Source organism: Periplaneta americana, chromosome 2 (genome assembly GCF_040183065.1).
Source record: "Periplaneta americana isolate PAMFEO1 chromosome 2, P.americana_PAMFEO1_priV1, whole genome shotgun sequence".
NCBI lineage: Eukaryota > Metazoa > Arthropoda > Insecta > Blattodea > Blattidae > Periplaneta > Periplaneta americana.
The window spans coordinates 186,418,435-186,490,523 of NC_091118.1; the positions used below are offsets into that span (position 1 = coordinate 186,418,435).

At 35.1% G+C, this 72,089-nt stretch overlaps 3 protein-coding genes across 3 annotated transcripts in view; all 3 read right to left on the reverse strand.

Annotated features, from left to right (window-relative positions):
• Positions 1-1,852: 1,852 nt before the first annotated feature.
• On the reverse strand, positions 1,853-25,630 carry LOC138695217 (protein lifeguard 1-like). The gene is made up of 7 exons (XM_069819677.1): positions 25,499-25,630; positions 21,378-21,562; positions 17,368-17,418; positions 14,024-14,114; positions 9,392-9,517; positions 4,207-4,359; positions 1,853-2,094 (listed from the first exon to the last, which is right to left on the reverse strand). The coding sequence occupies exons 1-7, from the start codon at positions 25,628-25,630 to the stop codon at positions 1,942-1,944; spliced, it is 891 nt and encodes a 296-aa protein (XP_069675778.1). The 3' UTR covers positions 1,853-1,941.
• Positions 25,631-33,667: 8,037 nt separating this feature from the next.
• Positions 33,668-50,715, reverse strand: LOC138694937 (zinc finger protein 107-like). The gene is made up of 2 exons (XM_069819143.1): positions 50,591-50,715; positions 33,668-40,527 (listed from the first exon to the last, which is right to left on the reverse strand). Exon 2 carries the CDS (start codon positions 40,386-40,388, stop codon positions 37,884-37,886), a length of 2,505 nt encoding a protein of 834 aa, XP_069675244.1. The 5' UTR covers positions 40,389-40,527; positions 50,591-50,715; the 3' UTR covers positions 33,668-37,883.
• A 14,846-nt stretch (positions 50,716-65,561) lies between these two features.
• LOC138694938 (uncharacterized) overlaps positions 65,562-72,089 on the reverse strand; it is an 8,856-nt gene continuing 2,328 nt past the window's right edge. The window contains exons 2-3 of the mRNA XM_069819144.1: positions 68,280-68,453; positions 65,562-66,535 (exon numbers count right to left, since the gene is read on the reverse strand). Coding sequence (XP_069675245.1) covers positions 66,273-66,535; positions 68,280-68,453 — 437 coding nt within the window. The 3' untranslated portion in view covers positions 65,562-66,272. The remainder of the gene's footprint in view (positions 66,536-68,279; positions 68,454-72,089) is intronic.

The following is a 72,089-nucleotide window of genomic DNA, read 5'->3' on the forward strand; positions in this document are numbered from 1 at the left end:
ATTTGAATTTTTCCACCTCTTCGAAGGCTAAATCTCCAATTTTTATATTTCCATTTCGTACAATATTCTGGTCAAGAGACATAATCACATACCTTGTGTTTTCAGGATTTACTTCCAAACCTATCGCTTTACTTGCTTGAAGTAAAATTTCCGTGTTTTCCCTAATCGTTTGTGGATTTTCTCCTAACATATTCACGTTATCCACATACACAAGCGGCTGATGTAACCCATTCAATTCTAAACCCTGCCTGTTATCCTGAACTTTCCTAATCGCATATTTTAGAGCGAAGTTAAAAAGTAAAGGTGGTAGTACATCTCCTTGCTTTAGCCTACAATGAATTGGAAAAGCATTGGAAAGAAGCTGGCATATACGGACTCTGCTGTAAGTTTCACTGAGACACAATTTAATTAATCGAACTAGTTTCTTGGGAATACCAAATTCAATAAGAATGTTATATAAAACTTTTCTCTTAACCGAGTCATATGCTTTTTTGAAATCTATGAGTAACTAATGTACTGTACACTTATACTCCCATTTTTTCTCTAATATCTGTTGAATACAAAAGATCTGATCAATAGTCGATCTATTACGTCTAAAACCGCACTGATAATCACCAATAATGTTATCTACATATGAAGTTAATCTTTTCAAAAGAATATTGGACAACATTTTGTAAGACATCAACAAAAGTGATATTCCTCGAAAGTTACTCAGTCTTGTCCCCTTCTTAAAGATAGGTACAATTATGGACTCCTTCCATTGTTCTGGTACAATTACCTTTTCTCAAATAGTAAGTACAAGCCTAGATCATATATATAACAGATCACTCATCGCTATGTTAAAATCGGCAGCACTTTGAAGAGAACAACTGCCAGGATCGCCAGCCGTCCGCCGTAAACGAACACGAGATTGCACTACAGTCGCTAAAGCAATTCAAATGGGAATTATGACGTGACTCCTTATGTAACACCTAGATGCCAGCATAGTAAACCTGATAAAAGTTGTTACCGTCAAAGTCTATAAGGCCGACCTATCTGTTACATATATGATCTAGGGTACAAGCTTATAAATTTCGTTAGATAATGCGCTTCCACCCTCTTGTATTAATTCTGTTAGAATTTGATCAATACCTGGAAACTTGTACATTTTCAAATTTGCTATCGCAATTTCGACTTCAGAAAGTGTGGGTTCGGGTACAAACGGCTGAACAGTTTGTATTTGAATTTCGTCCCGATCATTTATATTTGGCCTATGTACATTTAGTAGTTGCCCGAAATAGTTTTTCCATCTGTTCAGGATTGAATAAGAGTCTGCAAGCAAGTCACCATTCTCATCTTTGATCACGTTTACCTTTGCCTGATATCCATTCTTAAATTCCTTTATGCCCTTATATAGATCTTTAATGTTTTTATTCATACTGTTTGTTTCTACCTCATTCAGTTTTCCCTTCAAGTAATCTCTCTTCTTATTCTTGAGTGTACGACTTGCTTCCCATCTTTCATTCAAATAATTATCTCTATTCTCCTTTACTGGATCCTGTAAGAATTTCAATTTTGCCTGTTTCTTTCTTTCTACTACCATGGAACAGTCTTCATCAAACTGCGGTTTCTTTTTCTTAGTTTCATAATAACCTATGCTCTGCTCAGCTGCAATTTTGATACTATCTCTGGTATTTTTCCGCACACTATTAATATCTAACTTTCTCAACTTCGTCAGAGCTTCCTAAAGTGGCAAACCTATGATTTATTATTATTATTATTATTATTATTATTATTATTATTATTATTATTATTATTATTATTGCTATGTACTACTAAAAATAAAATAGACTTTAATAATACAAATGGAAGTTATATTTTATTATATTAAACACATACAAAACATTTTGAAACAAGATCTAATACAATCTTTCAGAAATAGTAATAACACGTTATTTATCTTCACAATCTACGAGTAATACCAAAAATAGTAAGTAAATTAAGGAAGATATTTATAATATCTAGGTAGATCTGTAGTGCTGCTAATATATGCTCTTCTGGAGAAATTTCAATTCTTCTTCCTCCCATTATCATCTGTGTGTCATACATTAGATACTGAAAAGAAACTTAAAGTTTCATACTTTTGTATGTCAACTCCTTTCATTTGGTGTCACCTCATAGTTCCTGATCATCCATCACAGTTACAAGAACTTGATTGAAGAATAAATGATTAATTTTATACTTAATATCAGTTATGGTGTATTTACTCACGCCAATATTTTGTAAATTATTATGGTCGGTTTAAGAGTCAAACATTCATATACCGGTACTGTAATTACATTTATTTACCTCGTGAAAGGCCTGATATCATTTAGAAAAGTACAGTATATATTAATTAATTGGAGTGTATGAGCATAAAACTTACACAACTGCTCTAATTTGTGCCATCCTGGAGGTGGATAACTATTTAAAGGTACGGTCACACATCGCTACTTTTGCAGCGCAACTTTTGTACTGCAGCTGCAAAAGTTGCGTGTCGTGTTCACATGTAAGTCAAAAGTAGTGAGCTGCACGCTACTTTTCGTGCTGCGCAACCAGAGTGCTGCAAAAGTTGCAACTGGAGGTTGCGAGTCTGTTCATACACTAGGCGCTATTTTTGCAGCCGCAGTCATGCTGCAGGTTTCCATCTCCGTGTTGACTTCTCAATATACATTTTGTGGTTATGTTCGCATTATTAAGAAACTCATGGGAAAGCTTACTTATCTATTATTTGCTTTTCTGTTGTATCTAGTATTCAGAAATTGACATTATTTTTACTATAAAGCTTTTAAAAACGCCTATATACTTAAATGATAACCAACAGTATATTCACGTAATCAATGTTGGCAACCCTCCTGTTTGGTACTACGCTACGGAAAATTTAAAAAAATGAATTATATCGTCAGCAATTATGCTCAGGCTGTGTTGTGTATTTAATAACTGTTACAAATAACTTATTTTCATCACATTTAACATTAAAATATATCCAAACAATAAAAGTATCATTGGCACATTTGGGTGATAACACTGATTGCAACCGCAACAAAAGTTTCAACAAAACCGATATCAAAAATGCTGCGGCTGCAACTCTGAGAACCCTGTTCACACGTCGCTACTTTTAAGCTGCGCTCAGCATGGAAAAGTAGCGGGCAGCAGGTTCGGTAGCCGCTACTTTTCGGGTTGCACCGTTGTTCACACGTCGCAGTACAAGAATTGCGCAGTTTTTTGTACTGCAGCGCTGCAAAAGTACCGATGTGTGACCGTACCTTAAGGAGGACGACGGGTGAAATTTTGGTCATTTTCAGTCAAAAATCGCATTTTCTTTTTCTTGTAAAAATGAGTCAGCAATCTCTTATTTTTATGTTGAGCAAGTTTCAATGCTCTACGGCAGTCGAAAGTATAAAAATTACGCTGCACCCTTGAACTTCAATTTCATGCAAATTTTACAAGCTGTTTTCTCACACTTTTTTTTTTTTTCAGCACATTTCGTCAGATTCGAAGTGTAAAGGCTCTTACAATTTTGATGCTAGGAACATGAAACTTTTATTGTATGTTCTATATGCTGTCGTTAGCAAAATAGTGCGTGAGTTTTATGGTTAAATGAATACTTTTTGAAATAGAAAAAATGAAATATTTATAGTGACAATGGAAAATTTATATTTTTAGGTACGCATTGGTTATAAAATTTTTTACCCCCTTTTGTAGTAAAGATATGGGAAAACTAACGCGTGATGTTTTTCTAAATATGCCAATGGTCTTGCAAACAAAATTTGAAATGTTTTACTAAAAAATTGGGTGACAGATTTCATTTTCAAATATGCAAATTTTTCAGAATATTTTTGTTAATAACTGAGAAACTAATTGACTTACAGAAATGAAACTTCACCACATCATAATCTATCACACCATGATTATGTGTACAAAAAGTCAAGGACGTAGCTTTAAAAATGCATAAAACAAATTTCACCCATCACCTCCCCTTAAACACTACCTCTGTAATACCTGCAGTTTACTTCTAACTGCAAATGCCCTAGTCATCTTATGATCAGAGATAACTGTTAATTGCACTTACTAGCATCCCACCTCCGAAATGTAACTCAACTCAAGTTCTAGGCTAGCAGAATTCCAGCCCAAACTGAAAACACTGGGCACTAACCAACAACACAAAGCTCTTATGTTTATACATACCAACGAAAATAATCCAGTTGAAAGACCAGCACCAACCAAGTGAAGAATCTTGTCATAGCGATAAAAAATGTTCAAAATCAAAACAATTAAACAGTAGGTCATAACTGCAATGCCCAGCACTAGCAGTAAAGGTCCACAGCCAGTGATGTCGTACTGTAACAAGTAATAGAACAAATCGGATGGAATTAGTTATAAGTCACAGTATATCTACGGAAATCTAGTATTGAAAATAGAATACTCACCAATACCAATTCATTCTCCAAAAAGACAATTTGGATATAACAATCAAACCAACACCTCAAATGCTAAACCTATTAGACTACCAACAGTACAATGCCACTCTCTCTACACCAGAAATAACTAAGAAATCCGATATAAATCCATGTACAGTAGAACCCCGATTGTCCGTCATCCTATTAACCAATTGGTGGATTAAGGGCTATATTACACGAACGTTAAAAATGTTGCGTTGACAGGTGTTGGTACTTACTTACTTACTTACTTACAAATGGCTTTTAAGGAACCCGAAGGTTCATTGCCGCCCTCACATAAGCCCGCCATCGGTCCCTATCCTGTGCAAGATTAAGCCAGTCTCTATCATCATACCCCACCTCCCTCAAATCCATTTTAATATTATCCTCCCATCTACGTCTCGGCCTCCCTAAAGGACAGGTGTTGGTAACGTGTGAAAAATGTGTAAACTACACGTTGCGTAGTTGCGTTGACAGGCGTTGGTAACGCATGAAAAAAGTATAAACTACACGTTGCATTAGGGACGCTGTGTTTGGTTTCAGTACTATAATGGATGTTATACAAGTTGCATATGTAGCTCTGCTATGTGTTCAATTTATAAGTCTGTCTCAGAAAAAGAGGAAAAGGAGATGGTGAATTCATCCCGCAAACATTAAGAGACTGTCGACAGGAAAGTTTTATACTGTACTGCATTTGAAAATCACTGACAGTATCCCGACAAGTTTTTTCTCTATTACAGAATGTCAATAAAAAGTTTTGATGATCTTTTGAATTTAATTTCTCATAAAATTAGGAAAACTGATACTGTAATGAGGAAATCAATTCATCCTGTCGAAAAGTTGGTTGTAACATTAAGGTAAGTAATAAAATTTTCCTTAATTTGTAATGATTATATTTTTATTTTATGCATAATATGTTGAAAATTAAGAACATTACAAGCTGCAGAAATCAGTACTGACTCAAATTAACAATGAATTCAGAATCATTTGAACCATCGACAATAACACTCATATCCGACATTTGGGACATTCTTGATGTTGCCCGTTGCTCGACAAGCAGGTTTCTGAACACTTCAGAAACTTTGAATCGGGTTTCAATTGCAAGCTCTGAAGGTAAATTGTCCATGATTTTGACAAATGATAAGAGGATAGCTATGTTTCCATCCTTGTCATTCTCTCTGTCTTGTCTTTGTATGACCACGCTTCCTGATAATATATTTGTAATATCCCTTGTTGCAGTTACTAGAATATTTTCAGATTTTTCTTTTCTTCCTGTCCCTGTCGAGCGAAGAGAGGGTCCCGATTTTGTTTGGGTATCGTTTACATTACTCTCATGACCCGAAGTAGCCTGAGAAATAATACCATCCGGTTATGTCTTCTTGTTTAGGTGGAGGTATATTCGAAATGGTTTCATTCTCACCAAGAGTAGGTAGTAAAAACTACATTTGCTTCGTTGTGTTGGTGACGCACATGTAGTATGAATACGTTTGCAAAAGATGGCGTTGCCAACACAGACCTCTGCGTTGAAACTTCCCAACGTCGAAGCAACGCAACCAAACGCAGCATTTTTAACGCTTGTGTAGTATAGTCATGCAATTATACATGCGATCATATTACCAAAAACCAAGTTCCTATACGTTCGTGTAGTATAGCCCTAACTGTCTGTCTTTCTCTCGCTTTTGTTTTTTTGCTGCAGAAATAAATGGATTACTGGGTGTATTAGATATTCCATAAGTGGAAATATAAGGTATAAACCATATAGAACCTATAAATCTGAAATATAAATAAAACTTAATAGATAACAACTTATTACCAATATTAATCCTAGAAATCTCATACCCAAATGAACATATTATATTAGCACGTTATTCTTTTTTCTATAGTGTGTTATTGCAAGCCTTTCCCATTACACAGTATTGTCTACTGTTCGAATTGTCGTACTGTATAACTTATATATGAATGGTTTTCTACGGGTGTCGAAATCTCATTGTGCTAAGAATCGAAAAAAAAGTTTTAAATAATCGAGTGGTTTGTGGAAAGAGAAACCGTGGCTGAAATCGCATCAAAATACGGGATTGGAGTGTATGAAGTACGTAAATCTACAGCACGAGAGCTCCACTACTCATATCTTTCCACAGACAGCCACTACAAGGAATTTCCTTGCCCCTTAACAACCTGTCGTTGATAACCAGACTTAAATTTGTGAACTTCTGATCCACTATCTAGCATGTTAAGTACAACAACGCTAAGGGAATTACGAAAGTGCAAATAGGCTATTATTTAATAAATTTACGAAAATCTTTTATGGTACGGATTATCCGATTTTTTTCGATCAATCATTTAGCCCACCCCCTTCATTACCACGGATAATAGAGGTTCTACTGTATAGCCAAACAACTAGCACTAGAAAAAATAAATACCGTAAACTGGGGTTACTTTGAACACAGAGGAAACTTTGAACATTTTTTCAGAAAATTATATTTAGGTTTCTACATGCTGCACTTGTCATGTTAAATGTTATGTTTTATTTAACGACGCTCGCAACTGCCGAGGTTATATCAGCGTCGCCGGTTTGCCGGAATTTTGTCCTGCAGGAGTTCTTTTACATGCCCATAAATCTACTGACATAAGCCTGTCGCATTTAAGCACACTTAAATGCCATCGACCTGGCCCGGGATCGAACCCGCAACCTTGGGCATAGAAGGCCAGTGCTATACCAACTCGCCAACCAGGTATACTGCACTTGTTATAGATGAAGGTAAATTATCATAAAAATCATTCTCATACCAAATTTACCTCCATCGAACAAGTGTAGCATCTAGAAACCTAAATGTGATTTTCTGAAAAAATGTTCAAAGTTTCCTCTGTGTTCAAAGTAACCCCAGTTTACGGTACCAAGTTCCCTGAACCAGAGTAGCTAAGAATCTACACAGATGGCTCCAAAATGACAACCAGTAAAAATGCAGGTGTAGGCATCTATTCAAAATTGTTCAGTCGATACATTGCAGTTAGCATTAAATACTCTACCTTCAGTGGAGAAGTACAAGCCGTAGAAGTTTCATTTAAGAACTTACGCTTTCACCTGGAAATGTTCTTCAAAGCAGTCATATTAGTAGACTCAAAAGGCCACAATACAAGCAATCGCATCCATTAAAATACCAGAAGATGAAACCATCATGGAATGTCGCAAATTGTTTAAACATCAGGAGGAACAAAATAAATCTGTAGCTTTTCAATGGATTCGCACATTGGCATCTTTCATAACAAAATGGCAGATGAACTTACAAAAAAGGTACTGGAGCTCAAATTACACTAAACTGCGGCTGCTGTTTATAGGAAGCCTAGATATCTCCACAGGGAGAAGAGAGACAGAATAGTCTCAACAGATGTAACAACGACGACCACCAACCTCACTTTCCAGCAATGCGATAGAGGCAATTACGCCCTTCATGAAAGACCACAACAGAACATCAACAGTCAAGGTCATATGGTCCTTATCAAGGGCCGGAGCAGAACACCAACAGTCAATGTAATTTCCCATTTCCTGCAACATTGCAGGATATGCTCAATTATTGGATGGCCATCGGATCAATCACAGGAGGAGAATCAACAACCAACCAGCTATCGACAGGAACATAGAGACAGCTATAAAAGTCACACTAGTGGTCAATAAGTCACTGCAGCTCTGAAGATGGTCACAGTATGTTGGTCGAAACATCAGCTTCTAGAAACAATGACAACACGGCAAGAACCCAGAAACCTACAACCTATAAACAGCGTCTGCGGAAGCCTAAGTCAACAGATAATTAGGCTATAATGTTTTTCGTGTTACGTAGTTCATACATTTCATATTCTTCATGGCTACAATATTTTGTCTGGGTGCATGTAATATTTAATTTATCATAACTAAAAGTGACTGAATCTTAACATTACAGCTAGGTAACAATGCTTGAGCACAAATGGCTCATGTTGTTTTGGGCAGCTAAAAAGCTACGTTGCATGAAAAGAGATATATCGAGGGTTGTGGCATGCTTGCTCACCGATTTGAATCCATGCGATTTTTATCTATGGGACACGCAGAAAGAGAAGGTGTACATTAACAACCCTCACACACTTGATGAACCGAAAGAGAACAGTCATGAAAATGTTGTTGTTATCTAATGCCGGGCTTTGGCAACGAAGCCATTAGCGTTCTTGCTCTCCAATATTTCTCTGTGGTGGATCCATCAGGTAGAACTTCACAGGTTATGAGATGACCTTCAGTCATTTCTTCTTCTTCAGCCATGAAAATTAATTGTTACAAACGAGGAACTTCAGCGAGTGTCCAACTTTTTCTCCAGTTGTGATGCTTGTATTCGTGTCGGGAGACAAGACTTCGAAAACTGAGGTAAATGATAATTAGCATGAAACATGCATGAATTTTATCAGTGAGGGAACATACCGTACTGTATATCACTCGCTTTCAAGCAGCTGTACAGATCGCTGCTGTTACCAGACCAACAGAAGAAACTATGAAGAGTTAGCATCTGCACTGCCCAATCTTAAACCAAGAAACAAGCTTATACTGGGAGACCAGAGAAAAGTGACTTGTCAGCCTCTGCTATTGGACAATAAATAAATAAATAAATACCAACCCTGCTGACAGAAAGAAATGCTATACTGTGAGTGGAAATAAGAGTAAGTTGTTCTCTCCACCTGCTCTCTAGTAAAAATTATTTTAATATTGAAAAGAATATTAAGATAAAATAAAAAAAAAAAACACAATGGTAATTTAGTCTAAATTACATAAGATGATTTTCTTCCTAAATTTGTCATAGTACTCAGTTTTCTGATTACATAGTGTAAACTCGCATTTTATATGATACAGTTCATATTAAACGAACAATAATTTGTCAAGAGAAATTAGTTATTATAGAAAGAATTGTATTTCTTACCTTAGTCTGGCAGGCAAACAAAATTATTATAGTGCAGACAATCACAGTGGAGCCAAGTGCCAACAAAACTGACAGGACGTCATGAAATGCCGTCATTATGCCTACTATGAGTGACATTACAATGGTCTGAAAACAAGATGTTAAAAATAAGTACATTATTTTCTTTGCACTCATTCATTTGTTTAGTTTTCTTTATAATTAAAATATGAGCTTCTTCATGTATGGTATAGTCCACATGTGGTGGCCAGCTGGCACTTGAAAACGATTAAGTAGTACTGCTTAGGGTTGCCAGGTGTGCCGTATTTGAAGCCTGAAAAACTTGTCCCATATGAAATCCATAAGGGACACCAAAAATCCAGTGTTTACGGACATTTGTCATAGACGGGTAACTGTTTTTTATTTTTCTAATATTCTTTTTCCTTATTGTTTGTATGGATATCGTATTGTAGAATTATAATAAGAAAGTCATTTTCTTTTATTAACATCAATGTGTACAGAGAAGTGACAACAAAGCAAATAAATTTAAACCTCTAGTTTCTTCTGATTCAGTTAAAAGTAATTTTATTTCCAAGCAATAGCTGTGCATAATCATTGGTACAGTAATATTGTTGTTGACAGGGGCAATTTCTCAGGGCATGCTATGCTTGCTGCGCAAGCCCAATATTTTCGTAGAATGTCTATTTCTCAAAATGGGATTACGTACATTAAAATTTATTTTGATTTTTAGAATATTGTATAGGCGTAATACCATCTGCAGGTTGCATACCACAAGTATCGCAATGCTTGCTCGTTTCTCGGAGCTACAGGAAAGACGTAGAAATAGCGAGAATATGTTGCATGCGTAAGTGCCTTCCTCCTTAGTCCGTCCTAGGCGCACATGCTTCTGTTATGTGTTGTTTGAAGCTCTGGTCCGAGAGCTACACCAACGACTATTTAACATTACACAGATCAGTAATGACAGTGGGAGTGTGCTGTGATTTGCGAGTGCAATGTAACTGTTTGAGCGGAATGCATGTGTTAGCTGCTGCATGTATTATTCATTCTTAAACATTAATTTGAAGTATTGCAATGAGTTCGGAATTGTGTGTCATTGAAACCTTATTATTAAATCCATTTTCCCGAAGGACTATTCAAGAGAAGACACATTATAGAGAAAATGTGCGCTCGTTCAGTGCAACTCAATACAACAATATGCATTGGTTGGCAGGGTCGAAAAAACTAAATAAACAGGAGAACCGGAGAACAGGAAGTCGCAGGTTCGATTCCTGCTCGAGGTTGTGAAATTTTTCTTTCATACCATGGCATGATTGTCACTACAATAGTATTTAAATTCATTAATATGTCACATCAACGGACGTGTATACGTCACCAAACATCGTAAGATGAAGATTACATTTGTAAAGTTTCTTTCAAGCCATAAGCAGTGCTGACTAGATCAGACGCTATGGACAGTACTCTATAACAGAGTCGCCAGTATGAAAGGATAATTCCAAGCCTTTGGCGTGAGACGAACTCGATAGCTCAGTGGTAGAGCGCCTGACCGGAGAACAGGAAGTCGCAGGTTCGATTCCCGCTCGAGGTTGTGAAATTTTTCTTTCATACCATGGCATGATTGTGACTATAATAGTATTTAAATTCATTAATATGTCACATCAACGGACGTGTATACGTCACCAAACATCGGAAGATGAAGATTACATAAACTGTTTTGTTGGCCATGTTTGTTATATCATATCGAACTTCTACATCCGATAAGCGAATATGATCTATGACTCTTAATGATTTCATAATTATAAAATAAATTATTTAGGCTATGTGGGTCTGATTATTTTTATTAATTAAGAATTATTATATCCTCCCATCTTCCCTTATGAAGAAAAGACCAAGTCTAACTTTTGTGACTAGCATTCGCCCCTGCTGTGCATAATCATTGGTACAGTAATATTGTTGTTAGAAGGTGTTTAGTATGTATGAAAATAAGTGTTTCTTGTCTGCATGAAACAGGTCGTGTTGCATTACAAAATAGAACATTATTTACTAGTTCTTGTAAACACAACCTTTGCAATTATCTTTTCCCAATCTGAATCATTAATGTAGCTTCTAAATTTTATTAGTATAAACAAACTAATGGTTAGTAATGTGTCAGTTTGAATGGTGTAAGACTAAGGTATTTTTTCCTTATACTGTGCTAAACATGCTAGTGTACACTCTGAGATGTCACTCACAGATTTCTCTCTTTCTTATAAGTTTCTCGTATGTCCCCAAATTAAATGTTGCAACTATCCCTTTTTTTACATTCTGAAAACCTATTAACAAATCTCTATGGACACTTTGAGGGCTTTGTTTCCAAACCACATCATTTCTAGGTATGGGGATATCCCATGGCTCGCTTGGTGCCTCGACCCAACCAGTTTTGATTTTTTTCCTCTAGGAGTTCCTGAAAACAAAAGTCTTCCAGAATAATCCTCCTAAGACAATCCCGGCTTTACAACAGCGAATTCGAGATGAAGAGGCTGCAATTCCATTGGAGATCCTTGGAAATGTAATGAACAGTTTGAGGTCACGACTTGAGGAATTTGTGCGTCTGAATGGACACTACCTCACAGACGTTATCTTCAAAAAATAAATGATTCAGTTGTTATTACCAAGAAATAATTTTTTTCAGTCGTTATTTTCAAGAAATAATTTTTCAGTTGTTATTTTCAAGAAATAACTTCTGAGGTGTTATTTTCAAGAAATAATTTTTGTTAAAAAAAAGGTAAAGGTATCCCCGTAACATGCCATGAAGGCACTTGGGGGGCATGGAGGTAGAGCCCCATGCTTTCAATGACCTCGGCACTAGAATGAGGTGGTGTGGTCGGCACCACGCTCTGACTGCCTTTTACCCCCAGGAAAGATCCGGTACTCAATTTTATAGGAGGCTGAGTGAACCTTGGGGCCGTTCTGAAAGTTTGGCAACGAGAAAAAATCCTGTCACCACCTGGGATCGAACCCCGGACCTTCCAGTCCGTAGCCAGCTGCTCTACCAACTGAGCTTTTTGTTATAAAACAACATTGTAAATCCTTTGTTTTCATTTCTTACCAATATATTTATTGTTAGGATTTAAGGGAGGTGGGATATGATGGTAGAGATTGGATTAATCTTGCTCAGGATAGGGACTGATGGCGGGCTTATGTGAGGGCGGCACTGAATCTCTGGGTTCCTTAAAAGCCATTTGTATATATTTTATTGTTACTGGTAACAAACGTTTTCAATGTTTTAAATTACTTTGTTATCTTTCCGTTTCATTGCCCTGCCTTGTATAAAATGTTGTGTTAGATTTTTTTTTTTTATAATATGGACTTGTGATATATATTGTGTGGAAGTTTTGTTGAAACAGTAAATTCTTCGGTGTTAAGAGTAACCTCCGAAAATGTTGCAAATTTGTATGTATTATATGCTGTGATTTTAATGAAATTTAAGATAATGGTGAATATATTACATTAATCCAATATGGCCACTATATAGCTTACAAAATCGTTTGCAACGTCATTCAATGACGTCAGGACCATCCATTGATTCCAGGAAATTACCTAGAATTCTATTGACCTTCACCTAATTTTTCTGGCACGAGTCACCACTGTCAGATAACTTACTTACAAATGGCTTTTAAGGAACCCGAAGGTTCATTGCCGCCCTCACATAAGCCCGCCATCGGTCCCTATCCTGTGCAAGATTAATCCAGTCTCTATCATCATATCCCACCTCCCTCAAATCCATTTTAATATTATCCTCCCATCTACGTCTCGGCCTCCCTAAACGTCTTTTTCCCTCCTGTCTCCCAACTAACACTCTATATGCATTTCTGGATTCACCACCCATACGTGCTACATGCCCTGCCCATCTCAAACATCTGGATTTTAAGTTCCTAATTATGTTAGGTGAAGAATACAATGCGTGCAGTTCTGTATTGTGTAACTTTCTCCATTCTCCTGTAACTTCATGCTTAGCCCCAAATATTTTCCTAAGCACCTTATTCTCAAACACCCTTAACCTATGTTCCTCTCTCAAAGTGAGAGTCCAAGTTTCACAACCATACAGAAGAACCGGTAATACAACTGTTTCATAAATTCTAACTTTCAGATTTTTGGACAGCAGACTGGATGATAAGAGCTTCACAACTGAATAATAACACGCATTTCCCATATTTATTCTGCGTTTAATTTCCTCCCGAGTGTCATTTATATTTGTTACTATTGCTCCAAGATATTTGAATTTTTCCACCTCTTCGAAGGATAAATCTCCAATTTTTATATTTCCATTTCGTACAATATTCTGGTCACGAGACATAATCGTATACTTTGTCTTTTCGCACCACTGTCACATATATCTGAAAATTATTGGAAGCCTGTAGGGGGATGGGTTCATAGCCAATTTCCAGAGCACTAGAAACCAACCAACCTATCATTCGTTTTATAGTGTGGAAAAACCTCAGGAGAAAAAATCCAAACGTATAATGAGCTCAAGTAGAATTTGAACCCACTGTCTAGTGCAAACTTTACCAGGAGACCAGCTCCCTACTTCTGCGTGACGTCCGTGTATTGATAATGGGAGTTCAGATAATATGAATGTGTAGAAAAGGAAATACTTACAAAAGCAGCTAGAAGAATTATATTTATGGGAGACTTTCTTCGAAGGGTTTGGAAGCAAGTAATGACCATAGCTAATGCGAAGAATACACCTCTGAAATATAAAAATTGCGTTTTACTTACATGTAATTTCAAAACAACAATTCAGTGAAACTATTGTTATATTTCCAGAAAGAGATAATTATTTATACTATGGTTACTCGTAAATTATTATTACAGAGAATTTGTGGCATGTTATAAAACAGTGGCAAAGCATGAACATAATAATTGTATTATATGGTATGTAAGTTACTGTACTTAACTGGCGAACACATTCATTTAACTGAAATTTTATTGCATCATTTGTCTCATAAAAGTAAGACCGAAATGTTTTGCCATGAATTAATGTAATCAATCTCCTTTATTTAGTTCATTGATTAAAGTTCACGTTAACACTTTGTTAAAAACATAAAATTACTTAGTCACACGTTAAAAAGTGTTGAAATTTTAAAAAAGTATCTATCTTCGACAGACAGCCCATTTCGACGTGATGTTACGTCTTCATTTTTTTTTTTATTTTATTGGGTTATTTTACGACGCTGTATCAACTTCTAGGTTATTTAGCGTCTGAATGATATGAAGGTGATAATGCCGGTGAAATGAGTCCGGGGTCCAGCACCGAAAATTACCCAGCATTTGCTCGTATTGGGTTGAGGGAAAACCCCGGAAAAAACCTCAACCAGGTAACTTGCCCCGACCGGGATTCGAACCCAGGCCACCTGGTTTCGCAGCCAGACGCGCTGACCGTTACTCCACAGGTGTGGACATTACGTCTTCATCAGTGTCTCTTGAACTACTGGTGATCTTGAATTCTGCGATGTGCATTTGTCGATTGTAGGGGTGGGGGTATGTTGCTCTTATGGTGGGGGCTGGTTGTTTGTGTGTTATGACGTATCATGACGTCGAATAATGTGTGGGTATTGAACTGTAATTGTGTATTAAATATATGTTGTGGGTATGCTATTGTATATTGTTTTGTATGTAGATTTTCTCTGCTGTAGCTTTTTGTTTTCTGTGCTGGATATGAGTTGTTTTTTATGTTTATGTATTTGGGTATTACGTCTCGTTTGAGGCATTCTTGATCGAATTTGATGTTGTGAGATGTCTTGATCACTTTCACTCGCATAGTTCGATATTGGTGAACTGAATAACTTATATCGTCGTAATTCATTGATTAAAGTTCACGTTAACACTTTGTTGTACAATAGCATACCCACAACATATACTTAACACACAATTACAGTTCAATACCCACACATTATTCGACGTCATGATACGTCATAACACACAAACAACCAGCCCCCACCATAAGAGCAACATACATACTCATACCTTCTACACAATTGATGAATTGTTTATGCTTGTGAATTGAATTATTCTACTTAAATGACATATACAATTTTATATAGCTCAACTAAAATATGTCTTTATATTGACTTAATCTGTTTACTATGCATTGTATATTTTTGTTTAGCATAACTGATGAATTGTATGTACTGTAAATTTAATAGTATACTGTATAGGTCAACTGATGAATTGCTTAAGCTTATAAATTGAATTAATCTACTTCATATGAATTGTACAATTTTGTATAGCTTAACGAAAATAAGTTTGTAAATTGAACTATAGTTTGGCTGATGAATTGTATATGCTTTTAAAATGATTACTAGTCTGTGTAGCATGAATTGTATATAGACCTACTGTAAATTGAATGGTAGTCTGTATAGCTCAATTGATGAATTGTATATGCTGTAAATTGTATAGTAGTGTGTATAGCTCAACTGATGAATTGTTTGTGATTATAAATTGAATTAATCTACTTGATATCAATTGCACAAATTTGTATAGCTTAATGAAATTATGCTACTTTGTATTGTATATATTTGTATAGTTTTGGCCGATGAATTGTATATGCTTTAAATTGAATAGTAATCTATATAGCTCTATTGATAAATTGTTTGTGTTTGTAATATGAAGTAGTTTGCATGATATGTATTATCAATTTCTGTATATCACAACTGGTTGAATTGTTTATGCCTTAAATTTAATTAACTTATTTGTTTTGTATTATACATATAGCTCAACTTATGAATGATCGTTTGCGTTTGTAAATTTAATAATCTGATTGGCTATGTATTGTATACTTTTAGTAGAGCCATCGATGTAGCTCAGTCGGCAGACTCGCTGGGCTGCTGATCCGGAGCTGCGTTTGGGCTTGGGTTGGATCCCCCTTTGATCTTTGGTTTCTTCCAAAGTTTTCCACAGCCATGGGACTGAAGCCGGATGGTCTATGGCGAGTCCTTGGCATCAACCCCTTTTATTTGATTACCCCCCTTTGATTTGATTACCTGGTTGGGTTTTTACGACGTTTTCCCCAACCAAAAGGCAAATGCCGAGTAATATTTTGGCGAATCCTCGGACCTCACCTCATCTCACTACATCTCGCCAAAATATTGTAAAAAATTGGACAAAATTGTAAAAATTGTAGAAAATTACTAAATTGTAAAATTATAAAATTATAAAATTTTGTAAAAATTGTAATTGTAATACTGTAAAATGTTGACTTGTTCCACATCTTAAAGCTTCATTGCTCATGTAAGATCTATGGAATAAAATAAATGAGTGAATGAATGAATACCCCCACCCCTACAATCGACAAATGCACATCGCAGAATTCAAGATCACCAGTAGTTCAAGAGACACTGATGAAGACGTAACATCACGTCGAAACGGGCTGTCTGTCGAAGGTATATACTTTTTAAAAATTTTAACACTTTTAAATTTATTTAGTTTATATACCGGTACATACAAAAATCTCTTTTTTAGCATAAGGAATGCCAAATTTGCGTATTTATTAAATCATTGTTCTCCATCATAATAGTAGTTTCCTTCAGCTTTGTGAAGTTATAGTGAAGTTACAGTAGCCTACAATAGAACATAGAGAATCCATGCATTCTCATGTATTGTGCGTCACTCTGATGAATGACTTCCACATAAGGTTGTAGTATGAGTACCGTATACGAAAATGGAATATTCTGCTTTAGTAATGTAAATTGGATACAGCAATGTGCAAATATTTCTTGACTTCTGGAAAGCTAGAAGGAATTAAGACAGCATACGAAATTTTATACTTATTTTTGAGTTGGCTTTTTAATCTCTGTTAACGGAGCATGCAATGTGCACAATTTAATATGCCAATGTCCTCAATTTGAAGAAAAAGAAAAAAAGAAGAGAGCTAATAACATCTCTAGTTGGTTTCGGTTAAGTATAGTTATAATGTGAAAGGTCTTTGGAAGACTGTAACTTACAGCAGTATGTAGACAATGAAGAAATTCTGAATCAAAAACATGGGTAGACCACTGAAAAGAAAATAATAAGAAATGTTAATGTATTTGTTCACGTTTAGTATCTAATTATTTGACAAAACTTAGATATTAGAATACTCTAAGGTATAAACGTAAACAGTCCAAGTTTTCGTTTAAACGTGAAACTTTTAATACTTGAATATAAATAGGCTCTGAGGATGGTGTGAAGAAGCACCGAAACAGCTGTAAGCCGCACATGCTTACACAATTAACACTAGCAAGATCGCCATTAGCCACCGGCGTGACTCAGTCGGTTAAGGCGCTTGCCTGCCGGTTTGAAGTTGCGTTCGGGCGCGGGTTCGATCCCCGCTTGGGCTGATTACCTGGTTGGGTTTTTTCCGAGGTTTTCCCCAACCGTAATGTGAATGCAAGGTAATCTATGGCGAATCCTCGGCCTCATCTCGCCAAATATCTCGCTATCACCAATCTCATCGACGCTAAATAACCTAGTAGTTGATACAGCGTCGTTAAATAACGAACTAAAATAAAAAAAAAAAAGATCGCCATTTAATCAATTAGTTATATTCATGTGTTAAAAGTGGTGTATGAAAGATTCAACATGGGTGAAACTTTTCATCATAAATTAGTTTTCTAAGAAATAAAAGTAATACTGTATTCAGTGATTCTAAAGCAGCTATTACTGATATATCAAAGAGTCTGTTACCTCAAAGCAAAAAAAAAAAATAAATAAATAAATAAAAGAAAATAACTGATTGTTGGAAAATTATATTTTGATGAAGCTTAACAAAAGAATAGTTTTTCAATGAGTAACGGCACACAATGTGGATTATCTGGTAAAGAAATTGCTTACAGTCTTGCTAAGAAGGGAAGGAATATGTTATACATAAAACCCCAATAATAATAATAATAATAATAGTAGTACATTCTCTACCTTATTAGGTTAGATATATTTCGTGCCATAACCATTAATATTTCTAGCATAGGAACGCAATTTGTTGTTCATCAGATAGGTAGATCATGCGGTTCAAAAACATACCATAAAAATAATTTCATACGCATTTTTAAGTTCATAAATCTAAGGCCGTTCAGTGACTGCATTACTGTCATATTATGCCCGAAAGAATAAGTGGAAAGCAGGAACATCAATCAAAACTGTGTTATTTTTCAGTAAAGGTAAAGTACATGGCCATTTTTTAAATAAACATCATCATCGTAATCCAGACAATTGTTATACCATGTGGCCCATTGTCTTAATCTATTGTTAACCAAAAGATGTCTTCTTGGGTGACTGTTATTTCCTTATAAAAATGTTTTTGGTTGGTTCCTTTTAGAAAATTGAGCTAGAATAAATGAAATAGAGTCATTCCATATCAAATTTGAAGTTCAGAAAAGTTAATTTCCGAATATTTTCAATATTCTAGTACTGATATACATCATCAGTGGTTTAACCATAGTGATGGGTGAAATATTCGGGTGGTTAACATATAGGTTATTGTAAAAAATATTCTGAAAATCATACCAGTATATCTTGTGGTTTCAACACAAAAGCTGTGCACATACATTATTTCAAGTTTTTCTTAAGTTATTAAGAATTTTACTATGAGTATGTATTAAAACTGACTATGAAATAGATATTGATATTTTCAAATGGAATATTTTTTTCTACTACGGTCTTTTTTATGATTAGATAAATACATTCTTATCCTAACACTTACAATTCTATGACAGAAACTTGGAAAACTTGGAAATTATTAAATAAGCAATTGTAAATGATGTGCTGAAGGTTGAAAATCGCGTGCCATGCATTACATCATATGTTGATAACTAGCGACACATGTCCTGAGTGTCACTGCGTTTCCTTTCATGCTGCGAGTTTGTTTTAATTTATAACTACCTTATTTTTTAAAATTCCATTACAAAATTTTTATAGTTAAAAAAAAAGATATATTATTATTATTATTTAATTTTAAATGTCAAAATAATATTAACTTTTTTTTAGAAAAAAGGGAAAGATTTATTGAAACAGATACAGCAATTGTTGCACTATTTGTCAACATATCCACTGGAATTGAGACATTTGTCATAAGATGGGATCAATTTTTATATGCTCTTACAACTACATTCCTTAATAAATAATATATATATATATATATTTTTTATTTTGAGTTATAAGGAAATACTGATACTTGACCATTTTCTAAAATGAATTTATTTCTTATCAGACAATCTATCGAAGGTAGAGAAGTGATCTTGCATCATATTGCAGATATGATATGCATAAATACACACAAAAAATGTCATCACAGAATGTTGGATAGTTTTTGAGTTATGTGGGAAACGCTTCATCACTGCAAAGTGAACTGAAAAAAAAAAAATAAATATTTTTTTTTAAATCGTAAAAATATTTTTTTCATATAGCAGAAGAATAGTGTTTTGCACATACTAATTTTCATTATTGTACAAGATACATTAATGGAGGAAAAAAATGTTGAATATTTACAAAATTTTACTGCTGTAAGCTGTACCTAACCCCTTAACAACTGGGCATGATTGTGTCTCCTCTCATCTACATCGAATTAATATCTACCAGCATCCAAGTGCATCCTCTGTAGAAATCTGAACTCCATCATGGATAAAGAACATTTGCTACAGTGCCCAGCAATAAAGAAAATAGATGCTGATTTACCATCACAGCTCACCAAATACTATTGGGACGTCCACAGGAGAATGGAAGAAATCCAAGATCCTTAGCATTGTTCAACAACAACACAACATATAATTAAATCGCAAGCTGACCCTCTGAATCACTGCTAAGCAGGCTGTTACCCACTCGTGTTACTCTGAATAGCACTATTCTAAGGCCCGGTTTCTTCAACCTTTGTTAAAATGCACCTAACATAGCATTAATTAACTGTAAGTTAAAAGTATGAATTGCTGTTAAAAATATTGCGTTTCTTCATCTTTACATTTCGCATTTCAACGTTCTGTTTGTTAACTCTCTGTTAGGACCAGAGATTCTAGAGTTTAACCATAACCTATAACCAAGTATAGGCTCACTTCTGTTTTCTGAACTTTGACAATTGCGGTTCTCGCTTGTTTCCGTTGTTTGATTCAGAGAGGATAGAAGTCTTTCCATTCTCTCAGGTTTAATTTCTGCTTCTTTCCTCTTCTATCACAATAGCGTGGAGCAGTGTATTGGTATTGCTGTTATGAAATGGAAAACACTAGAACAAAAAGAAATCGTGGGAGTAATTTCTCTTCGTTCGAAAGAAATCTTCTGCTGGAAATTATTTCGCAGTATAAACCAATTAATGATAATAAACAAACAAACGGATCTGAGTTGAAAGTGAAAAGTGAGGCTTGGCAGAAAATAACCTATACCTTTGTATGAACTTCTGGTCTGTCAAATCACAGAAATCAACCCCTCTGTTTATGTATTCATGGATATCATTTTCTAAATAATCCAGATATAGAAGTTCAGCATCTAACACACCGGCCATATTGGATACTTCTATGCTAACAGAGAGTTAAATGATTTAACTGCATGAAATTGGGCAGTTAAATTAACATAGGTTTTAACAGCCTGTTAGTACTAACAGTAGTTGAAGAAATGCTTCACCTGTTAAGTTTACAGTTAAAATGGAATAACACACTGTTATAATTTAACAAAGGTTGAAGAAACCGGGCCTGTGAAACCTGTATTACTTTGAGTATTTTATGGTAGTATAAGCCTTGAAATGTCAATTGTTTTATAGGCCATGCTCATAAATTTTCAACTGAACCATCATTATGTCTGCATAAACATTATGGGAATTATAATAGTAGAAAAATGTAAAATTTTACGAAAACTGAGCTGTTTCCAGCAATGAACATTAAATTTTACTAGATTATAAGATACACTCATTTTGGAAGAGCATATTGTACAATATAATGTCACTGTATTTAAGACTGATAGAATAAACGTGACGGATATAAATAAGAAATACACTTACATGAACATGAATACGGCACATACTGCAGTTGTCCACAACAACTGTAGTGTTATAATAGTATAAACTTTTCGAACAAAAGCAGCTCGTACATGTTTTTCGCTAAACGATATCCCAAAACGTTCTTCATCTTCAAAACTTTCTTGTTGCTGCCTTCCAGGGCGATATGCTGGACTGTCAGATGTAGGCTAAAATATTAACTAATAATGTAATTAAAAACTTGAAATATATTTAACACCAGTTTACAAGTCATAAGTAACAAAACATATTTTATAGACTCTTTTCAAGAGGGAAAAGCTTAAAAATAGTCTCTAAAACTTCTGAAAAACAATAAACAAATTGAACACTTAAGAAAAGAAATTTATGCTAGTGGATTTCTTCATGTCATATACGGAGTGAACCATAAGTAATTAATTAATTTTAAGGGCTTATTCTTTGAGTTATTTCAAACAAAAAAGTTTAATACAATTTTGCTCGTTTTTCATTCCTTTTCAAGATAAAAATAGTTTTATATGAAATATTTCATAGCATGTTTTGGGAAAGCCATTGATTTAATTCCCAATATGCTCGGTCAATTTAAGAGAGCAGTGTATTATGATGATAAATTATTGAAAGAATTTTAGTTTAGTCCTTTAAATGTGCAGAAATTTGATCTGAACAAAAGTAACATTGAAAAATTCTTTTGCAGAATGAAAAGCTGCATTTGTTCGAATCAAATTAGACCACAAGCTGTCAAAATCCGATGCTTCTTTTTCCTTCTGACAGGTATACAACGCCAGTCTAGAAAGATAGTTCCAAAGCGGCATAAGTGCATACAATTTCGATCAATAGTGGTAAAGAAATAATTTTATGAATATAGAGCATAGAGTGGGTGGTAGCAAGAAGTAATCTGTGTAATATGCTAGTGAAATTCACCGATGTTCCTTATTAAAGGCCTGAAACAAATTTACTTGACAACTATTTCTCACCTCCACACAAAGTTCCCTGCTTTGTAGACAGATGTCTCTGAGGTTCAACATTTTTATTTAGACTGAAGATGTGTTTGCAGGATGTTTTGTTAAACTGCAGACACAGCAATAAAAAAACCAGAAAATATGAGTGAGGACACAATAAGCCACACTGTATTAGGTTCGATAGCAAACAAGCTCTCGAATTAAATATCTGGAAAGAGGGAATAAAGTTTCTGATACTAATCTAAAAGGTGGCTAAATTATTAGACTAAGATTCTCAAAATTATTTCTTTAGCTTTCATTGCTAGGTACATGAATGTAAATTAAATGAATTTCTGTTGTTCTTCGTTTTATTTTTATTTTATTAAAAAAAAACTTTTATCTTCTTACTTTACTGCAAATTTTCATGATCTTAATTAGCCTACTTGTAAGTTATTTAATAGCTATAATGTAACTTTCAATTTATGTAAACCATTTTCTTGTGAGCCATTTAATTGTCACACCTTGAATGCTGCTGTTTATCATTGTTTGTCTTTGATAACCTCACCTAGTTGAGGAAGATTATTATTATTATTATTATTATTATTATTATTATTATTATTATTATTATTATTATTATTATTATTATTATTATTTATTAGTGGTAGTAGTTAGAAATTTCTGCTCTTCAGCAGTTGCTACTAACGTTCTTTCCAGTTCACTGCTGTGAAGTAACAGCATGTCTGACCATAAAACCAGCGGGCCCAGGTTCAAATCTTGGTTGGAACAAGTTACCTAGTTGGGATTTTTTTCGAGGTTTTACCTCAACCAACTGAAGCAGAATTGCTGGGTAACTATCAGCGTTGGTCATCAGACTGTTTTCGCCTTCATTTATTTACATATTATCATTACCTATTACAGGGGCTGCGGACTGCAGCACTCCCTGCTTTGACAGGAAAATAAAAATAATATTAATTTGTAGAAGAACTGTTACAGCTTTTATTGGTAAATTGCTTTATATTTCATCTGCTCGGGAATATGTACTGTTATCTTATGCATTATCTTTTTGCGCGTCGACTGTACTGGAATTGACACTGCATTCAAAGTCGTCCTGGGATCTGCAGGGTGGGATAGATCATAGGGAGTGTGTCTTACTAGGTAGGGGGTAGAGGGGTGAAGGGGAGCAGAGGAAACTGCTGCTGTTTAAAACCCATACTTTGCTGCAGTGGCTTGCAGAGCCAGGCGACAAGGGAAGATCTTTCCTCCACTCCCACACCGCTATTGTAATGCTGCGTCAAATGGATTCTCTATTCCCTTGAAACTTAATGACAAAATTTTTATTTTCTCTTCACATACTTATTATTGTATAATCTTATCGAGTTAATACAACGAAATTAATATTCTCTTCAAGCAGAACCTAATATTTGCTTTAACTCAAAATGATTTCACGAGTATAATCCTTTTGATATAGCACGTAAAATACGAAAGAGACTTCTTTTCCAGTTTTAAAAAATTGTTGACCATCAGTATATTATCTGAGTATTGCTTTGGTGTGACGTCTTAGTACCGTAACTTAACCAGTGCAAATGTGCAAGCATGAGTGTGTGTGAATTACAGAATATTAATTTTATTTTTCTCTACTTTCCCTTGCGGAGAAAATTGATGTAATGAAGTGAAATTAAAGGGTCATTCGTTACCCAACTTAAATCTTACTCGAGCTTCTTCCAGCCGAAATAGTGCATATATGTAAGGAAGTATAATAATGACATTTACGCTGAGCATTTGTGGTTGCCTCCTCTTCGGTGGTGATACTGCATAGACTAGGAGTGGTGTGACAGATTTAGGACATTTGCCCCTAGAAATTAAAAAGCACGAATCTTCGCAATCTCACCTGAAAAATGTTGTTTCATTGGCTATGTTAGGCAAAACTAATATTGCTGCGCAATTAAGTGAAACGAACAGAACAAACATTCTCAAACATAATCAAGAAGTGAGAAAAAATCGTGAAATTATTTAAAAAAATATTGAGTGTGTCAAATTTTGTGGCCAATATGAACTTCCCCTTAGGGGACATATTGAAAAAACGATTCGAAGGACTCTGGTGTATTTCGTGGGTTGCTGCAGTCCGTGAGTAATCTAAACGAGCCTCTCAAAATCATTTGGAACATGCCACTGTTTAAAGGTAATTCTAAGACAATTCAGAATGAACTGGTAGATTGCAAGTTGAGTGTCTGCCGATCAGAAATTCAGACTGAAATCGATGGTATTAGTTTTTTTTTAGCGATTAGAAAATGATGCCACAGACATCTCCCAACTAAGTGAGAAAGTATTGGTTTTTCGATATGTAATGCATTTATTTTTGTCCTATACTTATTAGTAATGGTATCAAGAAGTGAAATTTGTATGTACCAAAATCTACTGCAGCTCTCCCAATCCACAAGTTCACGAGCCGCCACTGACTTATCATCATTACCACAGCCTGGGTTAAGTTGACTTTGCAGCTTGCTGTATCTTACAAGAGTGCGACCGTTCGGTGACAAAATATTCACAGAACTGGAGTGATAAGCACAATAAGCCTCAGGCTGCAGTGTAAGCCTTTGGGCCCCTCTTCCGAAAAAAAAGTGCTCAGCCTCTTGTGATACTGCTTAGATAGATTTCCAGCCTATTGCGGAAGCCAGGAAGATTACACACGAAATGTTACGAAGGACTGTTGGATTGGGAAGAAAGTGGGTTGTGTGGCCCTTATAATTAATATTATGTCATTAAACCAATTATTGTTTGTTGTTTAATCAACTATCCAAATCAGGTTTGACCCTGATAAGTGACACCAATAAGGCATCACTCGTGAGGCAACTAAGCCAGGAGATAATGAGATAGGTTAGCTCGTTCCTTTCCCCCTCCATTGCATACATCGCTGACTAGTAACATATTACACTATTCAGACTTCAGAATTAGCATTATTTATTAGACATTCACGCGCACACGCTTATTGTGAGTTGCTGAAATGTTTTAGCATTGAAAATGAAAATCTATGTCAGTCTAATAATTTGGCCATCTCTGTGAACTTTGTCTTGAAGTTTTTACTGTTGCTGTATAAATTTAACTTTGTATTTTCACAATAATATTTCATTGTAAATATGCAAAGGTAACCCTTATTAATGAACGTCTTTAAATTTTCTCAAATTTTAAGCTTACCACCATAGAAGTATTGTAATAGGGATGTCCATAAGGAAGATAACCTGGTGGGGGATAACCAGGTGGTGGAGATTTTCCTTGCTGATGTTGACCACTTAAATTTTGTTCTTTAGTCCCATTTGTGGAAGACATTATTCACACTTTTTTGATAAATTTAATTATTTGTTTATTAAAATAAATTAATGTTGATAGGTACTGTATAACGACACATTAATTGTAAAAAGAAAAACGTTATTAAATGCACTAGTATAAAGTGAAATTTAGAAATAAATCCTTAAATCACGGAAAGTTGCAACTTGTAAACTGCAAGAAAGCTTTAACAGTGATGATCAATTTTCAGAACAGTTTTGCATATATAATATTATAGGCTACCATATTGACAATATGTGTAATAAAAAGACGAATGTAAACAGCTGAATAACAATAGATAGACTATGTTTGTTTTCTTCGTGTATGTGTTTACTAGTGATATTATAATGCAGTAGTAATGATTTTAATCATTTGAATATGCCGGTAATGAACGGAAAATGTATAGTAATATAAAATACTTAATGTAGTATGTGTAAATGAGTGTATGTGTGTGTTTGCGCGCTCTTTTTTTGTAGCTAATTACCTCATCCAGTCGATATATGGTAGAGAACCAATGGTCATTTCATATTAGTATTATTTCTGAAAAAAAAAAGTTAAAATAAAGTAATATGAAATTGTTCACCATTTTCGAATTGTATCTTTTATAATTATAACCATAAGAGTTCTTTTGGGTCTATAACCTGCCAGGATGATGATGATGATGATGTTTATGATGATGATTACTAAAATAACTATTCTGTAAAAATTTGAGTTGTAGTGTACGCACTTCACTATCATCTTGTAACTCCTTTTCTCTTGTATAATTTTTAAACATTACATAAACATGAATAATTGTATGTTCAGAATTTATATATAAAGCGACAGAGTATTCATAGGATCCCTATAATTGCGTGAAACGTTTATGCTGTTCGTGATTGTTATTGTGAGCATGGTTGGGATTGTTGCAAGGATATTTAGGATTTAAAATAACATTTCTTTTCATTTCTGTCATTATACTCCCCACACTTAAATTTAACAAGGCAGAGCCTTCTCGTTAATTACGTTACAAATGCTTTTTTGTTGCATGAGGTCTAGTCTCCAGACAACAATGCAATACTGATAGTCGAAACGATTCACACATCAGTATGACGCCAATGAGTTGTTTGAAATTGTAATGAATACTAATACGTTGGTCCTGCACCATGGCGTCGTGGTCTAAGACATCCTGCCAGGGACTCGCGTTACGGAATGCGCGCTGGTTCGAGTCCTTATGGGGAAAGACATTTTCTCATGAAATTTCGGCTAGTGTATGGGTCTGGTGCCACCTGCATCGTGATGCACTTGGGGAGCTATGATAGGTAGTGAAATCTGGTTACGAAAGCCAGTTATAACGGCTGGTGGGATCATCATGCTAACTACACAATACCTCTATTCCGGTTGGATGATCGTCCACCTCTGCTTCGGCATGTGAATGTGAGGCCGGTAGCTGGCTGGTCGGTCATGGTTCTTCATAGGCTATCGTCCCTCGGATTAATAATATGTCGCTCCCAGTGGTCTAGAGGTAAAGCTCTCTCTTCTAGACCGAAGCAAGAGTTAAGGTTCAAACCCAGTTGGGGTCGGGGGGGGGGGGATTTTTTAGGGCGCAAAAAATCTGGAGCGCAAGTTCTTCGGGAGGGACTTTAAGCTGTGTAGTCTATGTCAGAGTTTCCGGCACATTAAATACCTCAAAACCTATATTAGGGGCCTCTGGACCAAATTTCTCTTTTCTCGCGTCCTAGTAATCCTTCATTGCATACTAGATGACATTTGAAGCGATGAGCTCACCACTTGTTCTTCCGCCTCCTGCTGCCAAATAAGTGTGACTAAATTCCTCGTAGGTACTGAAACCTGCGTCAGGGAGTACCTATGTTCCGGCATCGGAACGATGATTTAAATACATCCATAGAGTTTTGTTTATTTTAAAGCAACTATTGAACTCACTGAAATAGTATTGCCATTCATTGCAGCATAAATAGGCTACCTTATTGTAGGCGGCCTTCTTTGAAAGGAAACCATAGGGAAACCTGTGCGACGACAATGTATACAGAGGACGATAGTCTGTAGAAACATAGAACAAATTTTAAAAGAAAAGGCACATGTCAAGAGTCAGACGTGACACAATCACGTGATCATGACATGGGCAAAGATTAGCCAATCAGCCAGTGTTCTAAGGCGTGAGAAGTTTGATCCATTGTTGTTCATTAGTGAGCTACTGATACAGACTTCAACATTGTTATTCGTACAATATAATTCAATTTGCTCAATGAAAATAATTTTTTATTAGGCATGATCACTGAACAAATTGAAATATATTGTATGAGTAGCAATTACTAATTGAATGAGTGGTTTGCATGTGTAATTATTTAATAAAGATACAGTGTTGTAAACATAATATACTATTATATGTATTATTATATGTATTAATATTGGTAAACAATTCCATAAAACATTTCATCATCACTATGTTAATTGTCAGACTACATTTTAGCCTTATAATGTTATAATAACGGATATTGTAATGTAAGTCTAATAGTATTTCAATATATTCATAGTACGTTGCTTATTTTTTCCGTAAAAACCTATAAATTCCTAAATGGAAGTTTTAAAATCCTAAAAAAATGAGTCCGCACCTGTGGAGTAACGGTCGGTGCGCCTGGCCGCGAAACCAGGTGGCCCGGGTTCGAATCACGGTCGGGGCAGGTACCTGGTTGGGGTTTTTTCCGGGGTTTTCCCTCAACCCAATACGAGCAAATGCTGGGTAACTTTCGGTGCTGGACCCCGGACTCATTTCACTGGCATAATCACCTTCATTTCATTCAGACGCTAAATAACCTAGATGTTAATACAGCGTCGTAAAAAAACCCCTAAAAATGCTAAGGCATGGGTTGAAAAACCTGATTTTAGTTATTTAAAATCTAAAAATTCGGGGCTTGGTCATGTGTATTACAATATTCATATTTATAACTCCGCACTTCTCTCGGAATATTCGTATTCTATGATAATATAATAAATAGCACACAGGAAATAAATTTGATATCTGTTTAAGACACAGGCCTAAGTACTATTGTGAACATATAGTTAAAATTTAGTTGGTTTTAATAAAGAGAATATATAATATCAATTGCTGAAAAAAGGATGATGGAGAATAAATGGAATAAGTGTGTCTGTGGAGTAAATAATATTTCTGTCGTAATAAAACTGGTCCACAATAAACCGGAACTTAAACGAGAACGAGAACGGAAATATTGGTAAAATAAATGTATTTAAATTCCAGCATTCACAGTTAACTTTCACATTCCCGTTCCCTGTGCTCTAGTGAGCTTTCCATTAATTGTGAATGCTCACATTTAAATACATTTATTTTAATAATGTTTTCGTTCTCGTTGTCGTTTCCGTTCTGATTTATTGTGGACCAGCCTTTACTGCTGTCTTGAGTTTAATTTATTTAAAATTGTTAGTCCTGCTGAACCCAGTCGTTGTGCACTCATTGAAGAAAAATACATTATTAGCAGCACATACTTTATATTTATTTAATTAAAATACACATTTGTTTAATACAGTTTTATAAACGAAAAGTGATTACGAAAGTAAGTCAGAAAGTAAGGTTCCAAATTGGAATACACCTTGTCATGTCGCTAGTTCAGTGATAAATTCGTTTTATTGGTTGTTATTTCCTAAAGGCACTCTAGAGTAATAGCAATTTTTCATGGCAAGGCAGAAACTTCTCTTATGTATACATTTAACCGATTGCAGCCCTATGAAGCATTGATAATTAATCTTGTCGTAAAAGCCTTGTTTATTTCACATGTATTGGTAATTTGTTTAATTTGTGTCAAATGTCTCATCATTTGTCAGGTTGTTCGATGCCATTTTAGTAATCATGGAGGCATGGAGTGCATAGCATCGTGCTTTCGTTGTCGAGACATTTTCCAAGAATGGTGATTCTGTTGTCAAAACTCTGCCTCTCTTTTGTCTCCATTTTGACGTTAGCTGCCACGGAACTGTTCCTAGCCGCAATGCCATATTGAAATGGGTAGAAAACTTGAGATTAACAGCTTCAGGTTCCAATAAGAAATCACCAAGACATGTTCAAAGTGTACGGACGCCAGAAAACATTGAGCGAGTAAGAGAGACTTTTATGAGGAGTCCAATCAATCTGTTGGACGGCAGGCTGCAGTGCTGGGACTTCCACATCGTTCTTTATGGCGAACCTTACATTTAGATCTCAAATTTCATCTTCATGATTGTTCAACAATTAAATGTCCAACATAAGATATTCACTGAGAGAATACTCGACATTTTGACAGACGAAATTGTTGTTTTCATGAGTGACGAGGCGAATTTCCATTGAATGGTTGCGTAAAAAAAAAAAAGAAAAAAAAAAACAAAATTTCAGGTACTGAGTACCTGATAAATCCTAAAGAAATCACTGCCATTGCCTAAGAAATTGCTAACATTGATGATGAAATCTTGGAAAGAGCGACACGTAACTTCAGGGAGAGACTTGAAGAGTGCATGGAAAAGCATTGACTACTACATTTGTGGGATGTAATTTTCAAGAAAGCTTAAGTGTATGTACCAATATAAAAATGGCATACATAGCCAGTTTTTGGGAAGTAATAAATTTGTTCCGATTTATATATCCACTATGTTATTTCCATTTGAAAAACTGTCAACTCCTCTTCCGCACCTTGTACGTAAGACTAATAATTTTTTATTTAAAAATAATTTTCATATTAGAAAGTGGTCCTATTTTTCTGACTTCCCTTCATAACTTCCTAAGGTGACCATTAATATAAAAATCACATCTTATTATTAATTGAATTTTTATTGTTATTACTAATATTATTATACAGTGCGATTGTCCACGTAGTTCCCACATGTTGACTCCCTGCATGCGGTAATATAGGACAGACATGCAGAACTGGGCGACAGATGTGACAGACGTCACCAGCCGGAATACGTCACTCATCCCTTCCTTTAACTCCACACGTCATTGACATAATAGGGTAGAGGGGATTTGTATTCAGTGTCTAGTGCTACATGGTTGCAGATGAGTCACGGAGACGTCATTCTATACCGATGGACTGTGGAAGGGAAACCAAAGCTTTCTCTCTCTCCCAGTTCTGCATCCCTGGTGTTGTAGCCGAGACTATACTATGCACTCACTTCCAACTCCACAATGTGCAGCTACAAATCCTAGTGAAACGTGGTTGTCGGGTGCAGTTATGTGGTCAGATGACTCATGTGATAACAGCAAGCGACTGACGATTTGTTATTGCAAGCGAATATTTATTATTTTGATATCTTAGCAGAATCTGTCTCTGCATACCAAGCAGTCCTTGGCTTTCATCAGTCTATGTTTGTTTTTCATAACTCATACATGTATTCTTGTTGTAATGAATGACTTTTCGTCTAACTACTGAACAGCCTATTTTCGTGTGTTGCAAGTTCTTTAAGTACGAATCTGCAGGAAGAGTTAGAAATGGTTTCGTGAACAATTTCTCAGAGTGCGAGTTCCAATGTGTTCCGAGATTAATTAACTAGTGAATAAATCCAAAATGACAGATTCTGTACTAAATAAAACGTAGAAAAATCCTACACTGTTAATGCATGAAAAGCTTCTGGACATCCATGAACGCATTGAGCAATCTCCTACAAAATTCTTAAGAAACTTGCACAGCAAGCCAACATTTCTTATTGTTCTACTCAGAGAGCAACCAAAAAGCAAAATTTTGGCTTTATAAAGTGACTGAAATGCAGAGTGATCAGACTTTCAGACTTTCTGTTTCTTTTTTTTTTGGAGACATTTTCTAGAAAAAGTATAAAATACCGAAAAATCCAAAACTGACTGGTATGTCACTAGTTATTACATAGGCCTATTGACAGACTGCTAAATCATACTTCAGTAAATAAAATATCTAATTACAATGTAAGGTGACTGTCAACTTCCTGGTAAAGATGTCAGCCTCCTGGTATAAAAAAAACCAGAAGGTTGACATTTTGCACTATTTTATTTTATTGCGAGGCCATGAATGCAGGGTTGGCAGATGTCCCGATTTTCATATAAAAGTCCCAGCTCTGTTTCGATTCGAGACAGAATGCAAAAAGTCCCTCCTTCAGAAAATCAACGTTACTTGTATAATTTTATTGTTACCTGGTAACTATTTTGTCCTAGGCCTAAATAATTACAACAAATTTAAATTAATTTTGTTAACAATGTAGGTTTTCATTTTGAAAAGAAAAACGGATATTTTGGCAAGTGTAAGGTTTGTAACAGCTAATTCAGTGGTGAATATATTTCTAAACATTTAAAAAGAGTTATTCATCACAAATGCATGGCAAAGAGAATAGAAAAGAGCTCATTGATTAAAGTTCACGTTAACACTTTGTTTGTTAAAAACATAAAATTACTTAGTCATAGGTTAAAAAGTGTTGAAATTTTAAAAAAGGTGTATACCTTCGACAGATGGTCTGTTTCGACGTTATGTCACGTCTTCTTCAGTATCTCCTGAACTATGGTGATATTGAATTCTGCGATGTGCATTTGTCGATAGTAGGAGTGGGGGTGTGTTGCTCTTATGGTGGGGGCTGGTTGTTTGTGTGTTATGACGTATCATGACGTCAACTGGAGGTATATACCTTTTTTAAAATTTTAACACTTTTTAACGTATGACTAAGTAATTTTATGTTTTTAGAAAAAAGCTTGATGAAAATGCTAAAGTTCAGTAATAAATATGTAGGAAGATGAATCTCACTTCCGTGTTTGATGTTTCTCCCCAATTGCACATCTGCTTCAGTATTAAGAACTTCAGAAGTAAAAAGTACCTACCTAGGAAGCAAAAACATCCCTATATATTTTTTTTCCAGGAGGCTGACATTTAAAACTCTGGACAAACTTCACAAATACACAAGAAAAGTGTAAATGTGTAAAATATTTGAAGAGTCCACTGCAAGAATGATGGATGTCACTTTCTTGTTGAAAATGAACCAAGACTGTCAATGCATAGCTTAAGACATATAGAATGTACATAGGGAGTTATATAGCATTAACACTAATCCAGTAATAATTGGAAAATCTCAGTTAAGCTCTGAGCGCTAAGCATTTCAAACTTTCATTTGCTTCTCCTGCAAAATGTATTCCAAATGATATCCATCATTCTTGCAGTGGACTCTTTATTTTATAGACATCCAATATTACACTTTTAAGTGTGGTATACATTTCGAGATAGCGGACAGATAATTAACAAGAAAAGTTATCGTGTGTCTTCAGTCAGTAAACAAGAACATCACCTCATGTTACAATGTTTTTGTCTACGCTAATAGAGAAGTGTTACGTCAGATTCATTTTTTGTAAATTCCATTCATTAATAATTGCTGTTCTTCTGTTCCGTGCATTGTATAGTTGGAGCTTCTTTTTTCTCTGTGCAAATCTCGGCTCATGCACAACTGCTTGCCAGAAATCAGCGTGGGAACTATGTGTACACTGTACAACCATAAGAATCGCACTGTATAAATATAACATTTCTTTGCATTTGAACAATTATTTTCTAAGTGCCTTGAAAACTTTGCAGACTCATTATTGATTTGACATTTTTGTTAATTTTGCATAATTTCCAAATGAAACTACCAACAAAACAATTTCATTATTATATACAAACGAAAATTTATGTTAACAATCACAATAGAATATTAAATAATGTTTACTTGTAATTTTTTTATTTTGTTTTGTATTGTGGTGTTGCAAAGTACATTTCCTAGGCAGTTTAAGTTTTTATATGCACTGAGCAAGCATAACTGAAATAGTTAATATTTGAAATACATTCAGCAAATTACAATGATTTCAGTTGTTCCACATATCACAATCATTATGTGGTGGGTGTTGGTGAAAAACAAGGAATGTCCATTTTTAGCATTGTATAGGTGACAACTGGGCCTAAAGAACTGTCGAATCACAAAAAATTTAAAATTGGGCATGTCCGTGTAAGGTAACGTTAAACATTTGGTAATACACTGGTTGAAAACCAGAAATGTTCAGGTATTAAAACTTTTCCCCCCCCTCCCCCAGTAATGATGTTATGTGACATTCCCTGTTCCCCCCCCCCCCCCCGACACCCATCATGTACAATACCAATGATTTCGTGGATTATACACATAATATAAAATACATGTAGGTTGTAAACTATAAACATATCGAAATTTTGACATGATACAGATCATATTTCTAAACACAAAAGTGCTACAGCAGTTTTTCGTAATTTTAGTAATTTGTCTGCAGTTATCGGTAATTTGTGAATCCAATATTTTCATTACCGTAAGGTAACAGTTTAAGGCAAAAGACATTTGAATGCATCATACTTAAAAAGACCAACAATATTTATGACAGGCTAAAATTTTTATTTATTTATTTATTTTTTTTTGTTTGTGTGTGTGTATGCGTGTGGTGTATGTGATTTAAAAGAAATAATTAATAGAAGTAAATAACAATATACCGGTATGTGTAAGAGATTATAAAATAATTGATTAAATGGCGATCTTACTCGTGTTAATTATGTAAGCATGTGCGGCTTACAGCTGTTTCGGTGCTATTCGACACCATCCTCAGAGCCTACTAGATATCTGCGCTATCTCAACTTCACTGCCTGTTGTGTGGGTGCGTTCGTGTGTGTGTTCTGAAATTGATCTGTGTGTTGAGAATTTGATTGGGGTGTGTTTTAGTGTGTCTGTATGTTTCATATTGTTCTAGTGTGTTTAGTTTTTGGTTTTTGGGTTGTATGTGTAGGATTTCCATGTCTGTATTTATGTTATTATATGTGTGGTTAGCATTAGTTATGTGTTCGGCATATGTAGATGTATTGTGTCCTCTAGTTATTGCTTTAATGTGTTCTTTGTATCGAGTTTGGAATGATCTGCCTGTCTGTCCAATGTAGAAACTGTCACAACTATTGCATTTGAGTTTGTATACGCCTGTGTGGTTGTATTTATAGTTGCGACACTTTCTACATTGGACAGACAGGCAGATCATTCCAAACTTGATACAAAGAACACATTAAAGCAATAACCAGAGCACACAATACATCTACACATGCCGAACACATAACTAATGCTAACCACACATACAATAACATAAATACAGACATGGAAATCCTACACATACAACCCAAAAACCAAAAACTCAACACACTAGAACAATATGAAATATACAGGCACACTAAAACACACCCCAATCAAATTATCAACACACAGATCAATTTCAGAACACACACACTATTTGACACAACTCTTCATCACACGAATGCACCCACACAACAGGCAGCGAAGTTGAGATAGCGCCGAGATCTAGTAGGCTGTGAGGATGATGTTGAATAGCACCGAAACAGCTGTAAGCCGCAAATGCTTACATAATTAACACGAGTAAGATCGCCATTTAATCAATTATTTATATTCAAATGTTAAAAGTAGTGTACAAAAGTTTCAACATGGATTATAAAATTTTATTACGCCTACCAGTACCAGTACCAGTATCATATTTTAAACTTCCTAATGAAAAAAAAAGGTTTATTATACTTTATTTTGTTTAAGAACATGCCATCATCTACAATATTTTTGTTACCGGTACCTACCGGTTTGCCATTTACACTCTATATATGATAATTACAATAGGAATATAGAAGTCGTTGGCAGTCTTAAATGTAAATTAATATACGTATAAAATACCTTACTCAATAAAAAGTGTATATATAGTATAACAAACTACATTGACAACTACAACTACATTACTTCAAGAAGTAAGTTATTAAAATAAGTCAAAGTATTTCACAGTTTTGCTTATATTTACTTATAAGTTTTAACTAACAATGTAATAAATAAGATTGATTACATTCTAAGTCAGTGGTCTTCAAATTTCAACCAGGGAGAGTGTGTGCAGACAAACACAGAAACAAATTTTTAGATCAGTGACATTTTAAATTCAGTATGCATGTTTGAAATATAAAATTCACCCATCTAATCTCATCAGTGAGAGAAATGACGTTTTGCTTTGTGAAATATTCCAGAGTGTACGATGTTCTAGCAATGGTTAAGCATTCCCACAAGTGTTCATAAGTTGTATTCTGGATCTGAAACTGTTCTTCACGAACTTCTTTGGACAACATACTTTCACACATATATGTCGACGAGATAAATATTGTCAGCATATATTTTGAAAACTTGCGCAAGTTATAAAATTTATATTACTGTAGCATGATGTTAAAATGTAAAATATTTTTCGAAGGCATGTTACGTCACATTAGTTTTACTAAATAGTTAATAAAAAATTACAAGTTGGAGGGATTTTCTGTGATTTATCCAAAGTATTTGACTGTATAAATCATAAAATACTGCTAGATAAATTAGATTATTATGGAATTAAAGGTGTTGCACACCAATGGTTTCACTCATATCTCATAGATAGGAAACAGAAAGTTGAAATCAATACAACTGTAAAATCTACATCGACATGGGGAACTATTAATAATGGAATTCCTCAAGGATCAATATTAGGTCCCCTACTTTTTCTAGTGTTTATAAATGATCTTGCCCCCCTAATAAAAGATGTAGGTCATTCCATATTATTTGCAGATTACACAAGTATAATAATTACAGCCAATAACTCCAACACATTCCAATCTTCAACAGAGGAAATTCTCTTCAAAATATGTGACTGGTTCTCAGTCAATAAATTAGTATTAAATTGTAACAAAACTAACATAATTCAATTTAAATCCTGTCCAAATTCAACCTCGCAAATTTCTAGCGCAATAATTAACGATAGATCCCTATTAGAAACAACAACAACCAAATTTCTTGGCTTAAAAATCGATAATGTGTTAAATTGGAAAAATCATATTAAAGAATTTACCCCCAAACTAAATTCAGCATGTTTTGCTATTAGATCTATGCAAAAGATAGTAAATATCAATACCTTAAAAACAATATACTTTGCATACTTTCACTCGGTAATGAGTTTTGGAATAATATTCTGGGGAAATTCCGCAGATAGTAACAGTATATTCCTATTACAAAAAAGAGTAATTAGAATAATAGTAGGTGGCAAATCTAGGACTATTTTAAAAAAACTACAAATAATGCCCATGGCTTGTCAGTATATCTTTTCATTAATAAATCTTCCTCTTATGTAATCGTGAAAACTTTGTAACTAATTCAACAGTTCATAGCAAAAATATAAGTCAAAAAAATGACTTTCATACTCCATCGGCAAGTCTATTGTGCTATCAAAAAGGAGTGTGTTATATGGCAGTAAAGATTTTTAATAGGCTCCCTATCGATATAAAAATGAAACTCAAAACATAAGATTATTTAGGGCCAAATTAAAGAAGTACCTAATTTCTTATGCCTTCTATTCTGTAGGTGAATTCATGACATTCAATAACACTTCATGAAGTTGAAACTAAAACTTTGTGTTGTACTAGTAGACTACATTGTAAATCTCTTCTGTATATATTTCATCTAGACTGTGACTATAAATTAAGACTTTATAATAGTATTAAGTTTTTTGATTTGTTCCATATTCTAGCTGTGAAGCAATGTATGAATACCATGGAATGTTAATAAATACAATATAATACAATTCCTTTTTCCGTATTTACATTTTCAAAATATGTACACGTTCACACACTAAATAATTATGTAATCACTGCAGAATACAACAAAACGTAAGAGAATAAATTGCACTTATTCTTAGCTGACTCACTGCGTGGCTTTACTGTCGGCTGTGAAGGATATACTGGCACAGCTAATATGTGTGTATTGGTCAGCCTCCCAACCTGCAGGGAATCCTCACAAATGCAAGAAGTGGTAGTAGTAGGAAGACCTGTTGTTGGTCGGCCATCAGAAACACTTGGAACACTTGCTAGCACTCACTATACTATATGTTCTTCAACCCACCGTCTTTCATTGCACTCTTCTTCAAGATCAACCACAGAAAAGTGGAAAGTCCTGTAGTTTTCCTTAGAGCCAACTTTCACACTGCATTCTTTCAGTTTGTTACGGAAACGAGCAGAAATGAACGTAAGAAAAATATTTGCTCTATGAAGGTGATTTAGAGAAAGTGGAAACAGTGTTCCAAATGCATGTAATGAATGTCAGATACATTCTTTGACTACACAGACTGTAGAATTTTTGGAATTGGACTAGTCTATTAAATAAAATCTTAATTTTCATCAAAACCTCTCCATGAAACATTGATACTGTTGAGGAAACCTTAGAAATCGCTTACCTACATCAGTGCTGGACAGATAACAGAATGTGATTGAAGTGAAGGTATGGTAGAAAAGGACTGGCCACATTCGTGGCAAAGAAAAGAATTCTTTCTGACTGTCTTATTAGATACATGGGATTCCATGTGTTTCTGAAGTAATTCAATACGAGAGAACCTCCATTTGCAAACTGTGCATGAGTAAGATTTCAGTATATGTGACTCTTCATGTTTAGTTAATAGTCTAGGCATTGTAAAACTCGTGTGACATATACGACATTGAAAAGGTTTGGAATTACTCTGAAATTCACTCTCAAAAAGATTTAGTTTCTTGGCATGGAAATGTAAGGTGTCTGCATATTCTTTTACATCCTGGTCAGTGTCGGTATTTTGAACAGTTTCTTCAGGGTTTTTAGATTTCTTTGCCTGTGAATGCGAAGTATTTGCATTTTCTCTTACACATTGGTCAGTGTTGATATTTTGAATAGTTTCTTTAGGTTCATATTTCTCTGCTTTTGAATGTGCTTTACCTGCATTCTCTCTTATGTACTGGTCAATGTAAATATTTTGGACAATTTTTTCAAGTTTTGCAGATTTCTTTACCTGTGAATGCGAAGTATTTGCATTTTCTCTTACACACCAGTCAGTGTTCATATTTTGAATAGTTTCATTACGTTCTTCATATTTATATTCTTGTAAATGTGATGTACCCGCATTTTCTTTTACATACTGGTCAATGTTGATATTTTGAATAGTTTCTTTAGGCTCATATTTCTCTGTTCGTGAATGTTGTATACCTGCATTTCCTCTTATGTACTGGTCAATGTTGAAATTTTGAACAGTTTCCTTCTCTGGCTGTGAATGCGAAATATTTGCAATTTCTCCTTCACAGCGGTCAATGTTGATATTTTGAGCAATTTCTTGTGATTCTGCAGATTTCTCTGGCTGTAAATGCAAAGCATTTGCATTTTCTGTTACATACTGGTCAATGTTGATATTTTGAACAATTTCATCAGGTTTTGCAGATTTCTCTGCCTGTAAATGCAAAATATTTTCATTTTCTCTTATATACTGGTCATTGTTGATATTTTGAACAATTTCATCAGGTTTTGCAGATTTCTCTGCCTGTAAATTCAAAGTATTTGCATTTTCTCTTATATACTGGTCAATGTTGAAATTTTGAACAATTTCCTTCTCTAGCTGTGAATGCGAAGTATTTGCAATTTCTCCTTCACAGTGGTCAATGTTGATATTTTGAGCAATTTCTTGTGATTCTGCAGATTTCTCTGGCTGTAAATGCAGAGTATTTGCATTTTCTGTTACATACTGGTCAATGTTGATATTTTGAACAATTTCATCAGGTTTTGCAGATTTCTCTTCCTGTAAATGCAAAATATTTTCATTTTCTCTTATATACTGGTCATTGTTGATATTTTGAACAATTTCATCAGGTTTTGCAGATTTCTCGGCCTGTAAATGCAAAGTATTTGCATTTTCTCTTACATACTGGTCAATGTTGATATTCTGAATAATATCATTAGATTCTACAGATTTCTCAACTTCTGAATGTGTTGTACCTGCATTTTCTCTTATATACAGGTCAATGTTGGCATTTGGAACAATTTCTTTACACTTTGCAGTTTTCTGTGCATGTGAATGTAAAGTACTTGCATTTCCTCTTAAACACCGGCCAATGTTGATATTTTGAACAGTTTCTGTAGATTTAGCAGATTTCCGAGATGTCGAAGGTCTAATTGTTTTGCAGATATGGTACATTTTTTTCTGTAAAGTTTTGAATTTTTTTCTACAAAACCAGCATGATTCTTCCTGTGAGTCAGAATGACGACGGATGGCAGAAAAATTTATGCATCTGTGGCCAAGTAAAGCACTCAAATCGTTTTGGAAATATTTATGACAAAGAAAACATTTCAATGGAAGAAAACTTGACTGAATTTTTATTCTTTTACTCCCCCTCTCTGCAACCTGTTCTGTATCACTGCAAGCAACATCAGAGGAATCTGAGTGTGACAGCATAGAGGCACTGTTTTCCTGACAATGATGGACTGCCAGTTCTGATATTGCATTAAATGTCATATGACAATACTGGCAAACCATAGGAGAAATTGCATTTGTCTTTACATTTTCTTCTAGCATGTTTCTAAAGATGTCATTTTCTTCCTCTAGAATATTTTGATTGAAATTCTCTGACTCTACAATATTTTCAATGATATTCCTCCCTTCTCCTGTAATAGAAACTGGGATGCTAGCTTCAAAATCACAAGATCGGTTACTCTCAATTGAATCAAACTGTGATACCGGTACCGATACAGAGGCCTGAGGACTTGTTAGGTCTAAATTCTTGCCTGTTTGCTGACCTACAGCAGATAAAGAATCGCAAAACTGATCACCACTGTTTGACAACAGAGAATCAACCATGTTTTGGGCTGGTAATTTTGAATGTCTACTAAAATCATTCATACCTTCATCTTTTGAAGAAAAAAAGCTTATATTATGATTAGAAGTCATATTGTATATAATAAAGAAAAGTCCGTCTTCATCTGATGTATTTAATTCTGTTGAAATATCACTGAGATATCGCCTTCTTCTTGTATCTTCTCACTGATGTTGGCAGATCTTTTGCTGTTTCCCGTTGTTTGCAGAAAACCTGTTGAAAACAGAGAGAGCCAACGTAATAATGTTTTCTATACTGTTCAGCCTATTTTTATTTACTAATATACTGTGTTTATTTTCGTATATTGCACACTTTTTTTAAATCGACTTACAAAAGTGGGGTGCACGTCGTAAGTGAAGTTTTTAAGTTAGGTCATGTTGAAATGGAAATTTCTTCCAGACGCGCACTGAATTCCATGTATATTTGCTTTTACTCATTAATACCGTAATTCTTAATTTCTCCATATTTATCAGTATACCGGGTGAGGCATTTAAAACAGGCTACTTGAATAGTACGGCCATTTGTAGTGACAGAAGACAAATCTCAGACAAAACTTGTGTGGCGTGAAGGGGGACATATTGTGGTATAGATATTTGTTTGATAGGTGCAGATGGAGGGGAGATACGGAAATCAACTTCATTATTTTAAATGGATTGATATGATTTATTATTTAGTATTTAATAGTGCGTTTGAAGACGTATACAAAAACTGTGTTTTAGATTAAGACCTAAAAATAAGATTGACGAGGACATGATTTGTAAAAATCTATATGGTGAATAAATTACTACTACTACTACTACTACTACTACTACTACTACTACTACTACTACTACTACTACTGCTGCTGCTGCTGCTGCTGCTGCTGCTACTCTTGACTTTTGGCATGGTTGAATCAAGATCGTCGCCAATACTCAGGCCATAATACAGAAACAAAGATGGCCGCCGCTGCAGTCCATGTATTTTCATATACGGTACATGGATAATTATATATTTATCCATGTACGGTAATTATACAGACGGTTCCGCCATATCCTTACGTCAAAAAGTTATATTTTTGGTATTTATTAAGTTGAATTACTAAATTGTGTCTTAAACAAACGTCCAGCGTTAATTTATGAAAAGGCAGCTATGGCGGATATCTAAATCATTTCCTTCTCCCACACTCGCTGCGTGTTCCCCTCTGTGCATTCCCCGACGTCGATCACCAATCAGAATCTATGTCTTAACCGAACTTGGCAGTACTAGGCCGCTATTATCGGGACTCTCATTGGATTGCGTTGTTTACTTCCGCTTCAACCGTACACGTCTGGTCAAAATATCTGTCCTCCATTTTCCGCACATGCTCACATAATTTCCTCTATTTTTCGGGGGAACATTCATCCTTGAGTTCATGATCAAACAATATTACTCACGTAAAGACATGTCAATACTCTGATTATAACTTAAACACACAGCACTATTACTAGTATTCATTCATTTATTTTATACTATCACTTCACTTCACTTTGACGCGGCTGTACTCGCCATGAACAAGAACTGTGGGAGGGGAGGTTAGCGCATGCGCGTTACAACTGCATTTACAAAGTGGTACCCCTTATAGATACAATTTCAAAGGCGAGACAACAAGATAAGTACGGTACGAGTAGAAACACATTGCTATAATGTTAGAACTTGACAATGCAAACGCAGCCTGAAAATAGTTTCCAATATCAACCCTGAACTTCATATAATTAGTAAATGCAAACGTTCACTAATATTTGTTGGGCATACAAAAGAATAACACAGACCCAAAAACAAAATTAAACAAGGTCAGCCAATATTACTACTAATAGGTATACAGCTACTGCTGCAGTTATTACTATTACAACGGTACCACTGCTACTGCTAATAATAATAATAATAATAATAATAATAATAATAATAATAATAATAATAATAATAATAATAATATATAATGCGCTTATACAGTATTTTATATTTTAAATAGATGAATGTTGACATAACACAGTGGTTCCCAACCTTTTTTGACCGACGACACACTTTACTGAATGCCCAAGATATCGCGACACACTTATTTGTTTTTATTAATAATAACATAAGAATAACAACCATGCTTTTATTCTGGAGAAAAATGTGGTGGAACTCTGTGTAGAATATTTTATAGCGGATGGAGAGATAAGTATTGTTCACTGCACGGAAATTTGGTCGTTTTTAACCTCTTTCCCCTTCCCCCAACTAAGCCTTTCAAAGTCTAAGTGGAATTTAAAGAAAAATTAGTATATTAAAAAATAAAAACAGTTATTCACATATATTTGGGTTTCATGATGAAAAATGCAACAAAAAGTGCCGGAACTTTGTGACGCATTTACCATAAGTGATCTGCTATTAACTCCTTCAGACATTCTTTTTCGTTTTCAGCAAGTCGATTTTCAAAACTCTCAACTAAGGAAAAGGGCAATAATTTGCCTCCTATAACCGGAGACTCCCAAAACTTTAGGGTTTTGCAAAATTCTTGAATTTTGTTTCTGGCTGAAATAATAGTTTCTGTTTTGTGTTGCATGCTTGTACCGTCATTGAAGTAGTTCAGTCTCTCGAAAATTTCGGCAAAATCTGCTAGTTTCGCTCAAAAATTATCTTCCAAAAGTTTAGCATACTTTGGCTTTTCGTCCTCAAAAAAAGAAAAGAAGAAGAAGAGCTCGTCTTGAAGCTCTACCACTCGCTTCATTGATTTACCCCTAGAAAGCTACATGAGAATGATTAGCTACTTTTCAAATGTTTTTTCTTAGTTTATTTGGCACTTGATAAAACATTTCCGCATATGAGACACTCGGGATTTTGTTTACTTTTCATCCCTACGCCACGTAAAACCATATTGGAAGTAGTCATCGCTTTATCTTACGAAACGCAGTACATTTTGGCACCAGAATGAGGTGATACGGCCGTCACCACGCTCCGACCATCTTTTACTCCCCAGTACTCAATAAATTCACAAGAAGATGAGTGGACCCTTGGGGTCGTTCTGGAAGATTTTGCAAAGAGAAAAATCCCGCCACCGGGATTAAGCCCGGGACCTTCCTGGGCGCCTGACTTCAAGCATAATTACGAGAAAAATGACGATTTCTCCAAGTGTCACGTAATCTGAGAATATTTCAATTTCATATAAAATGTCGACTTATATGTTCCTGTGAAAGGTATGAGAAGTCACAATCTTTCCTACAACACACATTGTAAATTTCTTCCCCCGATATTTAAAACTGCATTTCTGGATTCACTCATACGTGCTACATGCCCTGCTCATCTCAAACGTCTGGATTTAATGTTCCTAATTATGTCAGGTGAAGAATACAATGCTTGCAGTTCTGCGTTGTGTAACTTTCTCCATTCTCCTGTAACTTCATCCCTCTTAGCCCCAAATATTTTCCTAAGCACCTTATTGTCAAACACCCTTAACATTTTTTTCCTCTCTCAAAGTGTGAGTCCAAGTTTAACAACCATACAGAGTAACGGTACCGTAATATAACTGTTTTATAAATTCTAACTTTCAGCTTTTTTGAGAGCAGACTGGATGACAAAAGCTCGACTGAATAATAACAGGCATTTCTCATATTTATTCTGCGTTTAATTTCCTCCCGAGTGTCATTTATATTCGTTACTTTGCTCCATGATATTTGAATTTTTTCACTTCTTCAAAGGATACATTTCCAATTTTTATATTTCCATTTCGTACAATATTCTGGTCACGAGACATAATCATATACTTACTTACTTACTTACAAATGGCTTTTAAGGAACCCGAAGGTTCATTGCCGCCCTCACATAAGCCCGCCAGCGGTCCCTATCCTGTGCAAGATAAATCCAGTCTCTATCATCATACCCAACCTCCCTCAAATCCATTTTAATATTATCCTCCCATCTACGTCTCGGCCTCCCTGAAGGTCTTTTTCCCTCCGGTCTCCCAACTAACACTCTATATGCATTTCTGGATTCGCCCATACGTGCTACATGCCCTGCCCATCTCAAACGTCTGGATTTAATGTTCCTAATTATGTCAGGTGAAGAATACAATGCGTGCAGTTCTGTGTTGTGTAACTTTCTCCATTCTCCTGTAACTTCATCCCTTTTAGCCCCAAATATTTTCCTAAGCACCTTATTCTCAAACACCCTGAACCTATGTTCCTCTGTCAGAGTGAGAGTCCAAGTTTCACAACCATACAGAAGAACCGGTAATATAACTGTTTTATAAATTCTAACTTTCAGATTTTTGGACAGCAGACTGGATGATATGAGCTTCTCAACCGAATAATAACACGCATTTCCCATATTTATTCTGCGTTTAATTTCCTCCCGAGTGTCATTTATATTTGTTACTGTTGCTCCAAGATATTTGAATTTTTCCACCTCTTCGAAGGATAAATCTCCAATTTTTATATTTCCATTTCGTACAATATTCTGGTCACGAGACATAATCATATACTTTGTCTTTTCGGGATTTACTTCCAAACCGATCGCTCTACTTGCTTCAAGTAAAATTTCCGTGTTTTCCCTAATCGTTTGTGTATTTTCTCCTAACATATTCACGTCATCCGCATAGACAAGAAGCTGATGTAACCCGTTCAATTCCAAACCCTGCCTGTTATCCTGAACTTTCCTAATGGCATATTCAAGCGCGAAGTTAAAAAGTAAAGGTGATAGTGCATCTCCCTGCTTTAGCCCGCAGTGAATTGGAAAAGCATCAGATAGAAACTGACCTATACGGACTCTGCTGTATGTTTCACATAATCATGTACTTCGGTATATGTATGGTAAGACTTTCCTGTGTTAAATTTCAACGTATCTCGTTTACATGTTTCGACCTATTTATGGACCATCTTCAGAACTGGTCGTTGTTGGTCTTGGCGCCACTTGTTCTGTTTCCTGTGAGGGTGTGTTCCTGTGGTATAGTGTAGAGTCAAAGAGTGTGTGTGTTTTGAAGTTGAGATGTGTGTTGAGACTCTTTGACTCTACACTATGCCACAGGAACACACCCTCACAGGAAACAGAACAAGTGGCGCCAAGACCAACAACGACCAGTTCTGAAGATGACCCATAAATAGGTCGAAACATGTAAACGAGGTACGTTGAAATTTAACACAAGAAAGTCTTACCATACATATACCGAAGAGATACAGTGTTAAAAGTTGTGTAATCAAGATGTATAATCATATACTTTATATTTTCGGGATTTACTTCCAAACCTATCTAAACTTGCTTCAAGTAAAATTGCAGTGTTTTCCCTAATAGTTTTTGGATTTTTTCCTAACATATTCACGTCATCCGATGTGATCTATTTACTTTATGATTATAATCTGTATAATTACAAATTATTTAACTTAAAGGTTCCTGAAAAGACTCTTCAGACAATTGCATCAACCATTTTAAAATATTCATTGAACATCATCAATCACCATCTCTATTAATCTTTATAATATTCAATGTATAGCCTATTATTTATTTTCAATAAATTTTTATCGTTTTGATAGCTACCACATCTTGTTGCAGAATATTTTAATTTCATTATGTATTTTTTTAACATTAATTTACATTTTATTTTTTGTTCATTTGAATTGATTAGGATGCCGATATTTTAAATCCAAGATTTGGACGGCTGTCATTTCGATTGTTTCTCTTATTGTGCTAAATTATCATTATTGGGTACTCACTGTCATTGCGCTCTATATAGCAATGCAGAAACGTCGACACTCTGGGAAGAAAAATAAAACGTGTACCTCCGATTAAAAACAACACAAGCCACAAAATAAATTAAATTCAAATACAAAGGATGTAATGAACCACCTCAAAATGCGGATATCGTCACAGACAGTAACAAAATTCTTCACCGACCTCACTGGTAGAGATACTGAATGAATGTGGAAAAGGCGTTTTTATTACACCCCCACACGCTCACACACAAAGCTATTTGGCTTAGTATTTTCCGTCGCCAAGTAACGAATGACGTCACGCCTTCTAAGAAAAGAAAAAGATAGGACGTTTCAAAATTTGTTTATTTATTTTTCTATTTTATATGTATTTTTCCCTCAAACTGAGTGTAAATGCATGATACACTATAGAGGAGTACCGGTACTACAATGCGTCTACACTCTATGTCCCAACGAAGTGACAAAATATAAATTTTAAGAAGGTGAAGGAAAGATTACGGGAAGAGCGTCAAAACTGTTAATAGAAATACAAAGAGAGATAAGGGCTATTCCATATGAAATCGATCAGTAAAAAACTTCGCATTTTTTTATACTCTAATTTTTTCCCAACTTATACAAGGTGCTGAGGGGAGTGCATTTTAAGAAATATACTGTCGAACGTCAAACTGTTTTCGTATTATTGAGCGACAAATTTAGCGTATTTTATAAAAACAAGCTTCTTTCAGCGCTCAGAACTCTGGAACCATTTACTGCAGAACATTGAACGAGAGCTTATTTTGAAGCTGACATTTTGGTAGGTTATGTTAAGAAGTAATCCTTATTTTTATTGTACACAGAGAGACAGATAATCTGATTTTACTTACTTTGAGGCTTTTTGGCCATTTGTAAAAATGTAAAAAAAAATATTGAGAAAAAACCTTGCATTATTAAGAGGGATTCGGCATTGTTTGCTTAGTGGTACGGCAATAAGTTTCGAGGGTATTATATAAATTATTTTCACACGCCTAGACTTGAACGGCGCAGTACCGCACGCACTGGCCGAGAGATGATGATAAGCGAGCGTTGGGCGTCATTTTATTCCCGTGTTTATGAAAACTTGTGATAAAGCTAGCCCAGCTATGCGCTGCTAGACGACACATCACGTGTTTGTCTCCTGGCCTTGCTTGTCTCGGCTAGCTCCCGTCTCACAGTCAGCTGGTTAGTTCACGCGCGTACTATTTATTTTCTTTATTTGATATTTTCAATACTTTCTTATCAACATACCATCAGTAAAAATATGTTTATTTGTACTTTCAATGCGGAATCTAACTATATATTTTTAAAATATTTTTTTCCTAGCCAAAGGCGTCTTAATGAGGAAAAATCTAAATTTCTCCATTTCCATAAAAAGTAAGAAAATCTGTTTATATGTCAATATAAACTTTAATTTCTCAGCATCAAAATAGACCATGCTTTTGATCATTGGGTGAAAGGGTTTCGGAGCTACAACAGTTTAAAGTTGCTAATTTTATGAAAATACGATAAATTTAAATATATTCTATGAAGTTCTGATGCCTCAAACTTTGCACAAAGCATTGTATCACAGTTCTCTACGTACAAAAAAAGTTTCATTGTATTTAGAAATTGTAAGGCCAATTTTCTCTGTATTTCGCTCGATTTGAGATGTTCATTGTATTTAGAAATTGTAAGGTCAATTTTCTCTATATTTCGGTCGATTTGAGATGGAATAGCTCATATAAAGGAGAGGGTAAAACAATCATAAACGGCGATCTTAGTTTACAAATATCTTCTCTGTGTATTATATTCATATGTGAGGCCTCGCCGTCCTCATTGACTAATCAAGACTAGTGAGGTTCAAGTAAGAGCAGTTCCTAAAAGGCTAATTTGGCCGTCTCTTCAGTGTTGCCAACTAATACTAGATATCACCAAAGAGAGTAAAATCACAATGCCATGTATAATAATAATAATAATAATAATAATAATAATTAGTGCTGTCGATCGATCAAAATATTTAATCGATTAACTATTTGAATTTAATCGATTAATCAATAGATTAATCGAGTTTTGATCGAGTTGAAAAAATGTTTTAATATACTGTAATACACAATTATTGTTAAATTTAACTTGTGTTCGGTGGTAAACATAAGTATTAAATATTGTATATCTGTATATATATTCTATCGTTATATTACACAAAACAACTATTTTAATTACTTACCAACATATTTATTATGAGGCTTATAATTTATTGTGCCAGTTTCTCCGGGAATTTTTGAGACAAATATAAATAACAAAAAGTATGAAGACTCACCTAGTCAATACTGCTTCATCCATGATATTAAACATGCCAGTGCATTCACATGCTCCGAATTAAATGCCGTTCTACGTTTAGTAACAATTTTTCCTGCATCACTAAACACGAAAACTTTTTTTCTGTCAAGCACTTCTCCACGATCGTTCCATTTAAATCCAAACGTTTCACCGAGTTTACCTCTCAAATTCTCATATGACATAATGGAGTTTACACTTTTCACAGACCACAGAAAACTGATTTTTTTTCTTTATCAAACTAAACACATAACCGTCATATACAAACTCAGTACAGAAACTGCAAACAACTGCAAAAGTACAGCGGTCGAAACAAAAGACCGGCCTCTATTGTAATCCGAATTACCAGATTTTAGAAAAAGAAGAAGATAGTTACGATCTCAATTGCACACAGTGTAGAATGGCTATTTTTATAAGGAATGAGGGGGACGAATACCAGAAGAGTATGTATTTCATATGCTAGGAAGATGAATTGACAACAAGTTGGAAGTTTTCTTGGAAAACCATAAAACTTAATAAGGGTTTCGCATTATGTTTCAACTTTCAATAGAGATAGACTAGGTCACTGTGCTCATATCGCCATCTCTTTCTGAAGTGTTTGTGCAAAGATTTTCCCTACACTACCTGGTTTACAGTTAAAAATAACAGTACTATTGTGCTTTTAAGTAAGCAATTTCCGAGAGAGAAATATTGACGAAATTTTTAGTATGAGTTTGTATTAACAAAATAATAATTAATATCAACTACAACCGATTAATTTTAATCGACTCGATTATTCGATTAAATATTTTTGATCGATTAATCTTACAACAGAAATTGATCGATTAATCGATTAAATTCCCATAATAATAATAATAATAATAATAATAATACTAATAATAATAATAATAATAATAATAATAATAATAATTCCTTCCCAGGAACCCGTAAAGAGACTTGGCGTATATGGGGGCGGAGTCTATCTGTGCTGGAGTGTGTTGCGGGCAGCATCAGCTCGAGGCCGCTAAGGAGTAAGATGCTCGTGGTATAGTGTTTAGATAGAAATGATCCCCTTCCTGCAAGAGATTGGTAGCTTCGTTCAACCAATGCCTCCCCCAGAGCAGTCTCTTCCTAGCCCTCCCACATACCACTTGCGCAGAGATCTTGTTTCGTCTTTCTACTCCACAGACACCTGGGATGGACCATACTACTACTACTACTACTACTACTACTACTTACTACTAATATTATTAATAATAATACCACTACTACTAAGCCTATTACTACTACTACTACTAATATTAATAATAATACCACTACTACTAAGCCTATTGCTGCTACTACTACTACTACTACTACTACTACTACTACTAATATTAATAATAATAATACCACTACTACTAAGCCTATTACTACTACTAATAATAATAATAATAATACCACTACTACTAAGCCTATTACTACTACTACTACTACTACTACTACTACTACTACTACTACTACTACTAATAATAATAATAATATTAATAATAATAATAATAAATGCTAAGTTAAGAGAGAAAATGGATGTTACAAAAGATATTAAAGTGACAGTGACAGAAGAAATGCAGCTAAGATGGTATGGGTATGTTATGAGAAGAAAATAGATTAAACAGAGAAACTCTAATTTGGAATCCAGAAGTAAGGAAGAGAGGTAGAACGCAACCTACATGGGCATAGGAAATGAATATTATGCAGAAAAGAAACTTCACAGATGAAGACTAATCCCACGGGATGACAAATTTATGTGGGGAATGTGTTGAAAAATAGCTCAACAATTACTGTATTTATTCCAATAAATCTTTCCATGAAATTGTGCTTTTTTTCTGTAAACGGCCTCAGGGAAACTTATTTTTACGCTCGAGTGGCCAAAATTTGTATAAGCACTTGTTTTGACATTACTAACATGGTGGAAGAAAACAAAATAACTTTTTTATCTGCCCCCATGAGAATGCTTGCTTGTTAGCCGTCATCTAACTTAACCTAACATTTAACTCGCAATATTTACGGAAATACTATAAAATATGCCGGCGGAGGGTAAAACACAGTGCAACACGATCCCCACGATGAGATATTACCACTAATATAATAAATACAGTAAATTCACTGTATAAATAGTATCGGTCAGGCCGCCATCTTCCTACAATAGCGGCCCTAGATTGCGGGAAAATGGCGTGGATGATTACTACATAATAATTACATAAATAATTATATGGAAAATATGAATTATATACCTTCAAATCCGTTCTGTGTATGCTTGAAAGATTTGGAAAGTAACTTATAGGTAACTGTTTTTACACCACACTGCTGGATTTCGTGCTGTTGCCATTGCACCTGAAGGATACTGCTGGACCTGCAAGCTCCGTTGTCAACGCAGACATTGCAAGAAATGACCCGCCCGCTTGCGCAGTGGACGGTAGTCGAGAGAAACAATAAACATTTTATTGTGCTGCATAGAAAAAAAAAACCGTCGTTGCCAGCGCTGTAGCACAACGCTGTAGCACAAAACCAAATAACTGTGAGACAAATTTAGACACAGCTTAAATACGTAACTATATGCTAGACAATATAAGCAGAAGCTACATTTGGTATTACAATTTATGAGAACTTTAAGCGTGGTCTTACCCAATTAAAATGCATAGAATAGCGCGTAAGATTATATATATATATATATATATATATATATATATATATATATATATATATATATATATGAAAGAAAAATTGAACCGTGGTGCATCTACACGGTTCAACTTTTCTTTCAACTTTAAGTATTCAAGCAATTCATGCAGAGTGAACGAAACGCTTTCAATTGTGTATGCTTTTTTTTTTTCTTACTAAAAATGAGAGCGCATGCAGCAATCGAAAGCTAACCATCGCCGGTGTGTATCCTGTGCGTATTTTGTTCAACAGTAGCATGTAGCGAGCAGCTGATTGTTTTAGATGGCCGTGAATAAACTGAAAATTGAATAATTTCAAGGGAAAAATTGTTCCGGGGCCGGGTATCGATCCCGGGACCTCTGGTTGAACGTACCAGCGCTCTTACCAACTGAGCTACCCGGGAACTCCACCCGACACCGTCTCAACCTTTCCCTTTATATCCACACAACTCGCGTGGGCTGACGAAACGCCAGAGACCCACATCGAGTGCACACAATCTCTGTGTGACTTGGAATTGTGGTTTTCTGTTAACGTACACAGTAACGTATATATTATGCAAATCTAGTCTTTTAGGTAATGCTCCCTGTAAAGCAGATTTGAATAATTTCAAGGGAAAAATTGTTCCGGGGCCGGGTATCGATCCCGGGACCTCTGGTTGAACGTACCAGCGCTCTTACCAACTGAGCTACCCGGGAACTCCACCCGAAACAGTCTCAACTTTTCCCTTTATATCCACACAACTCGCGTGGGCTGACGACACGCCAGAGACCCACATCGAGTGCACACAATCTCTGTGTGACTTGGAATTGTGGTTTTCTGTTAACGTACACAGTAACGTATATATTATGCAAATCTAGTCTTTCAGGTAAAGCTCCCTGTGAAGCAAATTTGAATAAACGGTGTCGGGTGGAGTTCCCGGGTAGCTCAGTTGGTAAGAGCGCTGGTACGTTCAACCAGAGGTCCCGGGATCGATACCCGGCCCCGGAACAATTTTTCCCTTGAAATTATTCAAATCTGCTTTACCTGAAAGACTAGATTTGCAAACTGAAAATTCTTTTGTTTGATGATGGTGGGTCTTTTAAGGGGTTAGGCATAGCTTACAGCAGTAAAATTTTTGGAAATATTCAATTTTTTTTTTCCTCCATTACTGTATCTTGTACAGTAATGAAAATTGGTATGTGTGAAACACTATCCTTCTGCTATATGAAAAAAAATTACAATTAAAAAAATATTTATATATTTTTTTCAAAATTCAAATTTCACTGTGCAGTGATGAAGTATTTCCCTCATAACTCCTAAACTTGTTAACTTTTTCATGTTCTCTCTCGTTTATTTTATTGCTGAAACTCATGTTTACAATATCATGCTCTTTCAACGACATTCCTTAATAAACAATATTTTTTTTTTATTTTGTGTTGGATATTTGACCATTTTTTAAAATGAATTTATTTTTTATCAGACAATCTATCAAAGGTAGAGAAGTGATTTTGCATCATATTGTAGATATGACATGCATAAATTACACACAAAAAATTTCATCACAAAATTTTGGATACTTTTTGAGTTATGAGGGAAACGCTTCATCACTGCACAGTGAATTTTGAATTTTGAAAAAAAAAATATAAATAAATTTTTTTAAATCGTAAAAATAATTATGTTTATCATATAGCAGAAGGACAGTGTTTTACACATACTAATTTTCATTATCGTACAAGATACAGTAAAGGAGGAAAAAAAAGTTGAATATTTCCAAATTTTACTCCTTTAAGATGTACCTAACCCCTTAAGCTGAAAATGGCGGCAAGTATGATTAGCTTTATTGAAGATTATCGATAAATGCCAACAAGACGAAGACCATGGAAGAAAAGTAAAGAAGGTAAACTTGCGAATACTAAATGAGGCAGTAGAGCAAGTGGACAGCTTCAAATACTGTACTTGGGGTGTACTATAAGCAGTAACATGAGCTGTTGCCAAGAAGTCAAAAGGAGAATAACAATGGCAAAGGAAGCTTTTAATAGAAAAAGGAGCATCTTCTGCGGATCTCTGGAGAAAGAACTAAAGAAGAGACTAGCGAAGTGCTTTGTGTGGGGTAGAAACATGGACATTACGACGAAATGAAGACAGGCAAAATAAGAAATGAAGTTCTGTTGGAAAGAGTAGGTGAAGAAAGAATGATGCCGAAACTGATCAGAAAGAGGAAAAGGAATTGGCTGGGTCACTGATTGAGAAGAAACTGCCTACACTGAAGGATATCAGATGATAGACGACATTAAGATATGTGGATCATACGCGAAGACTAAGAGGAAGGCAGAAAATAGGAAAGACTGGAGAATGCTGGGTTTGCAGTGAAAGATCTGCCCTTGGGCAGAACACTATGAATGAATGAACACTCTGTAGTTTTTCAATTCTTGTCTGAAAAGTCTACTTTCTTCTTTTTGATTCCATGTAGCATATAGCTATGAAACCCTCTCGGCACACATCTGTATCTTGTATATTTACATTTTCTTCTATAGTACACACCCTATATTTATAAACAGGAAAATCGAATTTTATTTTTCTATATATTGCAGGGGTGAAGTGTTAGTTGGGAAGCCGGAGGGGGAAAGACCTTTGAGGAGGCGAAGACGTAGATGGGAGGATAATATTAAAATGGATTTGAGGGAGGTGGGATATGAATGTAGAGATTGGATTAATCTTCCTCAGGATGGGGACCGATGGCGGGCCATGTGAGGCGGCAATGAACCTCCGGGTTCCTTAAAAGCATAAGTAAGTATAAAATAAATATGATTTTTGGATTGAGCAGTCTTTATTCTTTGATAGATAACGTGTTTCTATAAATACACCATAGGTATTAAGTCATTAGCAATCATATACGGAGTTTTATTCTAGTGATCCTCGAATAATGCTTTCAAAATTAAAAGATACTCTGTAGCTTGTTAAGGGTTAGGTACAGCTTACAGTAGTAAAATTTTGGAAATATTCAACATTTTTTTCCTCCATTACTGTATCTTGTACAATAATGACAATTGGTACGCGTAAACACTGTCCCTCTGCTATATGGAAAAAGTATTTTTTCGATTAAAAAAAATATTTATATATTTTTTTCAAAATTCAAAATGGTGGCAGTTTACTGTGCAGTGATGAAGCGTTTCCCTCATAACTCATAAACTTGTTAACTTTTTCATGTTCTCTCTCTTTTATTTTATTGCTGAAACTCATGTTTACAATATCATGCTCTTTCAACTACATTACTTAATAAATAATAGGCCTATTTTTTATTTTGTGTTAGAAGAAAATACTGATATTTGACCATTTTTTAAAAGAATTAATTTTTTATCAGAATCTATCAAAGGTAGAGAAGTGATCTTGCATCATATTGTAAGTATGAGATGTATAAAAACACACAAAAAAATTTCATCACAGAATGTTGGATAGTTTTTTAGTTATGTGGGAAATCACTGCACAGTGAAATATATTTTGAAAAAAAAAATTAAGTAATTTTTTTTTTAAGTCGTGAAAATATTTTTTTCATATAGCAGAAGGACAGTGTTTTACACATATTAAAGTCCCGACGCTGTTATTTCCGGCGTGATTCTGCCGCTTTGCTTACGTCTTAGAAAGTGAAGGCTCTATAAAGTCTAGGTAGGTAGTATCGTTCGCCATTTTTGTTCTTACGTTGCCGAGCTACCATACGAGGAATCTATTTGCCACACCGTTAAACATTATCATGTCGTAGCTCCTATGATAATAAATCAAACGCACTGTAATTCAGCAAATAATTGAGCGGAAAATAACGTCTTAGTGTGCTTTCTGCGAACGCCAACGAAAGAGCTAAAATGGCGGGCGATTATATTAAGTATTTATCGAGCCTTAAGAAATGAATCAGCGAATCACAAGACGCACACGTTTAAATGTAACCAACCTGCAACGCGATTGGTTGCCGGAAATTAGAGCGACGGGACTATAATTTTCATTATTGTAGAAGACACAGTAATGGAGGAAAAAAATGTTGAATATTTCCAAAATTTTACTACTGTAAGTTGTACCTAACCCCTTAAGTCCACCCTGTCACCCAGGAGGAAACGGCATTGTCAGTAGCGGGAAATGATGGGTTATGTTATAAATGAATAGTTTTCTATAGTATAATTAATATTTTATTTCCAAAATATACAAAATATCACAGTCACAACTTATACATAATAGACATTTATTCTGGCAAAAAAAAAAAAAAAAAAAAACATTTACCTCATAGGAGTTATAATTGAAGCCTCCGAGGCTTTTCATTAGGACGATAACGTGTACATGAAAAGCCCCTGAATAGTTTTACTTGTTGATTAAGATCTATACATTCAGTTTCTAAATTTCACTACTCCATTAAAACATGAAATCGCCTCATTAATACATTAACAGGAGATATCACAACATTTTTAGTTTTACAATCACATGGCGACCAGATACTGACTTACTATCTTAGCTGACTTTTGGCAATCACAGCGATTAAATGACCGTTATACATTCGATATGCTATTGAATTGACAACAGTACATACCTAGTTAACTGCAAGAAGAAGTTGTACCTTAAGCAAATAATGATTCTGTCATTTTGCGTATTATTTATCTTCTTAATTATTATCTATTTTATCGAATATAAAGATTATTGGTTATTCGAAGACCAGTTACACAATATGACCATCTCCAAAAGGAAGAAAGTTTAAATTATTCTGTTATAAATATTACTAGAAAAGTGAGATCAATTACAGTAACACAATTTTCAAAACGATATCGAATTCCGTCTTTGTAGCTCGATCAAGGGGAACAAGGTGAAGATGTGAGTGGAAAAAGAAAAAAAGTTAGATAGTGCTTTTGCGATTACTTATACACAAAATAAAATTTTTATATAAAATAAATTTATATTTTGTTCTATTCCGCATTAGTTGATTTATGACGTTCCTTACGTATGAATCCCAAGTAAGATAATTGTACATCCTTTTGTAATGAGTTGCATGCCAGTTACACCTGGTTTATACACTGTTTTATTTATTTGTCGTTTGGAACCACAGGTGAAATTGACAATTACCATTAAATAGCAAAACAGTTGACAAAAAACAGGTGCAGCAACATTTTATATTTGAGATAAGAATTAATATAGCATTATAAAATTGATATATAACTATAGATTATAGTCAGCTGAATCAATGTGTATGATTATTTAAACATTGTTAGACAATAACAATGCTACGGAAGCTTTCCCACTTTCGGATTTATTTTCATATTTCTCCTTCCTGGCTCACTCGACCAGTGATGCCAACGCTAAATTGTTAAAATTAATGTATATGAAAGAAAATAGTTCGTGGAAATAATAGCTAATAGAAATAAGTTATAGAAAACATCAATTAGCTATAATTATAATAAAGTAATAGGGCATATATTTAACTTAATTTCTGCTGTTGTTAGGAATATAAATAATGAGAAATAATTGTATTATAATTCAATTTATTCAAATTTAATTTTGTATTGAATTTAACTTTCAGTTTGTTTTGTTTATAATAAATTAATATGTAATATGTATTCCTGTAGTTACACAACTATTTTCTATGAAATTTGTCACTTAGGCCCTTTTTCTATGTTGTAATTTATTGCTTAATCCATATTAAAACAATATACCATGACTTAAATGTGTTTTTCCAAATACACGTTTGTTTTCTAAGCAGTTAATGAGGATTATTTTAGTATCACGGAATTAGGATATCACTCACGGAATTAGGAAACAATTATCACGGAATTTGGATCCCTGTCACGGATTTAGGAGCCATTGTATAACAATAAAGAATCATATATTATATACCTAACTTGTGAAACTGTCGACATTGAATGTTGTAAAAACTGTAATTAAAGGTCCAAATAACGTCATTTAGGTGTTATTTGAATTTTTTTTATTACAATTTTGGCATAAATATAGACTTTATTAAACATGTAACGGATTTAGGCAACCTTACCCTACATGTAGTTTTTTGATTTAAAATTTTTGTTTGAAAGGCAATTATTGGAGTGTAATAATTACATTGTAGTTATTATTTAATAGCGAGACCTCATACAAAAATGAATATGTGATGTAATAGCGATTCATTCCTCTAAAACTCGATGTATTTCGAGACCTTCAGCAAATATCAGACCCAGACAGGATTCGTTGTATTGGCAAAGGCCAGCTCCGGTTCAACAGCGGTGGGTGCCATTAACTAAAGCGAGAGCGTTATCTGACACCCCAGATGTATGTGTTCTAGGCTGATACTCATGTTCAAGGTCAGACAGCAAGAACAGACCTGTGCGAGCCAAGCCCGCGTCCTCTGGTGTACATGTGATTTCATATTAGATATTGTAATATTATTTCACGTAATAAGAAAGTAATGAACAAACTTGAAAGCCGATTTTGAGTCGAGATGGACTAATTTGTTTTAGTAAAAATAATTATTAAATATGAAATCCATAATTCCTATACAAATATTAATAGACTGACAGATAAACGGATGACATACTCGAATCCATTTTCTCTGTATCAGGGATGATGAAAAACGTGTATTTCCGTCAAAATCTTAGAATATAAGCAACGTCACAGTAACTTTTCTTTACACTTCGTATAATGGATCATTATAATCAGTGAGGGAAGTGAGACGGTATGCGAGGGTATGGAATACCGCCATTGGTTTCTATGGCCAGAAAACATACCGTCATTGAAAAATGACATACCGTCACTGAAAAAATGTGATCGTAAAAATTTGTTTATACATTTCTTCACAGCAAAGAGTACTTTCTGTTTGCTTCGTAAATCTAAACCACAGCCTTCTGGAACTGTTTTCAACGTGTATTAATTAGACACGCTTATTTGATAAGCTCAACCCCTGGAATGCTTACAACGGTAGTATTTCAAGTAGAGAAGGCTGTGGTCTGTAGCTTGTGGTGGCCATTGTTGACAGTTTAGTGACTGTGTTATTTTTTGTTGCACTTTTTATTTATAATTAAGTAAGGCACTTTGAAGCTTTAACATTATTTTAAATGATAAGTCTCAAAGGACATTGTAAAATGATCTAGTAAATAGCTGAAGTAACTTGAAATTATTTTATTAAGAAATTTAATGTGTTGCGTAAGCTTCAAAGATTCGCGTTACTGACTGCACGAAACAATTTATTGTATACATAATTTTGTCTATGTTGTAAGGGACTTTTTTTAAATCGAGGTATACCAGAGGAAAATCTTGGGGTAGCATACCGCCTCTGGTTTTTTCCCCACTTCCCTCACTGATTATAATAATAATTTATGTTTTAATGCGTTTATAAACACACATAAACACTATCAAGCGATTGAATCTCAGGAGGAAGGGAATTCCGACCCGGCACTGCAATCTAGGAGCTCTATTGCATTAACCTTGAACTGGGTGCATTTTCAACTATACTATGATATAAGATATATGTGCAGAGACCCGAAGTATAGTATAATATACCTGCATTTGTTTCTTAACTGTAACCTACAGAATTTTTTCAGCATTTTTCCTCATGTCAATGACTTTTATTTAAAGTGTAGAATTATATTGAACTTTAAAAATAAAACAACGAATGTCTCAGGACTCAGGAGGTTATAGCAGGCAACTCGTCCCTTGGCCAGCCCCTTCCATGCTTCGCCAGCTGGTATTCGGAAATACTTGTAAATGATGTATGTAGCCGAACGATCGCGCTCTTGTACGAATACAGCACGCTGCATCCAGGCTATGATAATATTGACGATGACATGTGAATAAATGATAGTGAATAAAGTGTGAAGTCAAAGCCAAGTTTTCCAGCAATTTTGCTTCAATTGATTGAATCACATAAATTATCCCCACCAGGATTTGAACCCGGACTCGCTCATTTCACAGTCAGACATGCCAACCGTTACTCCATAACGGTACTCCTAGAAAACTATACTCTATATAGGAGTATTTGTAATATGTTGTAGTAACAAGTATTATTAGAAACAGTGTGTGTTCGATATAGTCTAAGTGAACTGAAAATCTGGAGCGGAGTGAAAAAAGTGTCAATTTTGCATGAATTAGAGGAGTGTAATAGGAAGCTAAGTAAAACGATAGAGATAATGAAAATAGGTGAGGAGTATGGCGGGGGAGGCTAGCTAGGATAGTGAAGTATAATATGTAGAAAATTAGTGAGATCTGAAAACGAAATGTGCACAAGAAACAGGCATAATAACGAACATATTGGACAATAGTGTAGTATGTTTTAGTAACAAGTATTATTAGAAACAGTGTGTGTTCGGTATAAGTGTACTGAAAATCAAGAACAGAGTCGTAAAAGTGTCAATTTTGAATGATCTAAATGGGGTCGAAAGTTAAATTATAAGAGCGTCTACGAAAGGTATAACTGTAATTAAGTAATTGTGGCACCGGGCATAAATTGCGACGTCCACATTACATGGATGTAAATGCTGATATCATATATATACATATATATATATATATATATATATATATATATATATATATATATATACGTAGTAGCGAACATATTGGACAATGGTGTAGTATGTTTTAGTAACAAGTATTATTAGAAACAGTGTGTGTTCGATATAAGTGTACTGAAAATCAAGAACAGAGTCGTAAAAGTGTCAATTTTGAATGATCTAAATGGGGTCGAAAGTTAAATTATAAGAGCGTCTACAAAAGGTATAATTGTAATGAAGTAATTGTGGCACCGGATATAAATTGCGAGGTCCACATTACATGGATGTAAATGCTGACATCATATATATCATATAGGAGTATTTATGCACCCAAATTTCTTGACTCAAATTCGCATGGAGAATAAAGCCCCACTTAACAATCTAACTATAAACCGTCTGTTAAGAAGTATTTAACAAAGCCTGATTTTGATTTACTTCTTGAAATTATAAGCCATAACATAAAAATATTGGCTACAGTGACATAAGCTTAAATGAGATTTGTAAGTTTGTGTGCGAGATACGTATTTGGCAAGAAAACCTGCACATTGAAAACGGACTAGTACAATGCTAAATAGACTCTTGATAACATGCAGAAACACGTTATAGTCAGATAAGAAGTCTTTGGTCAAACAATTGTTACAGAAAGAGATTAGTAAAACTAGTAAACTTTATACACATGCAACTTGAGTTTTTACGGCCTGCTATTAAATCGAAAATATCCCATTGTTCAGCTCACTGTAAGTTGTGCCTGTCGAATGCGTGTCTTATCGTGCTGATTCGAATGATGTCGCTTAATTCCAGTACCGTCACCGTCAAAAAATCTTCGATTGCATATTATAATGAAAGCAAGTCAATGTTTCATGACTGTGATATTTAATAAGCCTACCTGACGGTACATCGTTCTGCAGATAGTAAAGTGTAAATTGAAATTGCCCATGTTTCGAGAAAAAATTTCACTGTGAAATAAGTTAGATAAAATCAGTTTTAACAGGGGAATATAAAAATGTCAGTTTTACTATCAACATTAGATATAAAGTAATCAAACTATCTACTGCACAGAAAAATGTCACGCAATTAGGTTTGTCAAAATTTTAATTTTTCATTAATTGGTACATAGAAATTTCGCTAATTCCTACAGATGTGAACCACCCAGAGAGACTGGAGAGATATTTTGTATAAAACACGCCAAAATCCGACCGATACACGATATATTTTTTAAATAAGTTAATAAAATAAAAATAATAATAATCCGTGGCGCTACAGCCCGTGAAGGGCCTAGACCGACCAGTCGGCTGCTGGCCTCATGCCCACATGTCGAAGCAGAGGTGGACGATCATCCAACCAGAATGGAGGTATCGTGTGGTTAGCACGATGATCCCCCCAGCCGTTATAGCTGGCATTCGCAACCGGATTTCGCTACCTATCGTAGCTCCCCAAGTGCATCACGATCTGGGTGGGCACCGGTCCCATACACTGACCGAAATTTCATGAGAAAATTTCTTCCCTCATGAGGACTCGAACCAGCGCTCATTCCGTAGCGCGAGTCCTAGGCAGGATGCCTTAGGCCGCGACGCCACGGTGCAGGACTTTAATAAGTTGATATCCTGTGGAAATTCATTAAGGCAACCATAGACTTTCTTCGTTCCATAAAAGGTTCGTTCGCATTTTTGCATTTTTGCAAGGGATATCCAGGGAACTCTGCAGCTAAAACACGCCAAGTTTAAAATCAACTACTGTACAGTTGAAACTTGCCATGAAACTTTCATGCGTTTGATTTTTCAAGAAAGTCTTAAAAAGACGTACGTTTGCCACAGACGTAAAGATTATGGATCTTATGGATCTTTTGCAATTGACAAAGGATTAATATGCTGACGGTATTGAAAAATTGCCGAAACCCAGAACGAAAATCAGCCTGCATTTCTTCTGACCAACATTTTTTTACATTTTAATCTAAGACATCTAATTATTAACTCAATTACAAGTTTATTTATATTCTCAAAGATCAGTATTGATTTCATTTATCATATCTTGTAAACACAATGTTCAAAAATCTTATTCCTGTTTTAACAATTAATCACGTCATCCAACATCGCAAGATGAAGATTACATTTGTAATGTTTCTTCCCACCCATAAGCAGTGCTGACTAGATCAGACGCTATGGACAGTACTCTATAACAGAGTCGCCAGTATGAAAGGATGATTCCGAGCGTTTAGTTTGAGACGAACTCGATAGCTCAGTTGGTAGAGCGCCTGACCGGAGTACAGGAAGTCTCAGGTTCGAATTCCGCTCGAGGTTGTGCAATTTTTCTTTCATACCATGGCATGATTGTGACTATAAAGTATTTAAATTCATTAATTAATAACAATAGAACTAAAAGAAATAGAAAATGTGATTTCCTCATAATTATTAACTAAATAAAAAAGTTTGTATTATTCATTGCGTTTTAGCATTGCATCGTTTGCAGCTTTTAGCACATCAAAATTATATTCTACCACTTGCCAGCATATCAGTGGTAACTTTTTCGATCGCTGCAAATATCTTAGTGCAAAGAGTTGCAATGATGTCGCAAAAGGCTTAAATTAGGGATGTGATGTCCATTGAGCGTGAGTTTCAGGCTGTTAGTCTGTCGTTGCTCATCTACCAAGAAATCCGTCATTAAGAAATGTTTGTAATTTGAAAAATATTACACAGTAAATTTTGTTACAGTACCTCTATTACTTTTTATGCAGTTACTACATGAGAACTGGACTTCATGGGCTATGTGTCAAGAAGACATTTTCTACTGTCAACAACTAAAATAAATATTGATTACCTACGTATATTCCGTGATGACAGTAATTGAAACAATTCATAATTTTAACTATAACATCTGTTTTCTATTTGTACGTAATTTACAACAAATGCTTCTGGATCAGGCCTGGGCGCTATTAACTCGATTGAATCGCTGCAGACCTCTCCTTAACTTCCCACTCTACCTTCTCCTGCTGAGACAGTTACATTTTAGTGCGGTACGAGCGGACAAGAAGGTCAATGACAGATTATATCAGTCTTTTATGAACTTTCGGCTCTCGTTAGTTGCCTAAAATCCATCACTGATGCACAGAGCCTTCCTCTGCGTTTGTTTATAAGACAGTGTAAACGAAAAGGACATGAGTGTAGGTTTCTCCGTCCCTTTCACTTCCCCTTTTATGCCCAGAGCTGTTCTTAATGAATTCGAGATGCCTTTTTCTGTAGCCATGAAAATATTATCTGAATGTGTAATTTATTCTATAAAAAAAGAAGGTAGTAATTAACCAATACAGTTCAGTAAATGAGAGATTCAAATAGCATGTAATCTGTTCGTTTCCAAGCAACGAATGCAAAGAGAACAATTTTGACGAATGCAGTTGACAATGGAATGGTTTAGTTTAAACACTTGATTCGAAAAGACCGTAATAGAGACAAATGGAAAAATAAGGTATTTCGAAGTAAACAGCTACAAAGACGTTACATAAATAGAAATTACATTTAATGTTACGAAATGCGACACTTAAATCAAAAACCATCAACACTCTAGGAACATTGTTTATCATTGTCTATTCTACGCACTTTATAGGTTACTACTAACGCTGCCTCAATTTCTTAACAGTTGTTTTGGAGTGGAACATTTATTGAACGACCTGGCGATTGCTCTGCATTTCAGAGTATTTCCAGTTTCGTTTTCAGAATAAAAATCCTGCTACACGGCAGTAATTCATTGTGCGCGTGAATATTAACCTGGATAAGCGGACCTTAGACCTGCCTGGCAGCACTGTCGCGGAAGGCATAAAAATAAACAACAAACAATCGCTGTTGGTCGTTCGTTATCTCGTGAAAAAAAAAAAAATGCAACCGTGCGCCGTAGGTTACCAGGGGTTCTCAACCTTTTCAAGATTGTGAGCACCGCCCACATATAATGATAAGTGAGCGAGTACCATGATATCGAATAGATTTAATATATGAATGCATAAATAAATCAAATAACAAACGAAGTACACATTTTTAAAACACTCACCAGGGTAGCCTAATGAGATCCTTGACCTTGAATGTTATTCAGAATATCAGTGACGTCCAAGCAGAAGTCGCTTAGATGTGAATCAGTAAATTAAGCATGAACATGTTTTGTTAATGAGGTATTTCATAAGTGCGAAAGTTTTTTTTCGCATAGGTCGCTCCGAAAATTTCTGTGGGTTTAATAGAAACACTCTTTAGTATATGGGACGTTTTTGTATCTTCAGCTTCCTAAAGGCTATGTATTTATACTTTTAAAACATTTCAGAACTAAGGAGGACTGGAGATCTATCAATAGATGTTTCTCACGAACAGCCATATTGTTCTCTAGAATAATCTTGGCTTTTCTGAGTAAGTCCACACTGAATTGAAAAAGATTATAGACCATGGCCATGAGATATGGGAATGCCTATTCGGTCGCTAAAATAGTATAATGGATGGAGAGGAGCACCGTTTGTTCCAACACGTGCAACAAAGTTTGCATTGCTCGTAAGCACATTTTTACTCGCATGACGAGAGCACCAAATGTCATTAAAATAGCATCAGGTTGAGAACACCTGCTGTACAGTGGAAGTATGGGAGTTACCTAGCTGGAAATTGAATCGTAGCGAGGGAGGAAAATTTCTCAGTCACTTTCTGCTTCTCCTCACGCGCAGGTAGGTTTCACGAGCTAACGAATGGCCTATATACTCATCTATAACTGCCTTCTTTGCATATTTTGCATATTGTTGCGCTTTACTAATTCTGACGGTCCTTTCGATTAGTTTTTCTACCTATAACGTGACACCATTTTTCTTCTCTGCATCATAAAATTTGATCATATAAATGGGTCATTGATCAGCACATTCTGATTCGACCAGGCTGTGATGAATTGTGACTGTTTACTGTATACTCTTTTCCCGCTCGACAGAGCTTCCACATTTTTCCGCAACGTGGCAACTCTACGGTGCGTATAGCAAGGTTATAGTCTACTTAATTTATTGCGTAGCCACGCACTCACGCAGGTTGTAAGGAAATCTTCCAAAATGATCATGTTGAAACCCTCTTGAAAATTTGTACACGGGTAGCTGTCAATGTAAACTGTATAACACAATAAACACTTTAAAAAATAGCTTCAAACCTGCATATGAGTAACCTTGTTTTGTAAATTTTGAACACGCTTGCAAAGGCTCTCTGTGATTTTTCATTTTCCCTCATCAGGTAGGCAAATAGACAACATATAAATATTCTTTCTTCGGTTTTCTGTATCTTACTGGATTTAGATTGGCATATAAGATGGAGAATTCTTCACAAGTGACCAACTAAAGTACAACACACAGTTCATAGTGGATACTTACCAAGTTAAAGTCCAACTAAGTTAATTACATACATGTGTATGTACCTATTACTGTTGCGTGAGCTGTGACCCATCTGGCTTGACTTTGCTAGAAACAAGTAAGGAAGGCTACTTAGGGGAGAAGATAGTGAAATTTGAATTTTTTTTTCTAATTGATGTACAATTTCCATTTCTTGTAAGTTATTTAGAAATATTATTCCTGCAACAGCTTAAATTCGAGATTAACTCTGAAAAAGAAATTGGGGCCCAATTTTTGAAGAAAAAAAACCGAAGACAGTAATTTACTAAAATAGATATCTCAGCCATTTTTTAAGTTACATTGAAATTTTCTTTGACATTTTATTCCTAAAAGCACGTTATTTTAAATGTTCGGGGTATAATTTTGATATTGGCTTTCAAAATTTTTAGATAAATAGTTATATTTTAAGAATGAATTTTAGAGGTAGTTTTGCTTTTTCTGACAGTCTAAAGAATGTGTGTACTAAATATTACTAAATATTAGACTATGGAAGTAGCATATTTCCGAAGATCTAATAGTTTTTGTATGGAATAAAACAAAAAATTAAGTTACGGGAAATTGCAGTCAAAGATTAGTGTCATTTAAAATCCCTGTGATCCAAAGCTTTAAAAATGGCGTCACAGCACAATTCGGATTAAATTTTATGTAATGTGATTTTTACACATTTTTTGAAAACTTACTGGTTTTTTTTTTACCATTTTTAAGTACTCTCTCCACTTAGAAGTAGGCCTACTATAATAGTACAACGAACTATTTTGCGCTATTTCAAATATGTATTTTGCGTCTGGCAGTTTGTATTGACAGTTACAATTTAGACTATTTTTCCTTTACTTTTTTTTCCAATGTGTAAACTTGGAAGACGAATTTCACATGAAGGTGTGGAAGATTTCCTTCTAAGAGAGAACATTGGTTGCTACAATTAATGCAGTCGACTTAATTTTTCTCAACGTGTTTCAGATACAACTCCTTCACTATTTCAGAATCCGTGTGTGCCTTCATAATTTAAAAAAAAAATACAAGGCAGTGAACAAATCAAATTGTAGCTCAGAGGTGGCTTAAGAAACTGCAAGCTGTGCCTCGTAAAAGGTGGCCGTTCCTCTGTTTTATTAGTCCCGACACGAAGTCTCCCCTCAGCTGATAAACTTCAAGGTCGCATCGAGCTCGAGACGAACGACTTTATTAACAGGGAAGGCAGACACTGCTCGGAAATAATAATTTATTTAGACGCGGCTCCCTTTTATTAGTATTACCCAATGCCTCTTCTCATGAGACACCCATCGGTTAAAACTATATCACGAAAATGAATAGGTATTCAAGAAATATTGTCATGTCCAGAGTTTTAGCCATTCTCAAATGTATCTTAATAATGTTGCTTCATCTTTGTGATTAACCTGCTTGGTTGCCGGGATAAAATCCAGGATATCCGCCCGGATAACCTCCGCCGTTTGATCCTGGCACATTGATCACTTCCACTTCTTCATCTACAGGCACGCCTCCAGGAATTCTTCCTCCATCTTCACCTACAGGGATTTCATTGCCTCCATCTCCGCCACTTGGATATGGGTTATTTGGGTTGGGGTTAGGGTTGGGGTTAGGGTTGGGGTTGGGGTACACAGGAGGGTACTGCCCGCCGAATACTGGATACACGCCTAGAAGAGGGAAAAGTTGAGAACAATCATGAAATAAACCCAAGCAAAAACATAGCAGAGTATTTCAAGCATTTGCTGTCTATGCCAGAGCCAAAGGTTTAAGCCCAAGCGAATCTGTTTGTATTTACAGTAACATCTGTCCACTCGTCTCTTATTTTTGGTCTTGCTATTCCGCAAAACAAATCTCTCTCACTCTCCCTTCGGAGGAGGGCCCAAAGGCTAGCGTCTCAGTCTGAGGCTTATTGTGTAAATAATTTATTTTTATTTTTTTTGTCTTTTTAATTAATTTAACGTCTATTTGTCCGATTTTAATATAGCCAATGTTCTTCTCCTGGTTATGAAGATTTAAAGCTATAACAATTATGTATGCTGATGACACTACATTCTTATGTTCTAGCTCTACTCTGAATGAATTACATGCTCTAACCAATGATATTCTATCACAGATGGCTTTATGGTTTGAATCTAATGGTTTTTTGCTTAATCAAGAAAAGACTATCAACATAACTTTTACCCTAAATCATGTAATAAAAAAGGACAACATACAAAACTATACCAAATTTCTAGGACTTTTCATAGACTCCAGTTTAACATGGGAAAAACATATCGAATATACATGCACAAAATTATCAAGAGTTGTATATTTATTAAAGAAATTAGTGACTTGTGTTTCTCAAAATTATTTAAGATGTGCCTACTTTTCGTTCTTTCAGTCGATAATTAGGTATGCCTTAATTTTCTGGGGAAATGGTAGCAAAATTGGGAGTGTCTTGATTTTGCAAAAGAAAGTCATTAGAATTCTATGTCAACCAAACTATCTTGAACATTGTCGACCTCTTTTCAAACAATCACAGATATTAACTGTCGTCGATCTGGTTGGCAAGTTGGTATAGCGCTGGCCTTCTATGTCCAAGGTTGTGGTTTCGATCCCGGGCCGATGGCATTTAAGTGTGCTTAAATGCGACAGGCTCATGTCAGTAGATTTACTGGCATGTAAAAGAACTCCTGCGGGACAAAATTCCGGCACATCCGGCGACGCTGATATAACCTCTGCAGTTGCGAGCGTCGTTAAATAAAACACAACATATTAACTGTCATGAATTTATATATATACGACTTAGTCCTTTACACTCGACAAAATATAGACAATTACTCATTAATAGCCAATACACATGATCATGAAATTAGAAATAGTGAACAAATTAATATTCCATACTGTAGATTACGTAAACTAGTACAAATTTTTCTGTCATGGGGATGAAATTATATAATAAGCTTCCCAGTCAATATTATAAGTTACCAACCAATAGTTTCAAAGCTAGATTTTATAATTGGCTTTTAATTAATCCTTTCTACTCTGTAGATGAGTTTCTTAACATAAATTCATACGAAATTATTTTTTAATAAATAAAGTTATTTAGATTAGTTACAATTATTACATAAGAGTGAAGTGTTTTCAGTTATTACATAAGAGTTTCAAAATGTTTTGTGTTTTCATTCTAATTACTGTTTTCAATTATATGTGCATTTTTAAGTGTATGTTTTTTTGTGACGAAGCCTGTCACTGTATGTTTAATGGCTTAATAAATTGAATTGAATTGAATTAAATGTATAATGAGCCTACCGGAAGGCGTCTACCGGAAAATAAATTATTATGTTATATCCTAAACTTATCTTGTAACTTTTTAGAGTGAGACAGTCTATAGGAAGGTAAATAGTAATACAGCAATGAAAGGTCACTTACCAGGGAATCCTCCTTGGGGATACACGCCACCGTTAGGATAATAGCCACCGCCTACAGTGAATATAACTCCACCTGGATAAGCTCCGTTTCCGCCAAAACCGGTAAAATATCTGGCACTTTTCTGAGCTTCTGTCCCTACGTTTTGCAGCTCTTGAACTTTCTCGTCCGTGGAGCCTGTAACAATCACCAGATCGTTTAATGAAACTGTGCTCACAGAAGAGAAAGACTTAACAAAAATTATTCTGTTATTTATTGAGGGATATTTATGCTGATCAACTTTCAGTTAAGCTCAATCATAAGAAAAATAACACAACTTTTGTTATTCTCAACTCTCAATATATTTATATTTACTGTTGGAAAATTAAGGTATGTACAAATTCCACAGCACAATGCTTATGTTGCGAACATTGAAAAAAGAAAGCTTAACAATGATATATGTGTGTGTGTATCCAATGCCCACCCACTTCACTTGCGTGATTCGGGTTCTGCATACTGCGGATAGATGGCAGAACCGTGACCCATTTTCTAGTTGTACACCACTTCGGCGAGTCACACTGTACATGATGTGTATCTGTGGAGAGTTATGCCGTGTACTAGGGTGAGTGTATGTGTAAGTGTAGTGTCTCGAATGAGTGGCGATGATGAAGATGAGGAAGGGAGAAGGGGAAACCCGTGCCGGCACGTAGCCTACTCCTGTCGAATAGCACCAAGGGGGCCGCCAGACTTAACGTCCCCATCCGACGGACGAATCACTATCAACAGTGACATACGCCTTCTCTTAATATGCACTGCGGAGAGATTTGGGATTTAACCCAGGCATATTGGTGCACAATTTAATGATTAGAAGTTGTGCACCGCCATCTCTCCTAGTCCCGAGGTAGAAATTTTACATGAAAATTCCTGACCCCGCCGAAAATCGAACTCGGGCCGGCTAGTCTGGAAGCAGACACGCTACCACAGAGCTAACTAGGCGGATTTAACAATGATATGGGCCTAGCTATATTGAATAGTGAACATAAATTGTCTTCATTTTGGATCCTTTTAAACTTAAATCTATATTTCTGATTACTTTGACAACATTTTAGTAGATCTCTTTGCTACATATTCTGCAAATTGCTGACATGTCATCTTAAAATTTAAAGTAATGCATAAGTTTGCCTTAACTAAGTTTACACTTAATTTATTACGCTCATCAGCCCTCAATGCTGCTAGTTTATTTTATTAATATTTTTCTTAATGCTGCTAGTTTATTTTATTAATATTTTTCTTATTTCTCACAAAATAAATGCATAGAAACATGCAGCTACCTCGTAAATACTTGCAGTAAAATTTCATCCAGATTGATTAATATTTGGCATAAGAAAGTTGGTGATGAATCAACAAATATGAACACAGAAAAATAGATTTGAAAATAAAATGAGTATTTATGTAAATTAATATTCCACTCCGCTACATTCATCTAGTAACTTCAGGGAGCCAACAAAAAGTTACTAGATTTGTAATCAAAAATTTTAAAAAAGAATTCTTCGATGAAAAACAATTTTGACAGCTCTTTAAATTCCACGCCCCCTTCCAGCCTTAATTTAATAAGTGTAAACATACGAGTATTTGTAATCAGAATTGAGCTGAATCCATTTGGGGTATGAAAATATAAATTCTGAATAAGTGAAATAGCTAAAAAGATTTTGGAAAAATTTTCATGATTTTCAGTGGAGTCTTCCCTTAAATCGTATTACATTTCACTACTGATTACTGAATTCTTAGAGAAAGAATGAAAATATTTTATTCCGAAATAATATGTACGACCAGAGCCTTCTGTCTATTGATAACTATTCTAAGACAAGTGAACACGAATTTCAGAAACAAAAGAATAATGGAAATATTCATTTTTATTATAAAGGCAAAGGAATTTAAAAGGCTCAAAATTTAATTAAGGTACTAAAATTATGAAAGTCACATTCAGTAAAAGTAAATTTATTGGGTGTTCTTGAAGCTGAGTAAATTTAGGTTGACTGTTTATTTCTGAGTTGATTGATGATAAGGTTATGTTGTTCCTCACTGATTTGTATGGACACACATTGTTTTCTAAATGCTTACGCAGACTAGGAAGCAGGAAAAAAATTACGAATTATCAGTGACAAGATATGTGATAGAGGGCTCTCATTGATTGAAACTCTGCGTCCACACCTGTGGAGTAACGGTCAGCGCGTCTGGCCGCGAAACTAGGTGGCCCGGGTTCGAATCCCGGTCGGGGCAAGTTATCTGGTTGAGGTTTTTTCCGGGGTTTTCCCTCAACCCAATACGAGCAAATGCTGGGTAACTTTCGGTGATGGACCCCGGACTCATTTCACCGGCATTATCACCTTCATTTCATTCAGACGCTAAATAACCTAGATGTTGATACAGCGTCGTAAAATAAAGAAACTCTGCGGATTCTTACATTGGTACATGAGCGAAATAACCAGAATTACTGTTGTCAACATAGTTCAACCACAGTCTAGTATATACAGTCACGAAGCTTGAGTTGTGAGGGTGCTAGAAACAATAGACTGTGACGGTACTATTTTGCATTGCCTGTAATGAGGCGATATTAGCGATCCTAGTGGTGAGCAACTACCTAATGTTTGCATATTTACTACGTATTGAGCTTCGCGACTGTATATACTAGACTGTGGTTCAACCTTGTAATTTATAATAACTACTGAAGCTTTCCTGGCGACGTGATAATTCGAAATTTTCTCGGGCTTCCAGCCAGGTCATAAGTTGGTGATCCACCGACGTTTCGAGGATGTTCATCTTCCTCATCTTCAGGGTTAAATGATCCCTGGAGGATGTTCATCTTCCTCATCTTCAGGGTTAAATGATCAGGGACCAGGGATCATTTAACCCTGAAGATGAGGAAGATGAACATCCTCGAAACGTCGGTGGACCACCAACTTATGACCTGGCTGGAAGCCCGAGAAAATTTCGAATTACTTGCAATTTATGTTCGCGTTATATTGCTTATTCAACTGCCTTTGATATTAATTTCGTATCACTTCTTTAAAGTGAGTTCAATCTCTTGAAGCTTTTCTTTAAATAATGTAATGAAAATAATAATAAAACAACCAAAATTACTTTTCAGATAAAGGAAAGTACCGAACATGTTTATTTACGCGACAATATGGAAATAGATTTTTCTAATATCGCAATATTTTCTCCTTTAGTTATAATTCGTAGAATGAGAAGATGAAAAATATAGGACGTCATGTTTGCGTTTCGTAATACACTATTAGTTATATATATTTATTTTTCCTGTTAAGTGTAGTGTCAGATATTTCTGGCGTATCAAAGTGCATTTTCTGTGTTTTCATTCTTCAGTCCTCCAGTGCTTGCAACTCTTAAGCTATGCTAAGCAGATATCATCTGATGACACACATTTGCAACTTGATCATGTCTGTGAAGGTAATCTGTCCGTGTGAGTAATTTGTAACCTCCTGTCATGTGTTGTATTGTTTCATGCATATTTTCAGCAGAAGTTACCTTCAACCACTCCTTCCATTTTCCTGCATATTGAGTGTATTTGCTGGTATTCATTGCTACATTTTGTATCGTTAATATGAAGCCTTTCACCTCTAAAAAGCAATTCGCTTCCTTAAGCCACTTCTGCATGTTTCTTTACTAATGTGGGCTTGATTTAGATGATGATGATGGTTATTATTATTTTGAAGTTATTGGACTTTTTTTTTGGCTCAAGAGGCACAGTTTTCTTCAGTTTTTCAAAGCCTTTGGTTTAGATGAAGTAGCGTTCACTTCTATTAAAAAGCATTT

Bases quoted from the DNA above. Each gene is read 5' to 3' on its own strand.
- LOC138695217 (XM_069819677.1), bottom strand. From the start codon at position 25,630: ATGTCTTCCACAAATGGGACTAAAGAACAAAATTTAAGTGGTCAACAT. The intron at 21,563-25,498 runs GTAAGCTTAAAA...TTAATATTTTAG, and splicing joins ATTACAATACTTCTATGGTG to CCTACATCTGACAGTCCAGC. The intron at 14,115-17,367 runs GTAAGTTACAGT...TTTATATTTCAG, and splicing joins TTCATTGTCTACATACTGCT to AGGTGTATTCTTCGCATTAG.
- LOC138694937 (XM_069819143.1), bottom strand. From the start codon at position 40,388: ATGACTTCTAATCATAATATAAGCTTTTTTTCTTCAAAAGATGAAGGT.